Raw genomic sequence first — 60,415 nt, 5'->3', positions numbered from 1 at the left:
TAATACTATATATGTTTACCTTTTTTTTTTAAAAAAAAAATCGAATTAAAAAATGTTTAAAAATGACGTTAATATACAACTATAAATGGGTCAGTTGTATAATGCTAATTAATATACAACTAGATGTATGATCTTATTTAGGACTAACAATAGAACTTCCTTAAGACAGATATAATATCCATCTTGGATAAAACGAGTCAAATGAAAATTTCAATGTATTTTGTTTTTGTCTTATGTGTGATATTTGACCCGTCTTCTTAAGGTTAAGATGGTTATATCCATCTTAATTAAAATTAGGGATCAATAATTCAATATGGAAAGCCAATATGTGAACTTAAAAAGTCTATGCTTATTTCACGATATGGATATAATTGATGTCAACAAGCTTACTTGAGAAAGTTGTCTAAGGGATGGTACTTTATAAATTGTTCTTGGCTGACTCACTTTCCTAATACAAAGCTCTGGCCTCTTCCAAAGCTAGTATCTGATCATTACCCTCTGTTGGTTGAGTGTGATAAAATAAAAGGGGTAATTCGTCCATTCAGAAGTATGGATGCTTGGCTACATTGCCCGAGTTTTAAAGACTTGATTAAATCGGAATGGGAAAATATGGGAGATGCACCGTTCCATGAAAAGATGAAGGAGATAGTTGGACCTATTCGAAAATGGAATCGCAATGTTTTTGGAGATATCAATGTCAGGACTGAGGAATTGATACTTCAGCTAGATAAAGTGGACAAGGACCTGGAGACCCAATCTGATAATGAGTTGCTCATTGCTAGACGAAAAGCCTTATTCTCCTTTCTTCAAACATGGCTAACAAGAAGGGAGCGATATTGGAGGCAACTTTCCAGAGTTCAGAACTTGAAATTAAAGGACAAGAATACGAGATATTTTCACATAATGGCCTCAATTAGGAAAAGAAGAAACTTCATCGGAGCTATACAAGTAGAGAACAGAACTTTCACAGATCAAAGGAGAATAAGGAAGGAAATAGTAAAGTACTTTAAAAGACTATATAGAAGAGATATTACTGATGTTGAGGCACTTGGTTCCCTACCCTTTGTGACGATATCACGCGATCAAAGCTCGAGGATTGAAGGTGTTCCCGATGATGAGGAGATTAAGGCGGCTGTGTGGGATTGTGACGGTGGTAAAGCGCCAGGTTATGATGGATTTAACTTCAGATTTGTCAAGAAGTGCTGGGGCACTATTGGTGAGGAATTTACGAAAATTATAAGACAGTTCTTCATCGAAGGTCACTTTCCAGAAGAGATTAATAATACTTGGGTAACTCTTATACAAAAAGTGGATAATGCAATTGAAATGACGAATTTCAGGCCAATTAGCATGGTCGGCTGTGTTTACAAAGTGATTTCAAAGATACTAGGCGAGAGGCTTCAAGCCTACCGCCTAGTCTAATTGGTGAGACTCGATCCGCATTTGTACGAAATAGGCAAATATTGGATGGCGCCTTAATTGCAAATGAAGTGGTGCATTGGCTTAAAAAGACTAAAAGAACCGGAGTCTTGCTTAAATTGGACTTTCATAAGGCGTACGACTCGGTAAGGTGGGAATCATTATCTACATACTTTGAAAGCCATGGGTTTTGGATCCAAATGGAGAAAGTGGATCTACACATGCCTATCTACAGACTTCCATTTCTATACTTATTAATGGTACTCCCACCGGACCATTCAAAATGGAAAGGGGCCTCGAGCAAGGTGATCCCATCTCGCCTTTCCTGTTCTTGTTAGTAACAGAGGCTTTCAATCAAGTTATGCTTAAGGGAATTCAAATGGGGTTAATTCAAGGTTTAGAAGTGGGTAAGGACAAGGTTGTTTTAAGTCACTTACAATTTGCGAGACGATACTCTTATATTCGTCCCTTTACTTCTCAAAATCTTGACAAATATCAAGAGACTTCTTGACAACTTTCGCTCTCTCTTGGACTCACTATTAATTTTAAGAAATCTGCTCTTGTAATACTAGGAAAGTGTCGGCGAGTGGGGAGAATCAAATGCTCGGAAGTCAACATTCAAGTAGTACAACTACCTGTGAAATATTTGGGTATTCCTCCGGGTTCTAACCCGAATAAACTCTCGACACAGGATTCGGTGGTGGAATATATAAGGAGAAGGTCGGCTCGTTGGAAGACGGGGCTAATCTCAAAAGCTGGAAGAGTGGTCCTCATTAAATCCGTCCCGAACTCGCCTCTCTTTTATACGTCTATGTTTAAGATTCCTAAAGGCGTCTTGAAAAAGATTATCAGTTTGCAAAGAAAGTTTTATTGGGGAAGAAACAATGGGCGTGATGTTGTTCCCTTGATGAACTGGAATATTATCCAATCGCCAAAGGCGATGGGTGGCCTAGGGGTGGGTGACTTACAGATTAAAAACGCAAGTATGCTCTTCAAGTGGTGGTGGCGATTTTCTGTGGAACATAAGGCGCTTTGGAAGAGAATTATTTGTTCAATTCACGAACTCAACCCCGAAGGAATGTTTAGAAGTGAAGAAAAGGTGGCTAAGTTTGGCCTATGGAAATCGATATGCTCTGTCAGTGATTGGGATACGGACATTGGAAAAGTCACAAAGCAGGGTATCAGGATAAAAATTGGAAAAGGTAATACGGTCGGGTTTTGGGAGGATCTTTGGATTGGCAAGTAACTCTCAAAGAAGGGTTTCCGAGACTTTTTAATGTGTCGACTCGAGAAAAATAAGTGTGTGGTGAAATGGGTACTGCAAGGCGATGATTGGGTCCGCGGCTTCAATGGCGAAGAAGATTATTTCAATGGGAATTATCACTACTAGACCATTTAAATTTGATGATTGAGGGCTACAAACCTTTAAGGGATAAAAATGATTGCCATATCTGGGCTTTTGACAAGTCAGAATGCTACACGGCTAAAACTTTTGTTGACGCCTTCTATAACTTGAAATACAATGGAGCAGAGCATAAGCCTTGGTTCAGCCATCTTTGGAAAGGACTTGCACCACCAAAGTATGAGATAATTCTTTGGGCAATATTATGGAATAAGGTGAACACTAAGGATAGGATGCTTAAGTGGAAAGAAATGGCTTGGGAGGAGACAATGTGTACTTTTTGTGGTGAAGAATTGGAGACCGCCAAACACCTGTTTTTGCATTGTAGGTATTCTTGGGAGCTATGGACGAGTATTTGTGAGGCTTGGGATATGGCATGGATTTGTCCCGGTGGGATTGATGATGCTTTTCTGATATGGTGTGACTCTCACTTTGTCGGGTTTGAGAAACGACTTTGGGACGTATTCTTCATTGCTATAGTTACTATTATTTGGGAATTGCGAAACGAAGCGTTTTTCGAGAACAAAACTCCTAACTGGCCGTGTATTGTAGACAAGCTGTTTTTAAGAGTTGGGTTGTGGTGCAAATCGTGGAAAGAAGATTTATCTTATACCTTAGAAGAATGGTTGAACAATTGGAAAATATTTAGAACATGGAAGGAGAAAAGGATAGGGCAAAGGACGACTCCGCGACTTGAGTTTTGATGCGGACAATTGCTAAGTTTTTTATTTGTTTTTTTGTGTTGTTTTTCGTTTTGTAAACTTGTTTGGGACCCTACTCGCTGTAGGTCTCGGGGTTTACCCCGCCTTTTAATAAAAAAAAAAAGGGGATGGTACTCATTAACCATAATATGGGTTTGAAACCGGTCAGCACCAGATATAGATATAATTGATGTCAACAAGCTTACTTGGTAAAGTTGTCAAGGGATGATACTCATTAATGTAATATGGGTTTGAAACCCGTCAGCACCAGATTACACGTCGGACTGGCTTTACGGACCTAAAAAAAATGTACAGTTTTGATGTACTGATTATATGCAAGAATTTTGATACATCTGATGAAACTTCCATTTACAGTTATGGTCCTCATTAGTTTCTCCATGTTCAAGCTAGTCTCCATGGTATGCCTAGCTTTGTAGCTTCTCGATTGAGTGGAGGTAGACCGAGACGGAAACAATTCTGGAGATCAAAATTATATTATACTCCCTCCTATTTTATAGTTTTTTCCCTATTTTCTAAAACGGATTATTCGGGTTTTTTTTCCCTTTCTTATTTTGGAAACTTTTGGAAACAATTCTAGAGGATTGACAAGTGTTTTAGGAGCGTTAGAGCATCTCACTGCCCTCGAGTCGCTTTCACTTGTAGATATAGATGCTGAATTGGACTTACGTGACATGCCTTGGAGCTTCCTACATCAGAATCTCCGTTCCCTCGAGTTGAAGTATTTTCGCACCCTGCGAAATCTGCCCAAGGAGATGATGCACTTAACCGCCCTTGAAAACCTCTATATTGGTTATTGATACTCGTTGAAAAGAATGTTTGGTTTTCAATCTGGATGTTTGCCCTTCACTAATTGCGTAATCTTCTTATGAAAAATGTTTGGTTTTCAATCTGATATATCACCTGCATAGCTCTCGTCCGTCCTCCAGCATGGGATTTGATTTCGGGAGGTTTGTGTTTGACTGACTTCGTCATAAACATTGGGAGGATATTGATGTTCAGTTGGCATCGGCTGGTTAAGTTGTGGGATATGCGGCGATGTGTGAGGCGCTGAGTCAAGGCAATTACTCGTTCCCCTGGAAGTTTTGGCGACTGACTTTGACGAGGAAGTGAGGACATGACAACTTGAATTCTCTGTTTCATTTTGTGTTCCAGCCATGTTTATAATAAGTCGTGAAAATTGTTAATAACCACCCAGTATTTGTCGTATTTTACAAATTACCACCATGTATTCTGTTTATTACAACTTACCACCTATATTACACCGTATATATCCGATTTACCACCGTATCTCATTCCTGAATCATCATTTTACTGAAATTCCGACTCGTTAATATAAACAATACGCGATATAATTAAATAAAAGTTAAAATGCCACCATCCTTTCCCCCACAAACTCTACCTCCTTCATCTGCCACCTCTTTCCTCTCCTTCCTAACTCACCACCTTCGATCTTCACCGCCACAAAACCACCTCGACCAACTTACACAACACCCGCTGACTCTAATGTGTCACCCGCCCCCACAAGGCCACAACCCATACAAGTCACCACGAACCTCCTGTTGGCGTCGGGACTGTCGGATTGTCAACCTTGCACCTACCACCGACGTTGGATTGTCGCCTCTCCACGGCGAACCTCCTCTTTGGTCACTTCACCTCATTAGTCGACTAATCCTCCACCCCATCTTCAAAACCACCACAATCCACAAATCCCAAAAAAAAAAAACCAATTCCTCTAAAGGATTATTGATCCATAACTCAATGAAAATCCTAGATCTGGACATTTCGTGGGTTGAAATGGTGACAAGTCCAGGGGTGGGATGAAATGGTGGGTCTGGGTCGACAGTGCAGAGGGTCGTGTAATGAATGATGTTTCGGGTGAGTAGTGAGGTGGTGGTAAGTGGCGGTGGTGAGTAAATGGTGGGACATGTGTAAGGTGGCGATGGTGAGCTTTGCTTTGAGTGTGTTGTTGTTGATGGTGGTTGGACATTGCTTTGAGTTTATTGTTGTTGATGGTGGTGGGATATTCTGGAAATTTGATGAATTGAATCATTGATGATGGTGATGAATTTTGTGTAGGTAGTAGTATACTCCGTATGTCTTCTAGGGAATTAAACTAAGGGTCTTTTAGTCATTTTATAGTTTATTAGTCGGGATTTAAGTAAAATGTTGCTCGGGGATGAAATACGGTGGTAGAACGGATATATACGGTGTAATATAGGTGGTAAATTGTAATAAACAGAATACAGGGTGGTAAGTTGTAAAATACGACAAATACTAGGTTGTTATTAACAATTTTCACTAAGTCTATTGATGTTTGTATGGAACATTTGCATGGTATTGAATATCATTCGACTTTTTTCTATTAAACAAACAACCAGAGTTGATGTGTCGCTCTGTAGTTGAAAGTTCAGGTTTTAAAAACTTTTTTTTTCCTGATAATGTAGGGCCCCTAAGACTAACCCACGTCCTTTTTAACATTTTGTAGACAATATATCCAATCTCATAATCTACTTCTATACATCATGATTAATCTGATTGACAGCATTTACTATTAACTACAAAGTAGCATTTACTATTAACTAGTTTTACACCCGTGCAAAAAATGCACGGTTCGTAATAACATGGACTATCATTAAATACATGAACATATAATTGGGCGTAATTAAGTGTTCAATACGTGATAATATAAATTGTCCATATTTGGAGATTCGAATATTTGATAAAAATAAGGTTTGAATATCAATTAATAAATATTAGGTTTGAAATTATCACGATAATCTTTCCTTTTATGGCTTTTTAATGTGTGCCCTTAAGGCACCAGAACAGATCATCTGTCCCATTTCATGTCCCATCTTGTGTCTCATTACTTCTCCTAATGACACATTAGCACTTTGATATATAATATTACCATTTTTATTATTTCAATTGTGACATGTCAAGATCTTAAGGGAATGAGACACAAGATGAGACATAAAAGTAAGACAGATGATCTCTACTCTTAGGCACACGTTCAAAAAACTCATAATATAAATGAAAGTTCTACAACATATTACTTCTATATTTCAATCCGTTTATATTGTCCCTTTCGACTTGTTTTTACAAATATATAACAATGTTAAATTTATTATTTTTGATTTGAAAAATAACTATTTCAATCAATAAGTTGAAAAAATTGGAGGTCGAAGTTTAGTATTAAAGACAGGCCGGGACAATATAAATGAGATTGAGAGTACATTCGTGTAAGAGCTATACTTATTAGGCAGCAAAAAACATAAAATACAACAAATTATAGTGTCACACATTTGTACGGTTGTACCAAGCTTCATTAGCTTTGAACAGAGGACCATGCATTTGCATCAACCCAATCAAATGCCAAAGGGCTCAGGAAAGCGTCTGGAATGCCGAAAGAGCTAACCAATGCCAGAGCGTGTGGCCGCAGTTCACTGCAAAGCTTAATCACTTCTTGCCTCACAACAGCGGCATTTTCAACAGTTAAGTATCCATATCGGAGGAATGACACGTCTTCTTCCAATACGATTAAAGCATATAATGTTCGCAGTAAGCCCAAGACTTCCTGCAAGTTAAATTGAATACTTAATCACGCTCAATTATATGTTCATGTATTTAATAATAGCCCATGTAACTGGATTAATCTGATAATCTACTTCTATACAAATACCTGAGTAAGGGGAGTCGGATGTAGCTATAATCCAGTGTTCCCTAATAACTCATTATGAAAATGGAGTGGAAAATGGCTCTGAATGATTGTTACTTTACAAATTACAATAAAAGAAGAGCAGCCACTTTAGAAAATTGCGCGGAAAATTTCAGTGTATATTAGAAGGGCGTTTGACTTTCAAAACAAGCATCTATGTGTCTGCAATCATAAATTTAAGGGTGAAACAGCACAGAGACTCCTCTCTTCGGTGTGTCTACTACTCTACTTCATAATAGTCGAGGAATTTGTGACTTAACATGTCTGAACTCTGTTGAAGCCTTGGACTGGAGGAGGCCTTACCCAATAATTACTCGAGTAAAACCAAAGTTTAAGGGAAAAAAAGAAAAAAAGATTTGCCACATGATAAGAAAACAACCTTAATAAACATAATCCAGTTGTTTACCTTGAGGGGTCGAGCAGTAACATTAGATTCAGCCTCGAGAGAGGTGAGCAAAATTGCCTTGTCGGCAAAAGCTCTGCCCAAGTCTTCTGCCAGCTGATAAGTCTGATGATGAAAACAAGAAATCTCTTCATTAGTACACGGTCGAGGAAATTCAGTTTTTAAGTCAAACGCCTAATTGTCCGTCCACACATAAAAATGGCAAACGACACACAGAAAAAGAAGCAAAGATAGCTGAGAAACTCACCAAAACAAAAGCTTGCTCTTTACTTCTCCCTTGTTTTTGTTGTGCTGAAACTTCTGCTACAAAACGATTTAGCAGATCTCTCTCTCTTAGGTAGAATATATCAGTCTGAACCAGAAAACACAGGGCATAAGTTGTCGCGATTTTATTAATTGATCAAAGGAAGACAACTTTAATGTCACTCGAACAAGTACCTGAAATTGGCAATTTCTTAAATCAGAACTTGTCAGCTGAGACGGAATCAGAGGGCTAGGACCGTTCATGTGCTCTAGCCACAATCCTTTAAATGGTCGTTTCAATCTTTGAGATGCCATACACTCCCCAAATAGGGCTTTGCTCACCTTTAGATACATAACACATGCACTTCAGACCTTCAGTTAAGTAACTAGGCCCCAGTGATAATATGAGAAACAACATAATTGATATTTATACTGACAGCATAAGCATTTTTTATTAAAAAAACAAACTTACAACAAGGTTGGTTCAAGAATAACTGTTGCCAGTCCTTTCAGATTTTTGGGAAAATTTCCCGGTACGAGAGATACGCTCATAACATAGCAGAACAATTCAGTAAGAAAATCAGATGTGACAAAACGTCTACCTGCTGCATGAGTACATTATTGTCCCCTTCAAAAGTCAACTGAACGTCATACTCGCCTTTCAAATGGCCCACACGATTTTCAGTCTTCAGACCTTGCCCTCCACAGGCTTCCCGACACTCCTGCATACAACAAATTAAAGAACCAATCAGTTTAGCATGAAAAGCAAGATACAAAAATTCCGTCTCTTCACTGAGGCTGACCTGAAGTGTTCGCATGTTATGCCAAGTTAGAGTAGCTTTAAGGGCGCTAGAAACAACATGAATAGTCTTATTTGTTTCAGGTGTCCGGTTCACATATATTGATTTCAAATAGTTACCTGCAAAACTCATTGCATATCTGCCATGCAAAACAAAAATGTTAACAAATTACCAAGTTTTGCATATATACTGCACAACTATACTAAGTTAGAGTAGCAAATGAACATTCCATTTTGGTTAAGTCTAAACTGATAGATGAACCAACTCAACCAAAACCTTAAGGTGATGGTTGAGGCCCAACTATTATAATTATTCTTATTACGCTCCCTCACTCCGTTGGGCTTGAAGAGTGGTTAGTTGTGCACCGGCTCTCCCGTACCGTGTGGGCTTGAAGAGTGGTTAGTTGTGCATCGGCTCTCCCGTACCGTGTGCTGGGTTTCCACTTCGAGTTTTTGAGGTGTTTTGAGGTTGCCAGGATTTGAACCCGTGACCCAGGATTTGAACCCGTGACCTTCAGTCACACTGGCTCCGATACCATGATAGATGAACCAACTCAACCAAAACCTTAAGGTTATGGTTGAGGCCCAACTATTATAATTATTCCTATTATAAACCATCCCAGATCAGCCCCACTTGGAGGAGCCCCTTGGAGCAGTAAGGTAATGTGATGTTGAGAAATTTAAGAGCGCTTAGCTTCAAGCTGGTCAACAGCATTACTCACTGCCCTAAAGTTTCTCTTCTATGATGAGACAAGGGGGTCGGACATATGTAACTTTTTCCTACTGTTGAAAATACTAAGAAGCTAATGGCTTACGTCTTTGCAATAAGAGGCAAGAGCCGGCGCTGATGGCTTGGGTAATCAAGCAACAGCACTTCAGGCTCATTGGGTGAGAGAGAGAAAGCCCGTCTTGACAATGAGTACCTTGTAGCAGTAGCTAAACCCACCTGTCTAAAAAAAACAACTTTAACAAATGCACCTTCGGTTTCACCAAAAAAAAAAAAAAAAAAAAATCAAGTTAAGAGTATCACAGTGACTGGCATGGCATTAGCTACCTTTGCTATGTAAAGAGCACTGACTGCAATGTTGACACGACCTGAAGTTAATGGCGCAAGGAAAGCAGCAAATCTCTGAGAACAAGAAATACCAACATAACATTAAATTAGACAAATGTTTATATCAAACCCATACACATCGCTATCCAGAAAGGCGCCTAGAAAAGAGAAATAAAGTAGCAACAAAATGCCAATAAATATACTTTCAGATAATAGCCAAAGAAGAACCTGATCTGGATTGTCTATTGCACTGAGGTATTGGCCATCAGGGGAAACATCAGCAACAGAATTCAATAAATTCTCCCTAGGGATGCGAAGATGATCAAACCTACAAAAACAACAAAATATAGAATTTGATATCAGTTAGATAAACTAAAAGCAGGGCTATTTATCATAAAACCATCGTTAATTACCATATTCGCCCATTGTCAACACCATTGAGTCCAATCTTATGTCCACAGTCAGCAATACGTACATTTGGACAGACGTTTCCATCTTCATCCCTGATTTGTGCTATGAATGCATGGACTCCTTGATCTTTCCCATTAATGTTGAGTTGTGAGAAAACGATTGTATGAGTTGCATGCTTGGGAACATAACAAAACCAAAGGTAAGCATATGGTAAAAAGCAGCAAGAAACGGATAGTTAAAGTGAACTGAAAACCTAAGCACATGAAAGGATCATACATTAGCGGCTCCTCCAATCCAGTACTTCTGAGCTGATTCACAAGGAGTGTTAATAACAAACTCTTCAGTATTAGGATCATAGGTAGTAATTGTTTCGATCCCTCTTACCTAATATCAGCAAAAGAAAAATTGGGAAGACACATGTTAGACAACAGAAACTGCACAGAAGGATAACATCTCCCCAACACCTTAATGAATTCCGACTGTGGCAGCAACAATGATTACCAAAAGAAGCTTACAAACAGCATCCACTTACATTACTTCCATGTCCCAATTCAGTCATAGCAAAGCAGCCTTTCACCCCATAGTCCTCGGTAACTTTCAGCCATTTGTCATGATGACGCTTTGTGCCAAAAAACTGAATTGCACCACCCCTGAAATTCAATAGCACCAGATGATAGATAAATTTCTGATAACGAACCAGTGTGTGCATGCAATAGACTGTGTCAAGATAACACACAATGACACAAATGGTATTCAAAAGCTGGATTACAGATAAGATAGGTATGCTGTTCAGTTTTTCTTAGACACATTACTCTATATAGAGATACAATTCTCAGGAGTTTCTATGTCTACTAGATTCCCTACCGAGAGGTGGAATGGCACAATAAAGCATGTCAAGATACAATTTTGTAAGATTTTTTGAGGCTAACAAGAAATGAAAAATAAATTTGATATGAATGCTGTTCTGTTTTCTTAAAATGTTTCCCTCAACTCTCAAGAGTACTGCTAATATTCTGAGTCTTGTATCTGCTTTAACTTAGTTTCTTCAATCAATTATCTTTTCCCTTGTTATCAGGAGGAGGAATTTTGGGGATGATGATAGTATACATCGAGGACGCAAAGGAAAAGTTGGACAAGAACGGATTCATCAACACACACATCCCTCACATTAACCAAATTTGAGATATTTCAGGAGTTATATGACAAATATGTTCATGAATATAATTAACAGCACATGTATTCATGAACATAATCAGCAGCGCTGTAATAGAACATAGCTTGTAGCATGACCCATGTCTTCTTGCAGCATGCAGGTAGTAACTTTGCGATCTTTCCTAAAAACTAGAAAGGCGGGCTAGGTTCTTCAAAAATGTGTGTCAGCAGTTTGATGTCTTCAAGGCTCCTTATCCCACTTTTCTATAAACGCTATCTTGAGTGACAAAGGGGTGTTTGACCTTGCTTATCTAAAATAGCTTTTCCTTTTTAAAAGGAGTTTTTTCATAAGCTACTTCTCATAAAAACTGTGATTGTTTGGCCAAAGTTTTAGAAAAATTGTTTTTCGTTATTTTGATATATGTGATAAATTCTTGATTCTTGTGAAAATACTAGTAAAAGTAGAAGTAGAAGTAGAAACACCTATTTGCTACTTCTACTTCTAAGGGTAGTTATTATTTTTTTTAGCTTTTTAAAAGTGCTTTTTAAATCACTAAAACATGGTGTTTGGCCTAGCTTTTAATTTTTCATTTAAAAAAGCACTTATAAAGTTAGGCCAAACACCCTCAAAATTTGCTTATTCGTTTCAAAAGATTACCTAAAAACCAAATGTAGTACATCGTATTTCATCATAGTCAATATCCTTTGGTAAACTTGGGTGCTGTTTGGCCTAGTTTATGTTAAATAACTTTTACTTTTTAGAATGAGTTTTTTCATAAACTATTTTTTGAAAAAGTTGTGGTTGTTTGACCTAACTTTTGTAAAAGTAGTTTCTTAACAAATTGATGTGTTTGGCCTACTACTGCTTTTTAGTTTTTTTTTTTTTTTAGTGTGTGTTTGGCCTAGCTTGTAAAAGTTTTTTTGGACTCAAAAACACTTTTTGGCCAAACACATCATTTTTCTAAAAGTTAAACAAAAAATTCTCAAAAACTACAAATCCATATTTTTGTCCATAGAAATAGAAGCAGCAATTTGTTGCTTCTGCTTTTAAAAAACACTTTTAAAAAATTAAGTGTGTGTTTGGCCTAGTTTGTAAAAGTGTTTTTGGACTCAAAAACACTTTTTGGCCAAACACATAGTTTTCTAAAAGTTAAACAAAATTTCTCAAAATCTAAAAATCCATATTTTTGCCCATAGAAATAGAAGCAACTATTTGTTGTTTCTGCTTTTGAAAAACACTTTTGAAAAATTAAGCGTGAAAAACAAAAACTCATTTTTGAGAATCGAGGCCAAACATGCTCTAAGCTTGAAAAACAAAAACTCATTTTTGAGAATCGAAGCCAAACAGGCTCTTAGTTTCCATAATCCTAAAAGTTTTTGAGAGAAGTAGAAGCAGAAGCATCAATTTGGTGCTTCTGTTTCTACTAGTAGCTTTTTATTAACTTCTGACTTTTCAAAAGTAGTTTTTTATCTCCCTAAATTACAGTGTTTGGCCCTGCTTCTACTTTTACAATTAGAAAAGCACTTAAAAAGCTTGGCCAAACACCCCCTTGAAATGAGACCCTCATCAACCTTTTCAACCTCAATTGACTCTTAATCACTAGAATATTCTTCACGGACAATCCCATTAACACTTGAAATTTGAAAATGTAAGCTAAGCTTTGCTATGGCCTATAAGACTCGAGTAAAGTCAACCAAATGGAAAAAGAACGTGACAGACAGTGAACTGATATAACTTGGCTTGACAATCTACCCCACTGGCAGAATGCATCTGTCTGGAAAATCGAAGAGGATGACAAAAGATAAAATCAACATGGAACATTACAGGATCGAAATTATGTAATATAAACTAACAAACTCGTTCACTAATTACAGCAGAGCCAGATCATAGTATTCAAAGATCGGTAAATTGCAAGCCCCTGGAACCGGGAAAACCGACCATACATACAGCATGCTACATGCATTTTTTATCCTTCCATAACCAGTACAGAGACAATGCAACTTTTGGTAGCACAGTCTGAATGTTTGCACTAAGCAACAAAATGAGTTGAAAGTCCTCAGTAAGGCAGTAACAACAAGAAAGCAAAGATATACACCAAGGCCTTGCTCTCACATCCTAACAGCATGGCAATGCCCAAAGAAAAATGGGAGAGGCAGGTGTCTTGAGACATTAGACTGTCAGAGCATTTAGACTCGGAAAGCATCTTTATCAAACAAATAACCATCACACAGAGAAAGAGATAGAAGGCGCAGACAAGGTTAAATTTTAAAGGTAATGACGACGAAAAGTGTTTACTAATCCCATAAAAAAAAGTGAGACTGTGAAGGTCAGATTTTCAAAAAGGAAACGACGACATTTGATTCCAAGTTCCAACATTCATTTCCATTCCGAAGGTCCAACTTAGAAATATTTCAGACAATCAAGTCTCGAGTTCCTCAGTGTTTGGCTATTAAGGACAAAGATGGCTACGCAGTTATTGTATTATCTCACTGGATCTAAAAATTGCCCGTTGTCGGGCTTGAAGAGTGGTTAGTTGTGCACCGGCTCCCCCGTACCACAGCCGTACCGTGTGCTGGGTTTCCACTTCGAGTTTTGAGGAGTTTTGAGGTTGCCAAGATTTGAACCTGTGACCTTTGGTCACACTGGCTCCCAACTATTATAAATATTCCTGAGTTCAGACACTCTGAATCAAACATTCAGCTCTAACAACTAAACAGGATGACTAAAGAGCACAAAACCCAACAATGAATCTCAAAAAATGGAATGATCACAACACCAAAACACTCCGTTCCACCAATGCAATCGAAATTAATATTAAAAACTTACCACAAGAAGTACTGAGCACCCACCAAAACAGCTAGGGAGTGATCATAAACTGAAAAAACATCATGAAAAGCAATTTTTTTCAGCTCAATTTCAGCTCCTTTCTCAGTAATCCACCCTTTAAATACCCCATAATCAATCAAGTATCGCAACCGCTTCCTTGTCATAAGTCTCTGTTGTTCCATTGACTGGTCATAGTCAGGAGATACAAACACCCTGCTCCCAACCTTCCTAGGATTAAACAAACTAGATTGGGAGATCAAATCAAAGAGCCAATCACGGTCCTCGACATTGTGCATGTCAAGAAGTGATCTCATTTCTTTGGTGTCAAAAGTTATGGATTCAGCAAGGTGGGGATCAGAGTAAGTGGAACATGGTGAAGAACCCATAACTGAAAGACAATTAATGATGGATACTGCTAGTAATATTGATGATGATGATGATGATGATGAAGTGGGAAAACATAATGATGGATACTGCTAGTAATATTAATATACATGGATGTTGATGGAGGTAGGTACAAGTGTACAACATGTAGTTGGTGACCATGAACAACAGATTTAACTACCTTTCAAGTTTGACAGGGAGATGTACTAAATAAACAAGTCCTTTTATGTACCCAAATAAAAGAAAAGAAAAAAGAATGATTCCTTTGGCTACAAATAAAAAAAACTATTCTACTAGAAGTAATTCTTTAATCTCCAATACATTATGTAGCTTTGGCAGATGTTTCCAAGTCTCTCTATACTGTACTTTGAACTCGTCAGCGTAAAATTGATGTTAAACAACATTGTCAGATCCGTTGACTAACGAAGTTTTTAACTATACCTAAAATATTGTGCTTAGAGGAAAATTAAGTTTAGAAACAACCTACTATAAGAATAAAACACTGAAAGTAAGATGCGTTAATCGAGTTCACCTGTTTCACAGTTTTTCATACAGAGTAAAAACATAAAATATACTCTAATCTTACTCAGGAAGCTTTTTCGTAAGCTATGCTATTTGTTGCTGTTAAAAACCCAAAAAAAAAAAAAAAAAAAAAAAAAAAAAAAAAATAATTATTATTGGTTGAACAACGCAGTGTAGCTACCACGTTTGTCATATTGTCAATCGGGGACCATCCGACCATGTATGGAGCAGCAATCGAATTTATGAGGTTATTATTACTAGTACTCTATCTCCTAGATACTTAGACCCATACAACTTGAACATTGAAATTATCGAACAAATGAAGTAGTTATTTAAAGGGTAACGTAATCTGACTACCATACCAAGTAGGCACGTAATATACAATCAATATGACATTTCTCCAAAGTATTCTGCAGGCCGTTTAGTCAAAAGATATAATACTCCCTCTAATCCAATTCAAACTACTCACCTACTTTTTGTACGTCAAATTTTGAAAAGGTTTGACCATTAATCCACAGAAAAATATAACTCTGAACGATAAAATTTACATATTTACTCCCTTTATATCACACCAATGGTAATTGACTTTTTCACACTTGTCGAGACACGTTTTACAACGTAATATCTTTAGTTATACATTATTAAAAATTATAAAAATTTGATATTCTTATAGCATTCATGACGATAAATCAAACAAGATCTCACATGACTATATTTTGTCTTATAGATTAAGAATAATATCGAAGATTTATTACGACCATAAGTAGTGCCAAAATTCTAAATGTTACCATTGATGTGTTATGGAGGGAGTAGTTATATTATGAAAATATCTTTCATAAATTATATTTTTTGCAAAAAACAAAAATTATATACAAAGAAAGAAAAATGCGGTCAAAGTGTCGCCTCGAAGACCACCCAAAAGCAAGTGGGTAGTTTAGATTGGATTGGAGAGAGTAATATACTATTTGTCAAAGTATAGCATAATAAATTACGGAATACTCCCTACATACCAGACCAATGGTAACACTTACTTAATACGGTCGTACCACACCAATAGTAACATTCCTTATTTGGCCCACAACATTACCAAGTTAGCCTTATACCCTTTTGATATTTACCCAAAATGTCATTACATACCTCACCTATCAACCCACAATTAAATCCACAATTATATGATACATCCCCACCTATTTTTTTCCCTCTTTACCCCTGCTTTTACCCTCTTTTCTTAAAAACCTCATTTTTTACCATTTTACCATTAGTCTGATAGAGGGTGTATATGTTATTCTTTTTACTTTTAAGCACCTATCATAAACATCGTAATTTTTACTATAAACATTTTCCAAAACAATCAGTCACGATAGATGTAAGTTGTAACCGTATTGTAAAAGCATAGTGATATCTATGGTGGTTGTCCAAGTGTAACCGTAACCCAGCCCGTTTAATACAAATTGAAATAAACATAATAAGTTTAGTGGATAGCATTCGCTTAGAAGGTGCCTGCTTCGTCATTAAGTAACCACTTATAACTTCGTCCACTAATTTGATTAACACCTAAACAAATGACCGTAACACGGTAACAGAACTCGTCAAAGTCCGCCATGGATAAAATAATCATCACGACGAACAAAAAAAAGGTAAATAAATAATTGGGATGAACGAAACTAAAAAAAAGGAGAGACGTAAATACCAAAGGAAGAAATGAACACCAAGCTTAATAGCAAGAGAATGATCATAAACCGCAAAAATCTCATTCAACGCCATCTTCCTCAACTCATCCTCAACCGTATCACTAGTAAGCCAATTCTTAAACACTCCGCGATCACGCAAATACTCAATCCTCTTCATCGTAATCTCGCGTTGTTGCTCCATTGACCTGTTATAGTCCGGCGACACGAAAGTACGACCACCGCGTGCGGCGGCGTTGAAGAGATTATCGGAGCTTTTGATGATGAGGTTGTATAGCCAGTCGCGGTCAACGAGGTTGTGCGCGTCGAGGAGGGCGCGCATTTCGGCGGTGTCGAAAGATGACGGTGGTTCGGTTAGGTCTGGCGAGATATATGAGATGCACGCGGCGGCGGTGATAGCGGCGGCGGTGGGTGGTGCGGTGGTAGCGGTGAGGTGGTTTGTTATGATTTGGGTGCGGTGGAGATATCGCTCCATTTTTTTTAATTGGGGAGAAAAGATGATGGAGTAGAAATGTGACCGGGGAAAATTGGGTGGAGGTGGAGCCATTAAATAAATACGCGGGGAATATTAAAAACACTAGTCATCTACTCTCTCCATTCAACTCCACATTGAAAGATCTCAATGGTTAAGCGAAAAACATGACTTACTCGCAAATAAAAAGTTTTGCCTACTTTGCTTAACCATTTAAAAGACTTTATACGTATCTTAGCTTAAATTGAGTTAATAGCTCCATGAAGCTAGTAGCTCAAATGGGCCCACAAGAAAAAATCTACCAATTAAAATAAATAAATGTATTAATTAAAAGAGTGTTGTGGAAGGTAGTTGACATATGGTGCATTAAGTCACAACACTAAGCTAGTAGCTTACCATTGTAGTAGTTTGTAGCTTAAAAATATTGTAGAAATAAAATCTTATGTGCGAAAAGTAAGTTAAGAAAGAACTAAAAACTACCATCGTGGATCTTTCTTACATATATTCCTTTTCCATCCATTCGACTCCACATTGCACATTTTCTTATTTGTTGTACTTTTATTAATATAATACTATAATTTCACTATTAAGGCACACAAATTACACATTACACAAAATTATCACACTTTATATCCATTTGTTGTTAATACTACTCCCTCCTATTCTTAATAACCCTCCCCTTTTATGGAGGGCACGGAAATTAAGGGAAAGGAGTATTATATGGTAAATTATTGTAGTGAGGTAGGAGATTGGAGGGAGAGAATGTATTGTGTGATTAAAATAAGTATTGTTGTGGGGTAAGGTGATTAAAATAAGTATTGTTATGGGGTAAGGTGATTATATAATTAAAAATTTAAAATAAGATTAAGTATGAGTATTGTGGGGTATTATTGTATGGTGGGTGATTAAAATAAGTATAAAAGTTTGTCAAATAAGGAAATAGAAGAGTATTGTGAATAGACGAAAAAAGAATTAGGGAGAGTTATTTAGAATAGAATGGAGTATAATATAGTTTTCTTAATATTTGTGCATAAATAATACTACCTCCAATCCAATCCAAACTACTCATTTGACTTTTCACAGTCTACGAGACGACACTTTGACCATGTTTTTCTTCATTTATATATATTGTTTTTTGGTCGAAATTATAATTTTTCGAAACCTCTTTTTATAACAAACGTAAATACGTAAATTTTAGGTAAACAAATTTAAAATTTGGCTTTGTATAATTGAGGTCAATATTTAACAAAGTTGACTTTAAAAAGTGAATGAGTAGTTTGGATTGAATTGGAGGTAGTATATGCAAAGTGGAATTGAATGGAGGGCGTAATTAGTTTGACACCCGGTGTGACATGTCTAGTATTTATTGGTTGTGATTAAAATATTTTTTAAAATAAAATAAAATGAAAGATAAAACACTTGTTAATGAAAAAAATGGTTGTAAAACTTAATATTTGTATGTGTAGACGTATAATACTCGAAAGATTTTGGATTGATACATAACTTAAATGATACTCTTATTTATAATTATGAGATCACCCCACCTTATGATGATCTTTTTATGTGAGACAATTCAACTATCTACAGGTAATATATTCATCACACCTACATTCAATGTGGGACAAATAATATACTTAGAATTGAAATTAGAAATACACCATATTTTTCGCACCTAATTTGACATCAAACCCAGTTTAATAATGAGCAAATACTATACTATCTATTAATATTTGTATGTTTTTTCTATTTTTTTAATCATAATTAAAATATGTGCAAATAATATGAAATAATAATTATTTTTGTCTTATGTATAATATAGTTTTAAACCCGTGCAAAATTGCACGGGTATGTATTTGGGCCAGTATTAATGTTTTTGGATGTATATTTGTTTTTGCATTTCTAAAAACAACATATTTTAAAGTTTTTCGACTGTTAACTTATCGTGTTGTTATTACTAAAAAAATATTTATTACAACAATTGTGAATTATTTATTAAAAAAAAAATTTAAAAAAATTTCTTAAAAAATTTTTAATCACTTGTAAATTAAATTAAAATTTATTTGTTTTTTTAGAGTAAAAAAAAATTAAAATTTGCTTTAAATGCTAGTTGAAGACTAAATTAACTCGGTTGCCTATCATTGTCACCTACCATTTTCGGTGTGCGCGGCTGATAGTTAAGTTGCCGAGTTTTATATTCCAAGTAAATACTCTGTCATGATTGATTTTTTAAACAAAAAATTTTTTACCATGTAGTTTTAAAAAATTATGTGATGTTGTTGCTGCATGGTACAATAATATTAACCAAAATACATGAATATTTTATACTCCAAGTAAATACTCCGTCAAGAATTATTTTTTAAACAAAAATTATTGTACCATGTAGTTTTAAAAAATTATGTATGTAATTCATTTGCGTTTTATGTTGTATCCCGTATATAAATGTAATTCCTTCTCGTAATTATGTAATTTTATTATCGGAAAATTCATGTGGTACCCTCGAACTTTGCCATTTTTCACGTGGTACCCAACTTTTTAATTTTGTGCACATAATATCCTTGAAATTTGATTTTCAAGCACAACATGCCCTTTTTATCGTTTTTAAAATTTTCAATTGAGCATAAATTATAGACCAAAAATCAAAATTGACTAATTGTTTTCCCAAAATTGATTAACTCTTCGAGATCTATAAATTGATAAAACAAAAATGGTCATTCGGAAATTTAAGATTGAAGATACGTTTGATTTGAGATTTTCGTTCAAAAAACCCTATAAAATGTCGGTCGGTAATTTTTTTTTCTCAAATCGTAGATTATGATGAGATAATCATTTAAGGAAAAAAAATTGGCCGATTCTGAATTCCGATCTAGGAGTTATGCGCAATTGAGTTTTTTTATAGCGAAAAAAAGGATATGTTGTGCATGAAAACCAAACATGGAGGGTATAATGTACACAAACTTAAAAAGTTGGGTACCATGTGCAAAAATGGCAAAGTTCGAGGGTACCATGTGAATTTTCCGTTTTATTATTATTTAATTTTGTTTTAAAAATTATGTAATTCAATTTCATTTACTCCCATTTGTAATTCATTCTGCGTATATGTTATTAATTTTATTTACACGGAATGTATAAAATTATTTCATAATATTAATTCATAGAATTTTTTCATAATATTATTTCATAGAATTTGTTGCAAGATAGAATTTATCGCATGTTTGAAAAGACGGAAATCTGAAGAAATAAATGCATTGCACACTAACGGGTCCCACCATAACATGAATTTCCAAAAAAAAAAAAAAGTTGCATTAATGACGTGGCGCGCCGAGGATTGAGTATTGTCTTTTGTATTAATATAGATAAGATTTGACCCGTCTTCTTAAGGGGTTAAGATGGTTATATCCCTCTTAAATGAAAATTTGGGATCAATATGGAAAGCCAATATGTTTTTTTCACGATATGGATATAATTGGTCAACAAGCTTACTTGGTAAAGTTGTCAAGGGATGATACTCATTAACTATAATATGGGTTTGAAACCCGTCAGCACCAGATATGGATATAATTGATGTGAACAAGCTTACTTGGTAAATCTGTCAAGGAATAGTACTCATTAGTCATAATATGGGTTTGAAACTTGTTAGCACCATATAAGGATATAATTAATGTCAACAAGCTTACTCGGTAAAGTTGTCAAGGGTGGTACTCATTAATCATAATATGGGTTTGAAACCCGTCAGCACCAGATTGCGGGTCGGACTGGTTTTACCGACCTAAAAGAATGCAGAGTTTTGATGTACTGACTATATACAAGAATTTGATACATCTGATGAAACTTCCGTTTACAGTTATGGTCCTCATTAGTTTCTTCATGTTCAAGCTAGTCTCTATGGTATGCCTAGCTTTGTAGCTTCTCGATTGAGTGGAGCTGTGGAGGTAGACCGAGACGGAAACAATTCCGGAGATCAAATTAAATTATAAGCAAAATAAAACCTATAATCATTCCCAACTATGATTTGGCATTCAAAAGGAAGTTACTTATGTAGTACCAAGAAAAAAGGCGAGGGACAGATGAAATTGGAATTACGAAAACATAAATTGTTCTAACCGATAAAATATTATTTGATATCCTCGCACGATAAAATATAAACTCCTTAAGTTATATGGTAGTTAACGGTGACATCGAGGTAGCAATCATCATGTTCGCCTATTTTCCGAGGAGAATCTTCATTCTTCAAGAATTTCGCTTTGCCCTTTATAGATTTACGGCCTTGGGATGACAGATTATCAGAGTCGGGATGTGAAACCCTGATATCGGCTTTAATGATTAGAAATGAGTCTATAGGCATGGATATAAGATGTTTCAGCAATGGCACGGTGGAATTACAGTAATTTACTTTCGCACACTCGTCATCTTTATCGTAGAAAAGGAAATTCGTGAACAACTCGTCCTGGTAACACCTTCCAGGCTCGAAATTACCATATACAGCGGAAATTACCCCTTTAATTACGCCTGACACACATTTACTGATTAGTTTAATGTTCACTTGAGCGCATACTGCTGTCGGGAAGATTGAGTAATGTACTGCGGCAAAACCTTGCTGTCCTCGAACAACGCTGCAAACGCGCCTTTTGGCGACTGAATCTATATTCAGAGGCCCAGTTGAAACATAGCCGTGGCTGATAACTTTTCCGCTACTAACATCCCTGAAATCTACAAATAAACCCAAGTGACGATAATCCAGCACGGAGAAACTATCCACCCTAGCGCCTCGACCTATTAGAGGCATGCCTGATTTATCACACAGTAAAGGGCTGGATTTATCTATACTGAGGATGCATTCTGAGGACCAGCCAGTTGTGGCATGAACCGAGCCGTAGAACTTGAAAGGCTTTTCTTTGCTATAAACCACTACAGAATACACCTCTAACAAACAGTCCGTCATAGAGTTAGAAGGAAGGACCCTGATACATACATTAAAAGGAAAATTAGTTCACCAGCCACATGATCCTTAAAACATATTACCATCGATCACTAAGAAAAAATGAGTGAGGTCGGTCTACGTACCAGTCAGACGGTTGCCAAGGCAAGACCCATTCGTCAGACTCTACCTGGGCAAAAAACACACAAAATATCAAGAAACTAATGAAACAACATTTGGGTTGAACAGTTCGTCTCATTGAAGACGGCCACTATCCGTCACAGAAGACGGATAGTGGTCCTCTCACAAAATGTAAGTGGGAAGGCAAGTGGGTTGAACAATTCGTTTCATTGAAGACGGCTACTATCCGTCACAAGCTTAAGACGGATAGTGGCCCTCTCACAAAATGTAAGTGGGAAGACGGCCACTATCCGTCACAAGCTGAAGACGGATAGTGGCCCTCTCACAAAATGTTAGTGGGAGGGCAGTTGGGTTGAAAAGTCCGTCTCACTGAAGGAGACCATTATCCGTCACAAGCCGAAGACGGATAGCGACCCACAAAATGCAAGTGGGAGGGCAAGTGTACTAAACAGTCCGTCTCATTGAAGAAGGCCACTATCCGTCACAAGCTGAAGACGGACAGTGGCCCTCTCACAAAATGCAAGTGGGAGGGCAGGTGGGGGTATCCATTCCCTGCTTGCACTATCTGTTTGCATTTTGTGAGATAAACACTTTCCCGTCTTCAGCTTGTGAAACTAATGGAAGATGGAAAAGGCCGGCCCCTTGACGTACCTTGTGCCTTTTAAAGGGAGCCTCATCACTACTACTATCCAAGGTAGTCTCCAACATATCCCCAGTGTCGTCGTTCGTTCTGCAAAGTTGATAATATGGACTATTCCAAACAACTTGAACACGTATGCGTCCATTTATCCCGATAATATCCTTCTTAAAAGCAAAAGCAGTGGCCAAGTCTCGGGGTCGGAATTCAACCCTGCCCTCAGCAAGTACTGATCTGTTTTCAGCATCAAATAAGGAGGTTTCAATTTGTAGTGATGAATAAGCGGGGACAACCACCACCGATCTATCAAGATTGATAAAACTCCCAGATCGAACATTTACATAATTTTCAATCTGCTTACTAAAAAGCGAAGTCGTCCTTTGCGATTCACCATTATTGCTAGAAACAGATGTTACAGACCCATATAAGTTAACACAACCGACAAAGTCATTTTTCGTGTAGTCGGTTATATCGTCTCCTGTATCAGGATAATAGTCATCCTCCGGTTTTGATTCAAGACTGTCGAAATCATCGTCTTTGCTGAAGAATAAGATATTTACAATTGCAGTAACTGCATATGGGTAAATGGCATAGTCGACTTGCAAATTAAAGGCGTTTCCCTTTTCGCGTGAACTAGCCGTCTTAGAGCAATATTCTTCATCCCATCCATCTTTTTTACCGTGGGTTAACGTTCTATCCAATGTAATCCATGATTTGTTAGATGCTGCAAAGCGGTCAGAGAAGGCAACAAGGTCGACTTGAAGAAAGACATTATTATTATTATTATCCGCAGATGATATAATAATAGCATTATTTTTATCCAGGTTGTTTCCAGTGGTTAACGACAAGTTATCACCGGAAACTAAAAACTGCGGGTCGGATTCAGAGCGGTGGTAGATAGAAAAGGAATAATGATCATGCTTATCAATGACCTTAATATCGCCGTAAACTCGGAATCGACCAGGAAAGATGGAACGTACGCTGATCTTGAAGATTTCAACAAGTGGTAAAACACGTAGATGGTGGTATATATATGGTTCAACTTCAACACCATCCATATCGTCCTCATCTAAATCCAAATCCGATTTAAAATCCAGGATGCTTAGGCTACAATTAAACCATGCAGTTTATTATAAGTCACAGAGAACTGATTGTATACTACAAGGAAAAAAAAAAAAAAAAAAAAAAAAACAGAGATTCATATATAAGATATAGATCAAAGGACATACCTGGATTGTACTTTTTCTCCTTCCGCTCTGTACATCTCCATCTCCATCTCCGTCTCCGTTCTCAACTCGGCTCTAATTTCTTTTTATTTTTATTTTTAGGGTTTTGCTTAGAATGTTAATGGGGCTAGGTGGGTGAGGAGGAGGGGTAACCCGTATCCGCAAATTATAATGTGAATCCACACCCGCCCCACAACCTGCAACGGGTTGAACTTTTCAAACCCGTTCCAGTCCTGCGGGATCCGTAACCTACCAAATTACCTATCTCTTCACAAAATAAATTTTAGATGGGTTTTTCTAATGTGTGCCCAAAAGACACATGTTAAGATGTTAATTAAAGAAATTTTTGCGAAAATATCTCATGATAAATTGAGGTATGAACTCATAATTACCATATTTAGAGTATAATTCTTGCAAAAACAATGTAAATATTAAATATAAACCTTTGGGTACACGTTACAAAAACCCTAAATGGGTTTTCTAAAACATACTAATCTCGTATAATAAATTTCCGCAAAAAATGGTCTAACATCTAGTACCGGTGACAAGCACAATGAAGGGTCTGGTTGCGTTTCATCTGGACTCTCAAAATCAGACAAAATTGTAGTAGAAGAACCTTCATATTTTCATTAGTCATTACTCATTACTGTAAAATTCTTTTGACATTGTTACGATATAGCTCAACTCTGCATACTTAAATATAAGAACACACAGCAAATCCTTGTAAGTCCAGCAACAAATTTCAAACAAAGAACCTCATTTTGTTTTGTATGTAGTGGGCAAGTGGCAAAACATAAAGAGAGGTTAAACAGCAATTACAAGTATACAATAACACTCAGATAACAGATTGGGCTTTCTGTTATCACAAGTATACAACAACACTCAAATAACGGGTTGGGCTTTTTGTTTTGTATGTAGTGGCAAAAAATCTGAGTTTTATCTCATGTGATACCCGCACCCACCCCACAACCCGCGACGAATAACACTTTTGAAACCCATTCCCGTCCAACGACCCATCAAATCATTAACCCGCGCCCACCCCAATTAGTTGGGAAGGTGCGGAGGAGACCCGCCAAAACCCGTCCCATTGACCCTAGACTTCTGAGGGGTTTTATACTATGAGGGGGGAGAATCCATCTGACTTGACAAAAAATTCGAATACGGGTTCTCATTCAATCTAAACAATGTCGTATATTTATAAGAGTCCTAACTCTTAGGCTGGATATTCCGTATTAAGCAAGCCGTCCCGGAGATTTTGAGGGTCTATCCAACTATTTGTTATGAGGCCCATATTAATATATTATCATAATTTTAATTGTTAAATAATAATATTGGCATTTACCCATTTTTTTTCTTATAGTAATATACTTCTAGTATACAGTACAATAAATGTTATTCTAACTGATACTATAACTTCTTGTTTTGTATAAATATATGTCAAAGAATTTACGTTTTGGCGTTCTATATCAATACTATAGGTGAACGTACACATGTCACAGTTCGAGTCCGACATTAAAAATTTATTACCTATTAACTGAAGTATAACACTATATTTAGCGCAAAAGAATTTAAGCGTTCTTCACTATTTCGTTAATGCACATGTAAATGATTGAGCATGCAAGGTGTCTAACGAGCATCTAATTTGATCTCTATTCTCTTGGTCTTGCTGGTTGCAAGTATTGCTATCCGTAAACTTCTAAAGTGAATCTTGAGATTTCGCTTGTATTAAATGAGGCGATCAATCGATCATACATTGCAATAAAATGATTAAGTTTTCTAATTTTGAAAAAAATAACATTGTGATCGAATACAAATTTCCCTTATACAAGAATATAGTTGATCTCTCTTAAACTCTCATTACACCCCGTCACTAAAAAGTCTCAATTACATCAAATCTATTTAACATGTTGCATTGTGCTACAAGTCCACTAAAATCATCTGAGTAGATACAAATTTGTTAGACCATATTTTCCACTTTTTTACGACCTCATCACTTAAATTCAGACGTAAACGTATTTCCCAGCCATCAGGCGGAGAGAATCTGTTGAGACCCAATTTGATTAGTTAGTTTTGATGATGTCTTAAGACAAATTAATCTCATTGTTTATTTAATCGTGTGCTTCTTAAGTTTTAACTATGTAGCATGAAGCTTCAATCGTCAATTCAAGGTTATTAAGAAGATCAAAGATGAAGATTGTCAATAGTGTAAGAGTCATGGTGTTGTAAGAGATCATTAACTCGATTTATGTCTAAGTGCGAAAAACAACAGTGCAGTCAACTGTGATTGCTGACTCATCTTTGAGAGAAACATTTCGAAATTATTTGAACTATTGTTAAACTGCTTTCAAGTTTCACAAATGATTTTCTGGAAATATTTTGAAATCTTTTAAAGAAAATACGGCTTTCAATATCTTGCTAAAGGGTTTAAATCTGAAAAAAGACTTTAAGCTTAGTTCATTACAATATTTACAATATTTTTATCACTTGAAGTAATGGTGTGTGTGAGATGTTTTAATGTGTGAAGTATACACTTCCTGGATATTATAAATACCTTGCTTAATTCATTATTACAAGTGTGCAACAAAGAGTTTAAATCTGAAAAAAGACATAAGCTTTAATCGAGTAAACTTGCAGAATCGTTTATTGTTTAAAAATACTTTTAGTCGTGTTTTGCAAAACTCGTGTTGACTCTTTTAAAGAGTTGTGTTGCACTTAGTCATTCAAATCTCGTCCAATGATCCTGCGTAAGTATTTTAACTTTATCTCCTCCAAATATGATAATGTGTTTGAGGAATATGTGTAACACCCCTAATTTCTGTTTAATATCTCTTTAATTTATTTTCTCATATTTCGTATTTTATTTTCAGGAAAATATCCTTTTCTTGTTCTTTTGGCTCGTTGGGTTTGAAACAGGTGAAGACCCACTCCTTCTTATGTTTCATGTGTGAATGGAGTACAAGGGTGGAGTTTTAACCACTCTACTAAATATTGATCCAAAACCAATGTGAAATATCATAAAAAAAATATGAGGGAGTATTATTTTACGATAATACGTTTTAGGCTTAGCTTGAAATTGTGTTCAAAACCAAATTCCTTGAACTCATCCAGTCATCCCTAGTCGACTAAACTTGTATCAGAGGATTGTCTCTGGTTTACTTTAACCAAACTGAATTGATCTAAATTTAATTGAAAACTAATTAGTAAGATAATTTTTTGGTTGTTATCTAAATAACCGCATTTTATCACATGATGCATATTTAAGGCTCTGTACTTTTGAACTTAATTTCAACTTATTTCAATTCAGTTCAGCTCGGCTTAGGTCATCTCATCTATTCACAAATTAACTCTTAATTCAGTTCAATTCAGCTCCATTAAATTAAATTCAGTTTTGTTCTGCTCAACTCTTTTCAACCGAAAAAAAAACATGACAAAAATCCGTTTTACCATAAAAGCGGCTATTCCAGTCTCAAAAAAAAATGTGGGTATAAAAAGAGCACAAATGGAACAAAAAGACCCAGGCTGTAAATTCAAAACCTTAATAAGCTAGCTGTTTTAATACACCCCCACCACTTCTCTTTCTCTTCCCTCCATCACACTCTTCTCCTCATCATACTCCACATTTCATATCATCTCACCACATTTTACAACATTCCACCGACACCCAAAAAACCTTCACATTTCACACAAAAATCCAAAAAAATGAGCTCAATTGTTCAAACAATACAAAATAAAACTAGTTTTCAAAAATCACTCCCAATTTCATCACCAATTGATCAAAATGACCAAAATGGGATTAATTGGGCTATCAATGGGTCCAATTCTATTAAAAAATTATGGGATTTGGGCTGGGCTTGGGTTGTGTCTAAGAAACAAGATCTAGACATTATTGATGATGAGAAGCATATTGGGGTTGAGATTATATGATCCAATTTCGTCAGCGTCGTTTATTTGTTTACCTTTTTTTCATTCTTAGTGAAGGGTATTTTTAATCGTGATTGGGACGGAAGGAGTAATTTGTTGGGTTGAATGTTTTGTATTACTTTTAGTTATTATTATTTGGTTTACTTGATTTGTTGAACAAAGTGTGAAACCGTCTCACACAAGAATTACTGTTTATTGAACAAAGTGTGAAACCGTCTCACACAAGAATTATCGAATTGTATTTTTTTTTTTTATATTTCGTGGTACAATTGTTTGGGAACCAGTGTAATTTTGTATAATGTACCAAGTAATAATTACCATGGATATATTTAGTTTGATCTAAGTACTATATATTGTACTCTAGTTGATCTTCTTAGTTGTTTGGTCTATACTCTGTTTCAGTAGTTTGATGAGTACATTCATAGAATCATAGGTTCACAATTTCACGGGTTTAGTAGACGATAAGTCGCAGATTTGAATCTTCAGTCCATTTGTATCGTTATGCCAATGTCGGCAATGTGTAAGGAATGTAAGCTTAATGTTCGGAAAATGAGTTTGTACTACCGTGATGTATTCATGTTCTTTGAAATCACTTACTAATAATTATTTCAAAATTTTAATATGATTTTCCCGGAAAATGAACAGTAAATGTATTATACAATTGGTTGTATATACAACTTATTTAATGCAGTTGAGCTTTGTTATAAAGTTGTCGAGTTTTATTAACAAAATTATTGAGCTATGGTACAAAGTTATTGAGTTTAACATAATAATTATTAAACTCAATAACTTCGTAACATAGCTTAATAACTTGTAAAATTGCTCAACAGTTTTGTATAAGAGCTCAACAACTTTGAGGTAGTTGTACACTACTATAATATAACTGATTGTAGGATAGTATTTGTGGAAAATGAAGGCAATGCCGAAATTTAGTGTCAACCAATCGACATCCTTTCATTGGTCTTCTAGGTTGGTACCGAAATTTTAATAATCCAAGTTATTTTTCTCGAAAATTATTGATGGAAATTCAAGAAATTAGTACTAATAGAGTTTCGACATTGTCTTTTCCGGTTCAGACGTTAATCAATTACGGTTTATTTTCAAATATAATTACGTTAAACCAAGTTGTAAAGTTCAAATCATTGTAGGACCTTGAATAATAATTAGAATTCATAATTGTGCTTTATTACAAAGTAAAGAAACACAAAATTGGAGAGAGAAGTGATAATTAAACACAAGCTAATTGATAGCGGCATTACAGGAATGAGGAATGTGACAATGAACATAACAACCTGTCGTTAAAATGAAAGTATATATGGTACAAAGCTGCCGATTAGCTGTTGTTTTCATGTTTACAATTGCCTACCACCAATTCTTCTGTCTACTCTATTGGTCACGGCATAAGACCTTGTTTTATTCGATGTTTATTTTTTACCTTATTATTTCCAAAATTATATCAAATGACATCATTTATAGAGATGGCAATCGGGTCACTCGGGTCGGGTCAAAGCAGGTCGGGTCATGTCGAGTTTGGGTTGTGCCGGGTCAGAATCGGTTCGGGTCGGTTGCAGTTCATGTCGGGTCATTTTCGGGTCGGGTCATCAACGGGTGGCAAGGCGGGTCGGGTCGTTAACGGGTCAGTATCGGGTCAGGTTATCAACATATATTTTCTCATATGTTTTTAGTTTTAGATTCATAATTTTATGTTTAAACGTGTGGTGTATTAATTGAAGTTTTTAATTGAAAATAATTAAGATTCAATTTTGTATTATTTACACTATTATTAACCTAATTCATTATCGGGTCATCTATCGGGTTGAGTCAATATCGGGTCATGGGTCGGGTCGCATCGGTTCAGGTCGGGTTCGGGTTGGAAAAAATAAGGGCGTTGTCGGTTATCGGGTCGGGTTGGTTCGGTTCGGTTTCGGTTCACCCAGTTTTCGAGTTGTATCGGGTCGGGTTTCGAACGGGTCCGGTCGGGTTTCTCGGGTCGGGTCAACTTTTGCTAGCTCTAATCATTATAGTATAGTCCATTTGTTTTTATTTTGTTTCGGAGAACAAATAAAAATAACTGTTAATCACATTGCGTATTTCCCTTTAACTTGTATTTTGAAATACAAATAGTGACGAGAATAATCTATGTTTTAATGCATACGGAGTACTATTTTATAGAAGCAAATACGAAACAAGAGTCACTGGAGTCACATGATAAAGTCTTACGGTACAAAATACAACAAAAAATGGTTCTTTTTAGACACTTCTACTTGCATTGTGTTTCATGTAGTTTATGTATCTCTATAATAGTTTACAATATGTTTTATTTTAGTGTTACCAATAATATATTTCCTGCGTGGTTTTCGTTTAATACAATTTGAATTTTCAATAGTTATACAATCAATCGTACATACATACTCTATACAAACCATCAACTTTATTTTGGTCCGAAATAGAGATGTCTAGTCTTGATCACTACCAAAAGTTTTAACTAATGTTACTATGTTAGTGTCCAAATAACGAATTTTTTTATATATAGTGCAACCGAACTAAGTCAGTATCTTTACATAAAAGCTTTAAAACTGTTATAAAGCTGAAAAATTATGTCGAAAATTTAATCTAACTGTAATGAAAAACATTTTGTACAAGCTCAAGACTTTATGCAAAAGCGCTTATACTATTTAACGTGCAACAAAACGCCATATTGTCATCTCTAGACTAATGGTTAATGTTGGGAACTCAACTTCAATATAACTTGGGAACAAATCAAAGATGTCTTAGCTTAATACTCCCTTTGTTCCGGTCATTTATTATCCTATTTTATTTCGGGATGTCTCAGTCAATTGTTGTCTTTTCTATTTTAAGAATGAACTAGATAAGCAATTTGACCATTCACACACAATTTGGTCCACTTGTCAATTAATAATTGCTCTTCCTCTTTCCTTCGTCTTTGTGCCGAATCCAAAGGAAAACAATTGACCGGGACGAAGGGTGTAGTTTACATAAAAGTTGCATAGATAATACTCGCTTGTAGGTTTTAAGATTCGAATCCCCGGAGAAAAAGGATTATACATCGGATGTATTACATCAGACTCTATATATATTTGAGTTTTTGTGTATTTTTTTCAAGCTTTATAAAGTTTAAAAGTTACATGTTAGTTTTTTTACCTCAAAACTCAAATTTTTTTGAGCTTATATGTAATATTTTTGAGTTATATTGTAATTTTTTTTGTTTTATGTTGAAAAGAATGAACTCAAAAACTTTCTAACAAAATTCATACTCCCTTCACACATCTATTTTCACCCCATTTGCTTTATTACGGTCTCCAAGACGGCACTTTAACCATAATTTTCGACGTCTATATGTTAATTTTTTTTCTTGAATTTTTTTTCCGTGAAAGTTATCATGAAAATAAGTGTGAATGTTTTTATTTTATAATCCAATAATTTTTATTCTCCAAGTTATTTACGGTCAAAGTTCGAAAACTTTGACCTCCCAAAAACAAATGGGGTGAAAATAAATGTGTGAAGGGAGTAATTTTTAAAATAAAACTCAAAAACTTTATCTTAATGCTCAAAAATTATATCATCTAATGTATACATCAGATGAATTATCAGATGTATAATTCACTCACTGAAATCCCCGCCCAGAATCGTAATACCCTTTGAAGTTAACAAAAACATATCCGGAGTAACTTGCAAACATGTTACGTAATGGGAAATAGCAACTGTCAATATAATAACATAACCCGGTCAACGAACCCCCGAATCCAGATCCACCAAACAACTTGTCCCGTTGACTTTGTACTTTCAGAACATTTTGATCTAGATGATAAATACTCAGAACTTCTTCATTTCCATACAAAAATTCAGCAAAAACTCACCAAATTAATCAACAAGGAAATTTTTTGTCTAGGAGAAAATGGAACAGAAGATAAAGGCGCTATCGATAGGATTAATAGGAGCTGCCATAACATTGTCTGCGTACTCTCAGACGACGTTTTCCGAAAGCAACTGTATCATTGTTGGCTTCCTTGTTCTCGTCTTTGCTCTCCTCGTCCATGAAGAGTTCATCTCTGTCTGATCGAGTTTGAGATGGTCTGACTACAAAAGACGTATGCATTATGTAGTTTGCTCGTCGTTTTGTTTAAAGTCTTCAATGAGACGGTTTCATGTAGTACTTTCTGTTAGTACTATGTTCTTGTTTTCTGTATAATCAATCTAATGTATCTGAGATTATATACTTTTGTACTACGAGTATCTTTTTATAGATTTTAATTTTGAGTTTTCGTATGAAATTCATCGTAAAAGCTTCTGAGAGCTAAATTAAAGTTGTTAACTTCTTGAACGAACAAAGGAATAGTTCAAAGATTCAATATTCCGAGGAAAAATATCAATACTTTTCCTCGGAATATTGAATCCCTAAACTATTCCTTTAATTTCGTTCAGACAAGTTAAGATTATAACGGGGTGTACTTGATTCTAACGTAAAATCAAAGTTGCATTCGACTAATCTGACTTGTCTGTCAAGACTGAAAATGAAGGAATTGTAACAGAATACGCGCTTGCATTCGACTAATCTGACTTGTCTGTCAAGACTGAAAATGAAGGAATTGTAACAGAATACGCCCGAGTAAATCTCTAGTAAGGCAGTCCAACGACATGTTAAACATCGGATCCAGCCAAAGAAATTTGTGTGACTCGGTACAGTTTCAAGTCAGCGTGATTTGTATCGAGTATCAAAGGGTGCAATGCATTATGCAATAAGTCGATAAAATAACCGATGAGAAATCCACAAGTAAATTAAGTAAATAATTACTCAGTATGGCATTACAAACTTCCTTTCCTACCAAAAAAAAAAGACGGGAAAAAAAACCCGTAATTCAAGGGCTACGACTGTTTTCATTCATGGTACAGAGAAATACAGGCTTAAATCTTACATGAACATACATGAAAAAACTGAATTCTAAGAACACTTCTACAGTAGCTTGAACAAAATTCTTTTCTTCTTTCCTTTTCTTTTACAAGACAGCTCTCTGAAAAGTAGGAGAAGCGATACTTGATTTACCGTGTTATTTGAAACTCGTGTGTGTACATCAGATGATACAATGGTTGAGGAAGGGAATACTTTCAGAGTTTATGTCATCATGGAGCTTGTATGTTCTTGCTTCAGGAGGTACAATATAAACGCGCAGCTTCTAAGAGGCTCGATCATACAAACTTTACAAATAAATGATCACAGTACTTGAGTCGAGGAAAGAACAAAACTACATTATGATTTATCATCCATTGCTGTACAAACCTGCAATACATTACAATATCGCCACCATAAGTACATCAATCTCCTAAGGGTTCGCACACAACGGTTAAAAAGTCGCATGTTATACCAGTCTAAGGTGACGCACCATTAGTTTAGACTTAAGTATGTCTCGGAAAGAACTACATAACCAAACTTTCAAGCAGTATTGAGTTAGTCAGACTCAGCTGCAAGCATCGGAGATGACTATTTTATGAAAATAATTTAGGTTTTAAGCTTCATTCCAAGCAAAACAAACATTTAGAGTTGTAATGGTTTCGAATGACGATTCATGTTAGCTGACCCCAAGTAATTTTGGGACTAAGGCTTTGTTGTTGTTGTAAACGTAGTTGAATTAACTCGAACTCGACTGAAGTAGCTTAAAGAGGGCTTAACCATCGGAATTATATTCATACCCATCACTAGCCCAGGCTAAGAGAGTAAATAACAGGAAAAAGACGGCACCTTATGGAACAAATGTGATAAATTAGAGGGCTCCAGGGGCATCTCTCATGCTTAGATTTAGGCTGCTGCGCATCATGGTCCTTCTGCCTATCCCACCATCTCCCTTTCTCATCATTGCTACAAATTCGCCATAATCGATGGTCCCATCCTGAAGTTGAAATCAAAAGACAAATACCACGGTTAAGACGGAGCATTAATTCTACTATTTTGGAGTTCTACATGTGTCTGATATGATACAATATGCAAAGATACGAGCATGGGAGCCGTACCCTTACCCTCACCACTCCGACACTTCCCAAAAGAGCAAAAAGGAGGCCCGAATGACAAAAATAGAGGAAAAGAGATAACATAATACTTTGGGCCATATTCACTTCAAAAACTCCAAATACTTGAAAATTATAACTCTGACCAAAACAAGTACGCGACTCCGAGTAACATAGGTGAGAAGACAACTTACATTATTTTGGTCGACCTCTTTAATTATATCTTCAAGGAAGAGATCATTAAGTCCCTGTTCTTGACAGGCTATCTGGAGCTCATCAATTGTAATAGATCCACTTCCATCCTTGTCAAAGTACTGAAATGCGGCAACAAGATGTTCATCGCGCTCTAGCTTGTTGAGATGAATGGTTGCAGCTATAAATTCCCCATAATCAATAGTACCACTGTTGTCAATATCAGCCTGCACGACAAGATGAATTAGATTAGAGATGCTTAACAAAAGTTACGAAGGAAACTGATATAAAAAAAAAACATCGACTTTTTTGCATTCGCCATGTTCAACATAAGAGAGAATGATTTGTTCAGATTAGAGTAACATTCTCCAAATATATAAATTATATATGATGATTTTATACCTTCAATGTAGTTTGCATGACCTATTACAAATTTACGATGTACCAGGCTTTGATCAAAAGTACTATGGAGTAATTAATACAAGTATTACCTTAGTCGAAAGTACTCAAAACCACCATAAATAAAACGATTCACTAGGTCTATGATCAAAACATCCTACAAATGGTACAGAGGACACAAAGAAACAACCACAGTGATGACTGATGAGACCACCGCCAGAGGTCTACATTTTCTAACACAATACAGTAACCGAGAAATAAAAAATAGGTTGCACAAGTAAAAGAAACAAAATCTCAATGAGCTATTACCGGCTAAACACTTCTGCCTACCAAACTACGTTAAACAGGTTGATTTTGATTTCTAGTATCCTAGAATGCTAGAAAACAAAGAACATATTATACCAAAAAGATTATTAGCATAAAAGGGTGTGATAACCAACACGTAAAAGGGGAGCAATGCATAATCACCTAAGAACAAAATCCTTACCGCATCCATGAGATCCCGTATCTCTGTATCTTTAAGGTTTGAACCATATCTTTTTAGACCAGCTTTAAGCTCCTCAAATGTTATTGCACCACTGTTATCAGTATCCATTGACTGAAACATTTCTCTCAATCCAGCGATTTCTTCCTCTGACAAACTTTCAGCTATTACCTGTAAGAAATAGACAAAGAAAAGGAAGATTAACTTCATTTTCCCTCATCTTTTTCTCTAAGTAATTCTCTATATACATTTGTAATGAATATTTCAGCTGAAAACAAATCGTAAATGATTTAGGAACAAAGTATTACTCGAAAAGACTTTCAACGATGTACAGTTCCAGTCCCCGAACATCACGAAATGAAGCCTCGGGGCATTGATAACATATTGCACCTCCAAAAATTTCAATAAAAATTAGGATGTCAAATTTATACAAGAGATATACCCTCAAAGCCATCTTTTTGAGCTTGTTCATAGCAGAGAAGCGTTTGAGGCGAGAAAGAACAGCAGGGTCCAATGCCCTATCTGGTGCTACCCCACTTTTGCAAATCCAAGGATGACCTAAAACATAGTAATTGACTTTTGTTAGAGCAAGAACTTACAAAAGATTAAAGGAAAGAAATATTAACATAACAAAGCCTTTCAATTGAACACATGAAACTGAGAGTACAACTTACATAGCACTTGATGGGCAGTTAATCGTTCAGAAGGATGCAAACACAGCATCTTTCTTATCAAGTCCTTTGCACTATCCGAGATTAGGGGCCACGGATCAGAGTCAAAGTCAATATGACCCTTTAAAACGGCATCAAATATTCCTTGCTGCGTTTCTGCGAAAGAATACGAAAGGTAAATCAGGTCAATGTTTTTGAGTTGCATGTAACAACGGCAAAAGCACCTTTTAGTAAAAGAATTACATCATACCAGCCCAAAATGGTGGTACACCACTGAGCAAAATGTACAATATAACTCCGGCAGTCCATACGTCTGCCTCTGGGCCATAATGCTTTAAAAGAACCTCGGGTGCAACATAGTATGGACTTCCAACCACATCTGTAAATTTCTGGCCTGCAAAAGCAACACACCCTTCATTTAGTCCCCAGAAGTTGGAAACTCCAGTCTCAACGGTCTCAACATAGAAACATTGCATAATATTATGAAAGAAGCCGTAGTTAAAGTGATTTTAGCTCGGTAATAGAAAGTTAAAAGCTTTTCATTCAGAATATAGTGTAAACAAGATATGAGCACAGCTCTAGAGATAAAATGTGGGTTCTAGAGATAAAATGTGTTTCGGGCTTTATAAGTAGACATCACCATGGAATACAAGTGATACAACGGTGAGTTTGGTGGCAAATGCATCAATTGGCTATGAACTTACCCCACAGTACGACTATCGATGATGCCTACCTAAAAGCAAGTCCCTTTATCTCTGCTTTGCAGATGTTTGAACATAAGCTAGAACTAACTCAACTAAGAGAAAGTAATGTAAAGACTGTAACAAAATAGAAATCATAAAGAAAATTCAAAAACTTTGGTACCTGGTTTGAAGAAGACCGACAATCCAAAGTCTATTGCTTTGAGGGAGAAATCATCGTCCTTATTAACCAACAAGAAATTTTCAGGCTTAAGATCCCTGTGCATCACCCCAAGAGAGTGGCACGTCTCAACAACTCCAACAACGATCCTAGTTAATTCAGCTGCCTTTCTCTCACTGTAATGCCCCCTCTGAATAATACGGTCAAACAACTCACCCCCAGAACAAAGTTCCATCACAATATGAACATATAAAGGATCCTCATATGCACCCTTTATGGTCACAATATTCTTGTGACCAGCTAGATGATGCATTATCTGAATCTCTCTCCTAACATCATCCACATCCTCCCTGGATATCAACTTCCTCTTAGATATAGACTTACACGCGTACTCAATCCCAGTAGCAATCTCAGTACATAAATAAGTGGTCCCAAATTGCCCTTGCCCCAATTTACGGCCTAACATGTAAAGATCACGAATGTTTGCCGTCTTATGACCTAACACAAAGTAAGCCAGACTATCATTTTGCTTTTTCATCATATTATCTTTGGTGTTGTGCATAGTAGCAGGAATATGAGTTTTCTTCGGTGGGTTTTCCTGGCCGAATTCCTGATTAATGAGTTGTTGGTTCCTCAAACTAGTTGGAGAATAATCAGAATTCGAAAACTCAGAAGGGTTTCGCTTAGAGTTACTACTACTAGTCGTATTGGAATGGGAATTGGAATTGGAATTTGTCGTAGGTGAATGATCCTCGGGCTGGTTTTCGCCCTGAAAAAGTTTAGTCCCAAATGATCCCCGGCATGTATTGCCCATGAAACAACCTCAAAATTTCCAACTTCTTACAGCAACAAGAGAAAGTTCAAGTCTTTCACAACCAAAACCAAAGTTGCTCATCCAACCAATATAATCACACTGAAACAAAACAAAACAAACCCAGCAAACAAAATCAACAATCACATCCAAATTCACAGTGTTTTCATAACAAACAAAAAAAAACTAAAATTAACAGCTTTAACAATCTCATTCAAATTAACAGCTTTTTCATGACAAAAACAACAACATTACTCCAGTGTCTCAATGGCTCCTGCAAATTGCAGGGTATGAGGGGGTCGGATGTACTTAGTCTTACCCTTGTGTTAGCAACACAAAGAGACTTATTTCCGAATGACCCAAGATGAAAATTGCACAAACAACATTAACAATCACATTCAAATCAAAAAAGCTAAATTCAACAAACAAACAATAAGAACATTCATATCATTTCCAACATTTACACAACAAAAACAACAAATGAACCCATGAAAATGAATCAAAAACAGAAGCTTTGAACACAAACCCAGATGAAAAATAAAGCAATATTAAGAAAGTAGATCTAGATGCAATTAAATATAAAAAAAAAAATTAAATTAATTGGAAAGTGAAAGAAGAAAAGGGATGTACCAAGGTAAAGTGAAGAAATTGATGAAAACAATGATGAAACATAGAGGAAGATAACTAATTTATTGGTTCAAAGATGTGCTCAAAAGCTTCAACAAGGTCCAAAGGTATGATCTTTCAAGGTAAGTTCCTAGAATCCTAGTTCATGTTTCTTCATAATAAACAATTATTCATTTTTTGAAGAAAAATTAATAAATCTAATTAAATTAAATTAAATTAAAAGTTAATTAATTATGGGAAAAGGGAATCATTCCCTCTAATTTTTTTTTTTTTTTTTTTTGCTTAAATACCTTAATAAAAAATTATTGATAATAATTTGTGAATTGCACTAATTGGGTTAATTAGTAAATTTTTTAAATGGAAGAAACTTCCTCCATCTCAAAATAGTTTCCCTAATTTGACTTTTGAAGTCAAAGTTTGACCATTAATAAGTGTTAAAATGAAACTAAAAATTATAACTTGATAAAATATTTACCTTAATCATATAAAAAAATTTCACAAAAGTATTTTTTTAATGAAAAGAAATTATAAAAATCGAGTAAAATCGAGTCAAAGTAGTATTTTGGTCTTTTGGAGGCTTTGCAAGTCAAACTAAGAAGATTATTTTGAAATATAGGAACTATAATCAGTGGCAGACGCAGGAATTTTACTATGATGACATAATGCTTTCGTGTCATAATCATTTACGTAGTTACGCCTAACTTAAATAAACCGATTAGTTACTCCGTAATCCGTACTACAATTTACCATTTTACATCAACATTTCTATAAAAGAAAGGGACATATTAATTTTAACGGGAAGCAGCTAATGCGTTATCTGATTCTTGTATATCTAATCAACATTAGAAAGATTAAAGTGAGTGATTGCCAATTTGGCAGTTGATAGTTGACAGTACTTGACACCCACCAGACAGGAAATTGGAACGTTGGATTTCCTCCCTTAATTTGTGCAAATGAGTGGGTACGCGGTTTCTAGGAAAGGTAAGGATACTGAAGACTGATCGAAGTGCAAGCATAGAGCCGTAGAGGTAGGGTAGGCATTATACAACCAACTTAGAGTTGTTCATGCACCACTATCTAGTTCGTTGAACACTTGAACTCGATCCATAGTTATCTACAGTTAGTCTTGCTGAAAACGGGTCGGAGCAAGTAACGGGTAATGTCACGCATAAAACGGATAGGTGGACAAGATGGGGGCACTCCCATGTCCTTCCCTCTCTCCTCTATTTGGGTCATTTGTAAGAGGAAATGGTATCCGTCACTCCAAAATGACGGATACGTGCCATCTTCAATGAGATTTTTTTTTTTTTTTGTACATATGAGGGGCAAGCCCCGAAGATTAAGTGATGACTAAACGAGGAAACGAGACACCTAAGATATCTTCACGCAATATCGTACGCATCCCTTCAGGAGGATACTCGAGAATGGCGGTGGATGACGATGCATTGACCCCATTATTCGCTAACCAATCCGCTGCCCGATTTGCTTCTCTGTAAACATGATTGATGCGAACTTCCCAACCATCTAAGTCCATCAATTCTTTGCAACGTCGTACTAGCGGACGTAAATCACTGCTTAACAATTGATCGCTCTTGAAAAACTCAACACACGGGTTGTTGTCCATGTGCACCATCAGGCGAGGGAATTGAAGTCGTCTTGCATGCTCCAACCCAGTCAGTAATGCTCGCATCTCAGCTCTCATAGACGAGCAAGAGCCGCATGAAAACATAAATGCCGAGACATAATTGCCCGTCTCGTCTCGAATAATACCACCACATCCAAATGGACCGGATTACGCGTGATGCACCATCGGTATTAAGAAGCATCCAGCCGTGAGCAGGGGGGTGCCATCTGATGTAACGCTCAACACGAGATGTGCCGGGGCTCGGGATGAAAAGGGAAAAGGGATCAAAGGCTTGTTTTGAGAGTTCAAATTGACGATGGAGGAACGATATTGGGTCAGTCGGGTTTTCCATAGCTTTGCCGAAAACGATGTTATTTCTCCACCTCCACAACCACCAACACGTGATAGAAAACTTCATCGACCAGTTTATGGAAACAAGAGCCGACCCATTACTCGCATTTTTTGCAATCCACGAATTAAAGGAATCCGTAAAGAAGTGTTCTGAGTTTGCACCATCACCAATCTCAGACCAAATTTCCATCGAAACGGGGCAATGACGCAACAAATGATCTGCGGTTTCGTCCTCCTCAAGACAGCGTGGGCAGATAGGATCGTCTGATAAATTGCGCCGAACCCTATTATAATTAGTCATCAGACGATCATGGGCTGCAAGCCAAATGAACAAACGGATTCGTTGTTGGACCGGGAGTTTCCATATGAGATTCCATGCCGTCTGATTGCTCTCGGTTTGAACGTCAGCTCTTCTTATGATATTGAAGGCCGATTTAATAGTGAATTTACCATAAGACGTCCCATTCCAGTAAAGTTCGTCCTCTAAATAAGGATCAATAGATAGGGAGTAAGAAGCAATTTTTTGTAACTCTTCTTGCGGGAGATAATTAGCAAATTCATCCCATTTCCATCCCGCCTGTGCATCCCACATCTCACTGACTGTGGCCCCAAGGATAGCTTCCGGTATAGGAGCAACAAATTTGTCCGATAAGCAGCCTTTACCGGCCCAAGAGTGGTCCCAGAAGAGTGTTCTTCGCCCATTCCCGACTGCCATGGAATCTCCTTTATGTAAAAACTCAGCGTTTGAAGTGATCCCTGCCCATACATTAGACATATTAGCCTTAGGTTGAAACATGTCTACATCACAGCGGCCATTGCAATACTTAGCTCTAAGGACACGAGCCCATAGGCTAGACGGCTCTGTGAGTACACGCCATCCAAGTTTGACTAGAAAGGCAGCGTTCGACTGACGGGAGGAACGTAGACCCAAACCACCTATAGATTTTGGTTTTTGGACCGTTTCCCAAGAAATAAGGTGAGCCTTCTTTGCTTCCTCAGTTCCGCCCCATAGAAATTTTCGGTTTTTCCTGTCAATATTATCACAAACTGATCTAGGAATCTTCGATGTTTGCATACTATAGTTAGCAATAGTAGATAAAGTCGATTGCACTAAAGTATTGCGTCCCGCCAAAGATAGATGCTTAGTCTGCCAACCCGCTAACCTTTTGTGAATTTTCTCGTCTAAATGAGCAAAGGTCGCTTTCGTTACTCTACCATTGATGGTAGGCATACCTAGATAGATACACAGGTCTGTCGTGCTCTCAAACCCAAGAATTGCTTGTATTTCTTCTTGTTCATACTCAGGTGTATTTGCCGAAAAGAAAACTTTAGTTGGCAATACTAACTTTTTCACCCGAAACTCGACAAAAATTATCAAGGACGTAATTAATAATATATGCTTGGTCAGCTCTGGCTTCGGCGAATTCAATGAGATTTTGTGAGTTATCTATTCTAGCGGCTTTTCCTTTGAATCTTCTCTCCAACTTTTTTGATAATTAAAACTAGTTTTGAAACCCGTGAAAATCACGGGATCGTTAATAATTGACTGTGTTTAAGTGTTTAATTGTGAATAACTTGTATAGAGTAGTCCCCCTCTCTCAATCATTTGTTTAATTTTAATTAAAAAAAAAACTCACAAATAATTTTAAAAAAAAAAAGATAAATAAATGAACACGACTGAGGAGCAGTATTTTAAAACAAAATTTTAATACTTTCCAAATTTTTGATTCTGGATGATACGCAAACCAAAATGTGAATAGCTTGGTTGTTTTGAAACGAGGACACAATCCGTCAAATTGAATTTTCGGGTACTTCTGGTCTTATGGACAATCTTGACGCCATAGAAGTATTGGAACATGAATTTGCGCTTCATTGTCGTCCCTTATTTTTAAAGGATTTAATAATATGAGTACAAGTTTCTACCAATAAAACAAAACAGTAAAAGAAGTCACCCTTCCATATATGAACAAATTGCGTTGAAATTTATTTTCTACTACATATGCAGTTAAAAACCTCTCAACTTCGAAATATATAGCGTGATTACTTTTTATTCATTATCTTTTCTTTCTCTACAAAATATAACCTTCTTATTACTTCACTTATAGTAAGTACACATATAGATATAGAATTTAAATAAATACTCACGTCAAAATCCTAAAACTCGTACAATATGGATATTATGCTAGTATCGTAAAAATATTTCTTATTGGGTATGCAAAATAATTACGCTAAGTTCAAAGCACATCCATTTTAGGATCACATTAATATATACATACCTCCTACAATAATATTATTAATTAAATTATCAAGTTAATTAATTGAATTGGCACCTCCAATTAAGATTATTAAATATAAATACATGAACAGAAAGAAAAGGAAAAAGGAGACACAAAATTCCAACAAAATACTCTAAATTAAAGAGAGAACAAAAAAAACTGACTTTTGTAAGGACGGGTAATGTTGGTTTCGACAACCTGGTATCAAATAAGACAATACGAATTGGTATTTTGATGAGATTTTATAGAAAGAAAATCATGACTCTCAATTATTTTCTCGTTTGAGTTGCTAATGATTCTTCAATTGCCTGTTTAATTAATGGTTCTTCAATTGTCTCTTTAATTAGTGATTCTTCAATTGTCTCTTTATTATTTAATCATTGCTTTGACCGGCTTATAGATTATAGAATATGAATAGTTTTTTTCACCAATAAACATTGCATTTAGCCTCTTTATTGCTTGAATGAAGATACTGTTTTTATTGTCGTTTTGGTGCATTTTAAAGTACTTGGCGCTATGTTTATCTTGCAAAGAAACGGTCGTGAACTTTTATGTGAACAACTTTAAAAACTATTGCAAATAATTCTAAGGAAAGGTTACATATATTTAAAATATCACATTTTGTGTTATAATAATATACTCCGTAGTATATATAAGATTAGATTTGGGACAAAAAGTAAGAGAGTAAAGTAAGGATCAAAACTTTATAGGTAAACTCTAATAATTATTATTAGTAGTATAAGATGAGCAAAACTAATTACACATTTCTCGGAATCACGCAATAAATAGAGATTTATGCATATACGATTCTAAACATAGCTTCTTCTTATTCGATCATTCATCAAAAATTATAATCAAAACAATACTATTATACTTCATACGAAATATTAGCATTTCCTAATTCAGTAGAAAATAAAATATAAACAAATCATTGAAAATAAATATTTATCCAAAAAATATTGTGAGTTACAGAATAGTATATTTGATGGAAAACAAAAAAAAATGATTTAAAAGCTTGAAAGCATTGGAATTGAAACAATGAATTGAAGAATAAGAATCGGTTTCTAACTAATTACTATTTATGCATATTATAACACTATGATAAGGTCAAATTGACATGTGCATCGTACTTTAATAATTTGGCTAAGCAATTTGATTTGTAACCTGTTTGACAAAATAAAAATAAAACATAAGTGTTACAAAGGAGACTAAAGTGTAAGAAAGAGTGAAAGACAATAATACAACATATCAACAACTTATTAAAGATTTTTGCTACCATTCGATATTTCTAATACACCATTGTAGAAAAAAAGAAAAACTTACAAAAATGAAAGAGTCATCCAAACCAAGAAAAAAAATCTGTAAAGAAGATCCATAGCCATTACTTCGAATCTCGTGCATTGTTATTGATATATGAGTATATCATCCTCCTATAATATTAATACAAACACGCACAAAAAAATAACTAATAAAATTCAAATTAATTCAAAACATAATAAAAATAAAAAGTGAAACACTTAATTTAGTTCTCATTGTATAGTTTACCTACCAATTTTTTGAATAAAGTTGAAAATTCATTCTCCTGCAATATTAATATAAACACAAAAAAGTAACTAGTAAGATTCTAATTAATTCAAAACATAAGAAAAAATAAAAAGCGAAATAATTAATTTAGTTCTTTAGCTATACTTTACGTCTTTACCTACCAATTTTTTGAATAAAGTTGAAAATTTATTCTCCTGCAATATTAATACAAACACAAAAAATAATAACAAATTAATACAAAACATAAAAAAAAAGTAAAAAAAAAAATAATTACTTTACTTTTCTATGTATACTTTAGGTGCTATTTTTTTGAATAAAACTGAAAATTAGGGTGAGTATAATAGTTATATATATGAAAAATTCTATTACAAATTCTCTCAAAATTTTATGAATAAAAAATGGTACATAAATACGGAGTATATATAGTAATGATGAAAGGAAAGTTAAAAGGCCATTTCATTAAATAAAGAAAATAATGGTTAAATAAATAAGGTAAATAAATAAAAAAATTATGAGAGGAGATCAATAGTGTTCCGGGTGTAATTCCAGAGCAGTTATTTGTCACCACCCGTGCTTGTAGAATGACGTCCTTAGTTGAATCCTCCTTGCGGTCTCCTGAAACGATGAACAAACTGAGGGCTCGGCTTTGGGCCGAGCGAACTCACTCCGACGCTCAAGTCAGTAACTTAGAGAGGTAAGTTGTTGTTACTTAGCAAAGTGCGTATTGTAGAGAGATAAGGAAGATATTACCAGATTAATAGTGATTCTTAGGTTCAATTGTGGATCCTTTCCTCAATGATAGTTGAGGAGTATTTATAGACTTTCACCTTTTGTCACGTAGTGGCCAAGTGGCCAAGTGACTAGCAGGTGGAAAGACTGAGCTACCCTTGGTCGAGGGACCCATGGCAGGCCGGCGGACCCTATTGACTCGCCGCCGAGGGCTCTTGGATATGAGTTCGCGGATGTGTGCCCCGGCGGACAAGGTGTCCTAGCCGAGGCACAAGAGGCGGCCGACAGTCGCGCTTGCGGTTAGGGTCGTTTAAGCCGTTGACTTGACTTTGTGGATATCTTTGACCTTGCTCAATATGTTGACTTGGTCGAGGGTGCGAATATGCCCCATCAATTTGCCCCCGCCGTAGTCTATGCCGTGGTATGGGCTCCGATGTATCTTTGAGCGTGTATTCTGCGCAGTGCAAAATTTCGCCCGCTTCTTCTTCCCGGCATGGCTCGCTTAAGCCGTACCATATCCCCCTCCACATGGATGTGTAATGGACGTCCGATGTGGAAAAAGGCAATGACGCTGGCCGAGACCAAGGTAGAGAGTGCCTATTGTTTCGATTGCCCCCGCCGGTGCTTTCGGCTTGGTTGATCACGTGGCGGCGGAGAACGGACTTAGGAATTTGTCGAGGAAGATGAATAGGCGAGAGATATGAAGGGGCGTGTTGAAGACGCTTGGTCATCATTGCATTGATTGACATTCAACCGTCGCGACGATTGACATCCCGTGGTTGCGTGCTGCTCGACACGTGTCCGTTTGTTGATTGGTCGACGTTTCATGGGTCAGCGCCCGATTGTCCCTCTTCATGGGCTTTCCTCTATAAATAGGGTAGTTAATCTTTGAAATTGGGCACCAATTTCATTTTCTCAAAAATTTACTTTAGACCTTCAAGGGCTTTTCTCTTCTATTTTCAGTGTCACTACTCCGGCTAGCACTTTTCTTCAAGGTAAACCAATAAATTTCTCTTTTTAACTTGTGAGTTTTGCCGTAAACATGTCCTCTGCTGATGCCGGAACTAGTAAACCGACGCCGGGGGGTTCCCCATCGCGTCTTGATGAGGAGGGGATGCTAGACGCCATCCCGCTAAGGTCTGGGGGCCCTAGGCCTCCTTCTCCTGAAGTTGATCCTCAAATTTTGGAGGAATGGGAGGATGATGATGATATTGATGACGACGGAGACGATTTTGGTGATGACGCTGAAAGGGCTCATCCTAATGAGGGGAGGCAGTACGTAATGGATCACGGCGAACCCTGTAAGTTCGGCCCTGACCGTACTTGGATCCATAAGTTCGCCCGTTGTTCCGGCGAGACACTTTTCGAGGGCCATTTCCACTTGGGCAGGGGATACAAAATTGTTATCCCTGAGAGGGGTCAGGCCATCTGTTGCCCTCCACCGGGCTGCACCGGCGTATATATGCGGCACCGGAGTACGGGCTCCGGTTTCACGAATGATTACGTTATGGCCATCATCGGGGCCATGAACGCCGCCGTGGGCTCCACCGCACCCGTTGGCTGTTAGGACCATAGTCGGCTTTGTCTGGCTCTGTCTCTTTAAGGGGGAGGTCCCGACGGTTAATTTATTCCGTCGGCTTCATTCTCTTCGGCCGTCATTTTCTGGTCGCGTCGGATGGTACAGCGTGCAAATGGAGCCGGGTTACGTCTCCGTGGATAAGCTGTCTTCTTGTAAAGACTGGAAAGATCGGTGGGTGTATATTGAGGTGCCGGATGACTATCCGGTGCCCCGGTCCTTCCAGCACCAAGTTAATTTGCGGTGCGAGACTAAGGCGGAGCATGACAGATGGGTTAAACGTAAGAAACTTAAGATGGACGCCGACAAGGTCCTTCTTAATGAGGATGAGAAGCTGGCGATGAGGCTCTTTGAGACGGACAAGAGTGGGGCGTCGAAAAGATGGATCCCTCCGACGCAGATCATTCTTCAGGATGAGCTGCTCTGCCATGTCGGCCTCATACCGGCCCTAGCACAGGGTGAGTGGGGTCGGTGTGAGGCCCATGACTGCTCTCAATGTCTCTGTCCGTTTTGAATTTTGATTCATTCCTTGCTTAACTCTTGCCTTGCTTCTTTTGAAGATCATTTTGGCGCGGACCTGTCCGAGGATATTCTCAAGAGGATGGGGCTGCACAAGGACAAGACCGTTGCTTGATTTGCACCCTAAGGCTCGCCCGTGATCGCAGGGGCGTCGCCGAATGACCGATGGATCGCGGCCTTAAAGGCCTGAATGTGGAGGCGGCCCAGGCGAGGATTGCTAGTAACATGCCGCGTCGAACGCAGAAAACAAAGCCTTCGGCGGCGACGGCGTCGACATCCGTTCCACCTCCCATCCCTTCATCCCGGTCGAAGTTGCACGTGGAGATCGTTGACATCACCAACGGGGAGGACTCTGATACGGAGGGATCTCCCCTCGTCCTTAAGAGGAAAAGGTCCACCCCTGCTGCTGCTGCTGCTGTTGCCGCTGCTGCTGCCGAGGGCGGCAAGGAAATGGGCCCTCCGACAAAGAAGTCCAAGCCTGGTACCGATTTATCCTATGGCTCAAACTCAGCCGGCTCATTGGGCGTTCCTGAAGAGTGGCTATCCGATATGTCCATCTATACTGACACGGATGTTTTAATTGACTTTTTGTAGATCAACCGTCGGCAGCCGCCGTTCTCACCGTGCGGCAATTGGAGAAGCAGCCTAAGAAGGCGGGTGATAGAAATGTCACCGTCGCTCCCCTACCTCAGAAGATTTCCCCCGCCGAGCTTGTGGCCGAGGGTGCCAAAATATCCAAGAGGTCGGCGAAGTGGACTCGGCGAGCCGCTCCCACATTATGGAGCAAGAGAAGACCATGGCCGAGGCCGCCCCACACTCGAGCGGCTAAGGCCGGAACTTGACGCGCGAACAAGGAGGCTAAGAGGGCCAAGGCGGAGGTCAAGAGGCGTCCGTCTTGAGAGAGAAAACTTAGGGAGGACGCCGAAAAGGAAGTCCTTCGAGAGAGCCAAGGCCGAGGCCGCGGCGGCCGAAGCCGCTAAGTCATGGGAGATGCGTGACTTTGTTCAGAAGCGCGCCGACCTTTATCTTACACAGAGGAACGAATTTAGGGACCTGTTCCAGACCCAGGGGAAGGTGGTCCGGGACAAGGAAGCTATCATTGCCCAAAGGGAGGAGGACATTGAGAAACTCCAAACCGTTCTTCTCCCTAACATGTGCTCCTCAATCACTTCCCTGGCAGCTCCCACAGACGGCGCCAATTGTTCCGGGTGTAATTCCAGAGCAGTTATTTGTCACCACCCGTGCTTGTAGAATGACGTCCTTAGTTGAATCCTCCTTGCGGTCTCCTGAAACGATGAACAAACTGAGGGCTCGGCTTTGGGCCGAGCGAACTCACTCCGACGCTCAAGTCAGTAACTTAGAGAGGTAAGTTGTTGTTACTTAGCAAAGTGCGTATTGTAGAGAGATAAGGAAGATATTACCAGATTAATAGTGATTCTTAGGTTCAATTGTGGATCCTTTCCTCAATGATAGTTGAGGAGTATTTATAGACTTTCACCTTTTGTCACGTAGTGGCCAAGTGGCCAAGTGGCTAGCAGGTGGAAAGACTGAGCTACCCTCGGTCGAGGGACCCATGGCAGGCCGGCGGGCCCTGTTGACTCGCCGCTGAGGGCTCTTGGATATGAGTTCGCGGATGTGTGCCCCGACGGACAAGGTGTCCTAGCCGAGGCACAAGAGGCAGGCCGACAGGCTGCGTCGGTTAGGCTGTTTAAGCCGTTGACTTGCTGTGGATATCTTTGACCTTGCTCAATATGTTGACTTGGTCAGAGGGTGCAGAATATGCCCCATCAAATAGTTTACATTTTTTTTCTTTTTTTTTTGTGTTTATACCTTATATTTAAAAAAAAAAATTACCATATATTTTTTAATTTTCTTAAATTGGTAATTGATACCCGTCGTTGTGAGTACCAAAGATAAAATTTATAATTCCTATTAAGACTAACTTAGGCTAGTGGTAACATAGTCGAACCACAAGGAGGCAGATGTAAATTCTAGTTGATTTATATTCAGTCTAAGGTAACAATTGTGGGGGTTGAGTTGAGATGGTCTATAGCTAAGAACAAATAAAGATAATAAACTAAAAAGATGGTCTAAACAGATTAAGAAGGGGTACTAGGATGATCGGTTCATTATAGCTTCGGCAGCAGCAAACTAAGTCGGTCTGAGTCAACACAGGTGAGGCGGGAAATAAAGAGGTCCTCTCGGTCCACTCTTAACAAATAGCATCTTTCGATCTCGCTATAGGTCCCTAATATCACTAATACTAACTTTCGTTCTGAAAAGTGACTAACGGTCTAAACTATACCTATCTTTCGATCTTAGCACAGTTTAGTCGATTCAATTGATGGTCTAACAACTTACCCTATCTTTCGATCTATTGGGTCAGTCATAATGTAGACACCTCATTTCTGCACCTCCCGCAAACCACCCGGTGATGATTGGGCCGCATGTTTGGTACGCGGAATGATTTGTGACAGTTCGTAAGATTATCGTCAAGTGATTGCTCAAATATTAATGTCAACCTCTTAGTTGTCATCTACGTCCTGATACGGTCGTTTTGGCAGTAATTAGAGTATATTCGAGTCCGGGTCAAAACCGTCTCCATTTTCTAGCGATAAATTAAATCTCGAGTCAGAATGTCCTGGAATGTTCCGGGTATTTCTATTCCATATTTCATAAACTTTATCTTTTGGCAAACAATATCCCGTAATATTCATAAGATAATCGAATTATTTCCGTCCTACCATAACTCAAACGCGGAAATCTTTTTCGATGGGAGGAAACCTCCGGGAATAGACGCAGCAGTCTTTGCGCCTCTTCCAAGAGACGCAGTGATGGGCTGCGCGCCTTCCCAGCCCTTCTTTGCATGATTTACGTATCTTTTTTATATCTTTCCGAGATTCACTTCCAAAGAGTCTCCGAAACCCTATTCCTTCACGTGATTAGTATAAATAGGAGCCTTCGTTCCTCATATTTCTCACGCGAGTGTCCGCCCTTCTCTTCTCCCTTTGCATTCTAGACTTCGTTCTTACTAATTGGCGCCTACGTGCTTGGACTTCCGACCACGTAAGCTCGGATCTTTCCGGGTACCAGCCTCCCCGTTTGCATGACCGACCAATTTGACCAACTACACTCAATCAACTTAAATTAATCAATCGTTTTCCTCTTACGAGGGCACTCTCTTTGCATTCGCGTCGAGCATCACTAGTCGATATCTTAGTTCATCTCGTTCCGTCAACATGTAAGTCTGAGGGTGTATATTCTCCTCTTTTATTTATTGTATTTTATTTATCGTATCACCGTTGTAAGGTTTATGTCGGAAATACCTCATTAAAACCGATTTCTAAAACCGTCTTTAAAACCTCTTCTTACGGATTTTCAGAAGACTGACAGTTGAGAAAAGACGCAAAGAATCGCCGCCTCTTGAAGGAGCGCGATTCTGCTGCGCCTCTTCGTGAGGCTGCCGCAGTTCCCGCTTCTTTTCTTCTTCTTCGTCCTCTGTAATTCGTTCCCGTTCGTATTTGATTTGTATTTGTTTGTTTTTTTATTCTTTCGCATGATAGTTTAATAATCACATGTATACTGTATATAATCATCATTCATTAATATGTTTTAATCATCATAAGTCCGACTTAAATCCTAAATAATCCATATTTACGGGTTTTCGTCATTAAATTCAAACCCGGATTTTAGAGATTCAATTTAACCATATTGAGTTTCTGGAATTCGCCATTGATATAGTTTTCGTTTGTTTATTCACATGTTTGTCGTATATTCGTTGTACATTCATCATGTTTAGACTAGTTAATTGATTTCAACAGAGGACTCATTCATTAACATCGCTTCATCATGTAATTAATCCATCTTAATTCCGTCTCATTCATGTTAATCGCTTTTATGACCATCATTCACATGTAATTAACATGCTAATCACTTTCATCCGAGTAAATATTACCAACCAATCATTAAATTCACCAATCGACATTAACGATTTGCAGTTCCGGCTTCGCAGCCAGAACTCACCCTTGGAACAGACGCAGCAACTGCTGCGCCTCTTCCAAAAGACGCAGCTCTGCTGCGCCTGTTCCAGGATGAGTTCTGTCCCTGAACTCCTTTTCTGCCTTGACATAGTTTAATTAGTTTACGTATTAATTGACTATTATCCGTATTATCACTTTCTGTTTCGTTCGTTAATTTGTTTGTCTTTCCATTATCTCTTTTTCTCAAATCATCCGTTTTAAAGGTATTTTCGACATAAATCGCCTATTCCAATGTAATTATTGTAATTTATATTTATTGTAATTTATAATTATTGTATTGTTTGTATGTTTTCACATGTAAATGAACATTAAATCCCTACTTCGACCCAATTGTATGCTAATTACGTGTTTCACCGACTTAGTTAAATTCTCACATGTTAGGATTAAAACTTGGATGTTGCATTGCATGCATATAGCCGATGATATATCAAGTACGAATAACTTCCCTAATCATTAGTAGAGGCCGCTATCGAGGCGGGCGGGATTAGGTGTTCGATCAAAAGAGCTTCCTAATACGTACCCTCACCCCTTACTCCAGATCTCCGTGAGCACCCGTGTTCATTGGCATCCACGAGAGTCATTCTAGACATAGAATGCTAAGGGTAACGATTGCTTAGTGTTCATGTCTCTACTTTGTGTCTTGACATGACACGAGGTATTCGAACGGTTCCAATTTCCCATAAAAATTGGTGGCGACTCCATACAAAATGCAAACGCTTGTTCCCGTTTCTCACCAAGCGCCCCGTGGGCGGCCCAGTCATCCACGCTTTGGCGACTCATTGGGGATAATACACTTACGTGTAGCCAAGGGTGAAACTTGAACAAGGTTAGGGAATAGTTTGTACAAGACAATTGTCGGTTTTCATAACTCGGTCTTCCTAGACCGTTTATTCGGCCTTCCTAGGCCCAACCCAACCCATTCGACCAATCGTCCCGTCTAAACGGTCCTAATTCTTATTTGGGCCTAAGGATGGATAGCGATTGACGTCATCCATACCATGATGCTTACTCTTGTTTGTATCAAGGGCCTTCACTACTTGAGGAAATGGACTAGGAATCGGCCTTACTCTTGTTGGGCACGAGCCTCTCCACAAACTTCGGGTTTGATGGTTCGGTATGGCAACCCACCTTTTAAACCAAAACCCTTTTAAATGCACTCAGCATCCCGTTATAATGCTTGTATAAATGTGTAAAACTTACGTGATCACCACTTCTAAACAAAACCATGACGAATTTTCAAAAAAAAAAATCCAAATCCTCATTTTCAAACAAGAATTTCGAAAAAGTAAGCCTTTAATTAGCGCAAAATCCGGTCAAAACTATGTCCGTTTGTCAAGTCAAAATTCGGGCCACAAGCCCATTTCAAAACCTCACTTCGAGTCCACTCCTACAACTACACTACAGTTTGCTAGGACACACATTTCCAAAGACCTTGTCTTTCTTCAAAACTCACTCAACACAAGTGGCACACACCCACTTCACGAGTCAAAACTTTTCTTCTTTTAGCAAGTGTCACATTAAAAGTTATTTTGTGGAATTATTTAATTAAACTTTTTTAAGTTAGCTTTTTAATAAGATTTTATAGATAGAAACCATTATCGGTTTTATAGCCATTATACAACCATAAATTTCAATATTTTAATTTTATTTTTAATTTATTTTGTGGAATTATTTAATTAGATAATTGATTGCCGAGAAACTCAGGAGGTGAATTAAATATAAAAAAATGTTAATGAAAATTATGGGTGTTAACTGTTAAGTAATATAAAGAGTTTTAATCAACTTATTAATATATTATATTATAAAAATTAATTAAATAAGAAAAAATTTTAATTAATTTGGCTGGTGTTAAGTATTATGAAGAGTTTTAATCAATTTATTTCCATGTTTAATTAAAAAATGAATTAAATAGAAAAAAAATGTTAATAAAAATGGTGGGTGGTAAGTAATATGAAGAGTTTTAATTAATTTATTAACATGTTTTATTACAAAAAAGTTCAATTTTAATTATAAAATATAAATTTTATTAACATGTTTTATCACAAAAATTTCAATTAAAATGTCAATAGTAACTATAAATTATTAAATTTTGATGTAAATTTCTAAGATTTACATAAATTTGGGAAAACAATATATTTAATATACAAAAATCATTTAAGAATATAGATAATATCGTTTAATATTATAGATAAGTGAACTAAATTAATTTATAGATAAATGAATTAAATTAATGCCATGTAATAATAAATTAATGCCGGTTAACGAAATGAGCGGAAAAAGGGGGATTGTCGTTGTCGGTAGGAACAGTGATGATAAGAGACGAGGTAATTGGCATGAATGTGTGTGTGGCATTTGAGTTATGCGGCTGACGTGAGCTTCACATCTCTGCGTGCCTTTTTTTTATCCTACGTGGCATTGTCTACGTGGACTTAATTGGACATTTTAGGGTATGAGCGGAAAAAGGGGGATTGTCGTTGTCGGTAGGAACAGTGATAATAAGAAACGGGGTAATTGGGTATGAATATGTGTGTGGCATTTGGGTTATGCGGCTGACGAGAGCTTCACATGTTTGCGTGCCTTTTTTTTTATCCTATGTGACATTGTCTACGTGAACTTAATTGGACATTTTAGGATAGCCTTTTAATAGTATTTATAGATAATATTTATTTTATCCGGTTACTAGACATTGATACAAGGAAAATAATATCGGGTATTATTTTAAACGACGTGAGAAGAAAAGGTTGGAGAAAGTAGAAAGAAAAAGGTCCATAACATCTCTCAAAGAAAATAATACACGTCAGTCATGTTAATTCAACTCAAAGAACAAGAATTAACTCAAATGGTAAGAGTTCTCTTAATCCAACCGTGAATGAAATTCGGGGTTCAATTCTTTCCAGCGACACGGTATACTTATTTGGACAAAAAAAAATGTTAGGTTGTTCAACAGTGCGGGTCAGCTCGGCCCAACCCGCGCTAGTGGGTAGGTTTAGGCCTAGTCCAACCCACTCTGGCTCGTTACTCAATGGGTTAGGCTCGGACTAGAAGAAGTTGGCATGCTCAACCCGGCCTCATGTTTGGGTCGTGCCTGTAATCCTGGACTACAACCTCCCAACCCAGCCCGACCCACTGAGCAACCCTACTTACATAATTACAAGTTACAACTTACACGAGCCAAAGCGCCCAACCGTACAATTGGTTATGTCAATCTTATTTCACCAAATTTTCAAGTTATTAATATTAATATTTTGAAAGTTGTATTGTTTCTGTTAGGTGCAAAATCATGTCACACATCGGTGTTATTAAAATATAGAAAATTATCTGTATATGTGTTCACAAAATATAATAATATGAGACATTTTGGTAAAGAGCCCAAGAGAAATTCGTAAGGGTTTTATGGAAATATATTAACTATATATTTCATATTATCTCAATGTATATTTTAGATATTATTCATATCTTGTATGGTGATAGTTACCAAGTTTGTAGGATACGGTTTTGACTAGGGTTTTACCTTTTTCGTCATCTTAGGATTGTATATATGCACCCCCTTGTACATCGTTGATAATTCATTCAATATACATAAGGTACATTGCCTCTACTTCTTCTGTTCGTTTCTAAGTTTATTATGGTATCATCGGAGCAGGTTTGATCCTCGCATCCGTCTTCTTTTTTTCGGTTTTCTCAAAAAAAACACAAAACAATCACATCAAAACTATGACAAAAATCGGAGACAACGGGAAAGGGATAGGATCAGATAGTGGCCATGACAAGTCGTTTATACCACCATCATCACCCATTTTTCTCCACCCCTCCGACAGTCCGAGTCTCAAATTGACTCAAACAGTGTTCAATGGTGAAAATTACGATCTCTGGGCTGATGCGGTTCGTAATGGGCTAGACGCAAAGAACAAATTAGGTTTTGTCGATGGCACCGTCACGAAGCCAGCAGGCACTGAAGACGACTCTTATGAGGTCGTGGCATGGCGTCAGTCAAACGCTATGGTAAAATCTGGTTGCGTAATGTTATTGACGAGAAATTGCACCCAAGCATCACCTTCTCAACCACGGTTCTCTAAATTTGGAAAGAGTTGAAGGAGCGTTACTCGGCAGGCAATGCACCGCATGTTCATCAACTCAAGAGTGAATTGACTGAGTGCAAACAAGGGACTCGTCAGTTGTTGAATATTACACCCATTTGAAATTCATTTGGGATGAATTAGCCAAATATAGCAGTGTACCCGACTGCACTTGTGGAGCTCGAGCAGCGTTCATCAAAGAAAAGAAGGAGGAAAAGGTGCACCAGTTCATCATGGGTCTCAACACGTCATTGTATGACCATCTTCGATCGAACTTGTTGATGGATGGCACTCTCACTTCTTTGAGTAGAGCCTATGCTCTAGTTTTGCGAGAAGAACGTCACAAGGCCGTTACTCGCATTATAGAAGAGCAGACCGAAGTTGCAATGACAGCCAAAACAGGCAGAAGCCGTGGACGTGGTAGCACTGTGACAAATGACCAGAAAGAGTATGAACCGCCAAATTGCTCCTATTGCAACAAATGGTATCATACTGAAGAGTCATGTTGGGACAAACTTGGCATCAATGGGAGAGGACGTGGTAAAGGGAGGTGTGGTGGACGAGGTGCTGGCCGTGGTGGAAGAGGAGCAGGTAGCACGAACCAAGTAGCCAATGCTACAACCACTAGTGAAGCCGCAGAATCGTCCAAGAAAGACCTCACAGGAGATGAGATTGACCAACTCAGATCTCTCCTACATGCTAAGGCCAAAGGTAACGAGAAATTAACAGGTACGAATCGTGATCAGTTAAGCGAGTGGATGCTCGATAGTGGTGCCTCACACCACATGACAGGATGTCGTGCTTTGCTTAGTAATATATGGAAAGGCGACCCATCCACAGTAGGGCTGCCCAATGATTCGACAATCATGGCAAGCGAACACGGAACAATTGTCTTAAATAAATCGTTTGTCCTTAAAGATGTTCTCTTAGTTCCTTCTCTGACTTGCAACCTTATTTCTATACAACAACTAATTCGCGAGAATAATTGCTTTGTGACCTTTGATACTAATTGTTGTATAATACAGGACCAGTCTATGAAGACGGAGATTGGACGGGGTGAGCAGCGGGAAAGAGTTTATTACATGACACGGGTTGTGGAAGTGGCAGCGAGAACGGTGATCGACGAAGGACGTGTATGACATCGGAGATTAGGTCATCCTTCTAATAATGTTTTATCATCTTTAGGTACTTTAATTGGGAAGCATTTATCTTTTAATCCCGAACATGTTTGTGACCCTTGTTGTCGTGCTAAACAAACCCATTCTAGTTTCAAGCTTAATAATAAACGGCATGCTATTTTGTTCAATTTGATTCATTGCGACATTTGGGGACCATATAAGGCTAGCAGTTTATCCGGGGCACATTATTTCTTAACAATTGTTGATGACCATAGTCGAAGCGTATGGGTTCATCTCATGAAAGATAAGGGAGAAGTAGGAGATTTGATGAAATTCTTTTGTAAAATGGTTCCACTACTACAGATACAGGCTATAACAACGGTTAAAAACCGTTGTTATATAAAAAAGCGGACGTTGTTAAAGCGTCTGTTGTAAAAGGTTTTAACAACGGTTGGTTTTCTTAAGGCAACTGTTGTTAAAAATATTAACAACGGTTTTAAGTATAAAAACCCGTTGTGGAAAGTGTGACTCAATTTTGGGGGGAAAGTTATAACAACGGGTTGTAATATACAAAACCGTTGTTATAACTAAAGACAACGGGTTGTTTGTAAATAACCGTTGTTGTTTGTTCTTAAAAAATAATAAAAAAATTAAATTAAATATTACTAGATGCATGTATAATTACGGCCCGTTAGAATTCCGATGCATGCAGAATATCCCTTAAATTAATTACCAACGGTTTTGAAAAAACTTATAAATGTGACTAGCTATAAATATTAAAGCATCCTTTAGTATCTAACATTCATTAATTGAAACAACATGGCAATGAACCCTAATTTTATCAACAACGAAGAATGGCTTACACAAACGATTGAAGATGATGGGAAGGTTCTCGCCAAGGGCTTCCCGATCAACACCCATTAATCAAAGCATCCCTTGAACATCAACGGAATTATTGGATTAAGAGGCGTGAAGCAGTCCGGCTTGTCAACAAAGCCTCATCATCATCATCATCATCTTCATACCCTCGTCGGCTGTTATTCGCAACTTGGCTGCGACCAGAGAGATATGTTGAGTTGTACTCTTCCAACCTTATCTCCACATGCAAGTCGTGTCCTTGCATATATTCAATCTGTTATTGCAAAATATGAAGCCAATGACCCGGAAGTTAGCGGTATACCAGAGTGGCGTGATTGGTGGCGGGTTGAGAAGCGCTTTTTACGCTTAACCGGGTTGTTCCGCTTATTATACATCTTTTGATTTCGATAATTGCTTTGTAATGTATTTGGTTTAAAATTAAATGAAATGATCATTTTGAAAGTGTTGAGTTATGCTTGTTTGATTTGCTTCCATTTTTTCAACTCCATAGATCGATCATCATCAAGATCCAGTTATTACGCCATTCTTGTCCAATAAGATTTGAAGCGAAAGATTGAGAGATATGATGATGCTGATTATGACACAACTTCCTAACATATATATTAATTAAAAAACAACTCAACCCACACATTGCTTAGTATAAATACATTGCATTATCTCAACTAACATGCATTTCCATTATCTCAATATATTCTCCAAACCCTAACTGCTAAAACAAACTCCAAATAAATTAACCCTCTCCTTAATCTTTCAAAACAAACTCCAAACTCCAACAAAATGAATGATATCATCCTTAAGACTCTTACTATGCTCGATCCGTCAAGGACGCCAAAGAAGATGGAAATGAAATAATTAGCAGATCTTTGAACTAACCTAATGGTCGATAAAAACACATACATGGAAATGAAATAATTAGAAAAATAAAATAATGACGATGAAACAAACCTGATAATTACAGAACGTACGTAAAGAGACGATGAAATCAACAGTGACGGCGAGAAGATAAAGCGACGATGAGAAAGAGAGAAAGAGACGATGAGAAAGTGTGTGTTTTGTGTTTGTGTTTGGTCATGCTTTGGGTTTGTGTTTGTGTATGTATTAAGGTTTGTGTTTTGTGGCTGCAGCAGACTTGTGTTTGTGTGGTTTAGAGTATGGAAGGTATTGACAACGGTTATTAAACAACAATCGTTGTGAAATATGTTTTAACAACGGTTGTAAAAACACCCGTTGTTAAATAAGTTTTAACAACGGGTTTCAAAAATAACCGTTGTGATTACTTTTCACTAACTTTGCGCCAATTTTGCGCCAAATTATTAACAACGGTTGTTCATGTGTGACCCGTTGTTAAAACGAATAACAACGGTTTTTATAACCATACCCGTTGTAATTGATTTTAGTAAAATTCGCACCATACATTCTACAACGTCTATTGTGATTTTCGTGAATAATCGTTGTTAAAGGGGCGTTGTAGTTGCCTGGATTTGTAGTTGTGTTCATACACAGTTTGGGAGACAGGTTAAAATCGTGCAAAGCGATAATGGAACCGAATTCCTTTCGGGATCATTAAAGCAATTTTATAATGACAATGGGATGATTTTCCAAACGAGTATGATAGACACACCCCAACAAAATGGCCGGGTAGAGAGAAAACATAGGCATATCCTAGAGAAAGCAAGGGCCCTTCGTTTTCAAGCCAATTTACCTATTGATTTTTGGGGGGAATGTGTACTCACAGCAGCGTATTTAATCAATCGGACACCTACTAAATTACTTAATGGTCGAACACCTTACGAGCTGTTATACGGTCATCAACCTAATTTTGATAATTTACGTGTTTTCGGATGCCTCGCTTATGCTCACAACAAGCAACGGCCGAAGGATAAATTTAACGAAAGAGGAACTCGATGCTTATTCATAGGATACCCGAAACATAAAAAAGGGTGGCGTTTGTATAATTTAAAGACCCGAAAGTTTTTCGAATCACGAGATGTCATTTTCTATGAACATGTATTCCCATACAACGAGTTGGGTAATCCTTCTGATATGAAGCACGATAACCAGCCTAATGCAGAAGAGAATGTCGACTTGCTAGCCGGTCCATATGAGGAGATGAAATTACATACCACTGAGCGAGTTGTACATGAAGAACCGGCTGACAGTGGTGACAATCTTGTCGAGGGAGAGAGTACCAATGTTGAGGGGGAGAGTGAAATCACGGAGAACGAAATAGATGCAGCAGCCGAAGTGGAGAATGTGAACGAGGTAGAAGAACCGAAACTAGGCAAGGGAGAATGACAGAAGTTCGAACCTGCCTGGAAAAAGGACTATATATGCAAGTCAACCCGTGTCATGACCACAAATGCAGCTCACGTCCCACAATCTTCTTCTTCAACGAAAGGTACCCGTTATCCAATAATTAATTACGTCACAAGTAGTTGTTTTTCGCTGTGTCACAGGAACTTCATAGCAGCTATCGATGCTGTCAAAGAACCACGGAACTACCATGAAGCAGTCCAGCATAATGCGTGGAAGATCGCAATGGCAAACGAGGTTGAAGCCCTTGAAAACAATGGCACCTGGAGAGTTGTGGAATTGCCAAAAGGAAAGAGACCAATTGGATGCAAATGGGTCTATAAAATTAAATATAAAGCAGACGGTACCATCGAGCGTTGCAAAGCACGTTTGGTAGCCCAGGGCTATACTCAAATTGAAGGAATTGATTATCATGAGACTTTTGCACCCGTTGCCAAAATGACTAATGTGCGATGTTTGTTAGCTGTAGCAGTGGCACGAAACTGGAATATTGCCTAATTAGACGTGAATAATGCTTTTCTTCACGGAGATTTAGAAGAGGAAGTTTACATGAAGCTGCCGCAAGGTTTTGAAGCAACCGGAACAAATAAGGTATGTCGACTAATGAAATCCTTATATGGTCTAAAACAAGCTTCGAGAAACTGGTTCGCGAAGTTGACGGATGTATTAAAGGGATATGGGTTCACGCAGTCGTTGGCCGATTATTCACTATTTACTATGAACAAATGAGGTGTTTTTCTCGGCATTCTAATCTATGTCGATGATATGATCATTGTTAGTGATGACACAAAGGCTAGTGACGACTTAAAGCACTTTCTCGACATAAAATTTGGCATTAAGGATCTTGTCGACTTAAATACTTCTTAGGGATCGAGGTTGCACATGGAAAAACGGGTCTATTTCTTAGCCAACGCAAGTATGCCATGGAAATTGTTAAAGAGGCGAAAATGGAAGGAGTTAAACCCATTAACACCCCCATTCCTCAAAATCATGAGCTGGCACTTGCAAAGGGCCATGTATTGCGAGACCCTACTGTTTATAGAAGGCTAGTCGGTCGGTTAGTGTACTTAACTATCACACAACCGGATTTAGTCTATGTGGTTCACACCTTGTCTCAATTCGTCCACGAGCCAAGGAAGGAGCATTGGGATGCTGCACTTCGTGTCATTCGCTATATCAAAGGCAGTCCCGGAAAAGGAATCGTGATGAGTAAATAATCGACATTCCAACTACACGGGTACTGCGATTCTGAT

The 60,415-nt window shown here is 37.3% G+C and overlaps 5 protein-coding genes across 7 annotated transcripts; 2 read left to right on the top strand and 3 right to left on the bottom strand.

The window, feature by feature from the left end:
- The first annotated feature begins 2,230 nt into the window (after nt 1-2,230).
- LOC141649927 (uncharacterized) lies at nt 2,231-4,340 on the top strand. The gene is made up of 3 exons (XM_074458594.1): nt 2,231-2,661; nt 2,850-3,380; nt 4,121-4,340. The coding sequence occupies exons 1-3, from the start codon at nt 2,231-2,233 to the stop codon at nt 4,338-4,340; spliced, it is 1,182 nt and encodes a 393-aa protein (XP_074314695.1).
- A 2,203-nt stretch (nt 4,341-6,543) lies between these two features.
- Nucleotides 6,544-17,260, bottom strand: LOC141648374 (acyl-coenzyme A oxidase 3, peroxisomal-like). Of its 3 annotated transcripts, XM_074456980.1 has the most exons (14): nt 17,116-17,260; nt 14,148-14,510; nt 10,701-10,818; nt 10,445-10,552; nt 10,171-10,343; nt 9,986-10,085; nt 9,758-9,832; nt 9,519-9,649; nt 8,708-8,843; nt 8,507-8,626; nt 8,100-8,246; nt 7,909-8,013; nt 7,665-7,766; nt 6,544-7,117 (listed from the first exon to the last, which is right to left on the bottom strand). In XM_074456980.1, exons 1-14 carry the CDS (start codon nt 17,214-17,216, stop codon nt 6,869-6,871), a joined length of 2,028 nt encoding a protein of 675 aa, XP_074313081.1. In that variant the 5' UTR covers nt 17,217-17,260; the 3' UTR covers nt 6,544-6,868. The 3 variants fall into 3 exon arrangements, with proteins under 3 accessions (XP_074313081.1, XP_074313079.1, XP_074313080.1); XM_074456978.1 differs by lacking the exon at nt 14,148-14,510 and having other exon boundaries at nt 16,744-17,260; XM_074456979.1 differs by lacking the exon at nt 17,116-17,260 and having other exon boundaries at nt 14,148-14,765.
- Nucleotides 17,261-21,178: 3,918 nt separating this feature from the next.
- LOC141646440 (uncharacterized) lies at nt 21,179-24,248 on the bottom strand. Its single transcript, XM_074454327.1, has 4 exons — nt 24,136-24,248; nt 22,921-24,013; nt 22,275-22,318; nt 21,179-22,171 (listed from the first exon to the last, which is right to left on the bottom strand). Exons 1-4 carry the CDS (start codon nt 24,180-24,182, stop codon nt 21,361-21,363), a joined length of 1,995 nt encoding a protein of 664 aa, XP_074310428.1. The 5' UTR covers nt 24,183-24,248; the 3' UTR covers nt 21,179-21,360.
- Nucleotides 24,249-32,825: 8,577 nt separating this feature from the next.
- Nucleotides 32,826-38,443, bottom strand: LOC141648378 (calcium-dependent protein kinase 26-like). Its single transcript, XM_074456985.1, has 9 exons — nt 38,120-38,443; nt 36,682-37,591; nt 36,068-36,211; nt 35,821-35,973; nt 35,589-35,704; nt 35,150-35,317; nt 34,266-34,490; nt 33,809-33,956; nt 32,826-33,349 (listed from the first exon to the last, which is right to left on the bottom strand). Exons 2-8 carry the CDS (start codon nt 37,490-37,492, stop codon nt 33,831-33,833), a joined length of 1,743 nt encoding a protein of 580 aa, XP_074313086.1. The 5' UTR covers nt 37,493-37,591; nt 38,120-38,443; the 3' UTR covers nt 32,826-33,349; nt 33,809-33,830.
- A 16,047-nt stretch (nt 38,444-54,490) lies between these two features.
- On the top strand, nt 54,491-59,144 carry LOC141649926 (uncharacterized). Its single transcript, XM_074458592.1, has 4 exons — nt 54,491-54,761; nt 54,997-55,721; nt 55,878-55,967; nt 58,353-59,144. The coding sequence occupies exons 1-4, from the start codon at nt 54,491-54,493 to the stop codon at nt 59,142-59,144; spliced, it is 1,878 nt and encodes a 625-aa protein (XP_074314693.1).
- Nucleotides 59,145-60,415: the final 1,271 nt, after the last annotated feature.

This window comes from Silene latifolia, chromosome 3 (assembly GCF_048544455.1).
Source record: "Silene latifolia isolate original U9 population chromosome 3, ASM4854445v1, whole genome shotgun sequence".
NCBI classification, from domain to species: Eukaryota; Viridiplantae; Streptophyta; class Magnoliopsida; order Caryophyllales; family Caryophyllaceae; genus Silene; species Silene latifolia.
Note: the sequence above shows the minus strand (reverse complement) of the source record. Positions and strands in the feature narration are given on the sequence as shown.

Coding starts and splice junctions, on each gene's coding strand:
- LOC141649927 (XM_074458594.1), top strand. CDS start 2,231: ATGTTTAAGATTCCTAAAGGCGTCTTGAAAAAGATTATCAGTTTGCAA. Junction 2,662..2,849: donor GAGGATCTTTGGATTGGCAA/GTAACTCTCAAA, acceptor CAAACCTTTAAG/GGATAAAAATGATTGCCATA. Junction 3,381..4,120: donor CCGTGTATTGTAGACAAGCT/GTTTTTAAGAGT, acceptor AAACAATTCTAG/AGGATTGACAAGTGTTTTAG.
- LOC141649926 (XM_074458592.1), top strand. CDS start 54,491: ATGACAAAAATCGGAGACAACGGGAAAGGGATAGGATCAGATAGTGGC. Junction 54,762..54,996: donor TTATGAGGTCGTGGCATGGC/GTCAGTCAAACG, acceptor GGGATGAATTAG/CCAAATATAGCAGTGTACCC. Junction 55,722..55,877: donor CCAATGATTCGACAATCATG/GCAAGCGAACAC, acceptor TGTATAATACAG/GACCAGTCTATGAAGACGGA.
- LOC141648378 (XM_074456985.1), bottom strand. CDS start 37,492: ATGGGCAATACATGCCGGGGATCATTTGGGACTAAACTTTTTCAGGGC. Junction 35,974..36,067: donor TGTACCACCATTTTGGGCTG/GTATGATGTAAT, acceptor ATTCTTTCGCAG/AAACGCAGCAAGGAATATTT. Junction 35,705..35,820: donor AACTGCCCATCAAGTGCTAT/GTAAGTTGTACT, acceptor ACTATGTTTTAG/GTCATCCTTGGATTTGCAAA.
- LOC141646440 (XM_074454327.1), bottom strand. CDS start 24,182: ATGGAGATGGAGATGTACAGAGCGGAAGGAGAAAAAGTACAATCCAG. Junction 24,014..24,135: donor GGAGAAAAAGTACAATCCAG/GTATGTCCTTTG, acceptor GTTTAATTGTAG/CCTAAGCATCCTGGATTTTA. Junction 22,319..22,920: donor CTCCCTTTAAAAGGCACAAG/GTACGTCAAGGG, acceptor TTTTTTGCCCAG/GTAGAGTCTGACGAATGGGT.
- LOC141648374 (XM_074456978.1), bottom strand. CDS start 17,216: ATGGAGCGATATCTCCACCGCACCCAAATCATAACAAACCACCTCACC. Junction 10,819..16,743: donor GGTGTTCATTTCTTCCTTTG/GTATTTACGTCT, acceptor ATTGAATTTCAG/GGGTGGTGCAATTCAGTTTT. Junction 8,627..8,707: donor ATAACATGCGAACACTTCAG/GTCAGCCTCAGT, acceptor TGTTGTATGCAG/GAGTGTCGGGAAGCCTGTGG.